The 57,658-nt window shown below is 41.2% G+C and overlaps 2 non-coding genes and 10 pseudogenes across 2 annotated transcripts; 11 read left to right on the top strand and 1 right to left on the bottom strand.

The window, feature by feature from the left end:
- The first annotated feature begins 19,210 nt into the window (after positions 1–19,210).
- On the top strand, positions 19,211–19,329 carry LOC127526876 (uncharacterized; annotated as a pseudogene).
- A 364-nt stretch (positions 19,330–19,693) lies between these two features.
- LOC127526874 (uncharacterized) lies at positions 19,694–19,802 on the top strand (annotated as a pseudogene).
- A 5,955-nt stretch (positions 19,803–25,757) lies between these two features.
- LOC127526877 (uncharacterized) lies at positions 25,758–25,866 on the top strand (annotated as a pseudogene).
- A 128-nt stretch (positions 25,867–25,994) lies between these two features.
- LOC127526879 (uncharacterized) lies at positions 25,995–26,113 on the top strand (annotated as a pseudogene).
- Positions 26,114–30,601: 4,488 nt separating this feature from the next.
- Positions 30,602–30,720, top strand: LOC127526891 (uncharacterized; annotated as a pseudogene).
- A 365-nt stretch (positions 30,721–31,085) lies between these two features.
- Positions 31,086–31,204, top strand: LOC127526868 (5S ribosomal RNA). The gene has a single exon (XR_007934297.1). It is a non-coding gene; the product is annotated as a 5S ribosomal RNA (ribosomal RNA).
- Positions 31,205–31,569: 365 nt separating this feature from the next.
- Positions 31,570–31,688, top strand: LOC127526870 (uncharacterized; annotated as a pseudogene).
- Positions 31,689–31,816: 128 nt separating this feature from the next.
- Positions 31,817–31,935, top strand: LOC127526869 (uncharacterized; annotated as a pseudogene).
- An 826-nt stretch (positions 31,936–32,761) lies between these two features.
- Positions 32,762–32,880, top strand: LOC127526878 (5S ribosomal RNA). The gene has a single exon (XR_007934298.1). It is a non-coding gene; the product is annotated as a 5S ribosomal RNA (ribosomal RNA).
- A 601-nt stretch (positions 32,881–33,481) lies between these two features.
- LOC127526875 (uncharacterized) lies at positions 33,482–33,590 on the top strand (annotated as a pseudogene).
- A 628-nt stretch (positions 33,591–34,218) lies between these two features.
- LOC127526873 (uncharacterized) lies at positions 34,219–34,327 on the top strand (annotated as a pseudogene).
- A 2,166-nt stretch (positions 34,328–36,493) lies between these two features.
- LOC127526872 (uncharacterized) lies at positions 36,494–36,613 on the bottom strand (annotated as a pseudogene).
- Between the last annotated feature and the right edge of the window lie 21,045 nt (positions 36,614–57,658).

The raw sequence follows: 57,658 nt of genomic DNA, 5'->3' as shown, positions 1-57,658 counted from the left end.
ATCAGTATTTTCACGTGGGACTGAGATATAGTTGAATGTAACTTGACTTCACAATGGCGCGTTTCAAGAGCTGAAAAACATTCCAAGTGATAACAAGTGTTACGGCTGGTTAATCTAGTAGAATCTGATCTACACAGTTAAATTCTGTTAGAATCCATCATTTCACATGTGATACAAGTGGTTTCCACACATAGAAGTTAAGGAACATTGAGTAACAATCAACATCAGTTTTGCCCAATGCGTTTCAATGGGGAAAACAAGTGAATTTGAGATGTTGATGTTTACCTTGAGTAACACTTAGGAAACCATCCAAAGAGTTATTACCCATTAGAGAACTATGTATTACATCATTTGGAACAGTTTTACATCAGTATTTTCAGGTGGGACTGAGATATAGTTGAATGTAACTTGACTCACAATGGTGCGTTTCAAGAGCTGAAAAACACTCCAAGTGATAACAAGTGTTACGGCTGGTTAATCTAGTAGAATCTGATCTACACAGTTAAATTCTGTTAGAATCCATCATTTCACATGTGATACAAGTGGTTTCCACACATAGAAGTTAAGGAACATTGAGTAACATCAACATCAGTTTTGCCCAATGCGTTTCAATGGGGAAAACAAGTGAATTTTGAGATGTTGATGTTTACCTTGAGTAACACTTAGGAAACCATCCAAAGAGTTATTACCCATTAGAGAACTATGTATTACATCATTTGGAACAGTTTTACATCAGTATTTTCACGTGGGACTGAGATATAGTTGAATGTAACTTGACTTCACAATGGCGCGTTTCAAGAGCTGAAAAACACTCCAAGTGATAACAAGTGTTACGGATGGTTAATCTAGTAGAATCTGATCTACACAGTTAAATTCTGTTAGAATCCATCATTTCACATGTGATACAAGTGGTTTCCACACATAGAAGTTAAGGAACATTGAGTAACATCAACATCAGTTTTGCCCAATGCGTTTCAATGGGGAAAACAAGTGAATTTGAGATGTTGATGTTTACCTTGAGTAACACTTAGGAAACCATCCAAAGAGTTATTACCCATTAGAGAACTATGTATTACATCATTTGGAACAGTTTTACATCAGTTTTCACGTGGGACTGAGATATAGTTGAATGTAACTTGACTTCACAATGGCGCGTTTCAAGAGCTGAAAAACACTCCAAGCGATAACAAGTGTTACGGCTGGTTAATCTAGTAGAATCTGATCTACACAGTTAAATTCTGTTAGAATCCATCATTTCACATGTGATACAAGTGGTTTCCACACATAGAAGTTAAGGAACATTGAGTAACAATCAACATCAGTTTTGCCCAATGCGTTTCAATGGGGAAAACAAGTGAATTTGAGATGTTGATGTTTACCTTGAGTAACACTTAGGAAACCATCCAAAGAGTTATTACCCATTAGAGAACTATGTATTACATCATTTGGAACAGTTTTACATCAGTATTTTCATGTGGGACTGAGATATAGTTGAATGTAACTTGACTTCACAATGGCGCGTTTCAAGAGCTGAAAAACACTCCAAGTGATAACAAGTGTTACGGATGGTTAATCTAGTAGAATCTGATCTACACAGTTAAATTCTGTTAGAATCCATCATTTCACATGTGATACAAGTGGTTTCCACACATAGAAGTTAAGGAACATTGAGTAACAATCAACATCAGTTTTGCCCAATGCGTTTCAATGGGGAAAACAAGTGAATTTGAGATGTTGATGTTTACCTTGAGTAACACTTAGGAAACCATCCAAAGAGTTATTACCCATTAGAGAACTATGTATTACATCATTTGGAACAGTTTTACATCAGTATTTTCACGTGGGACTGAGATATAGTTGAATGTAACTTGACTTCACAATGGCGCGTTTCAAGAGCTGAAAAACACTCCAAGTGATAACAAGTGTTACGGATGGTTAATCTAGTAGAATCTGATCTACACAGTTAAATTCTGTTAGAATCCATCATTTCACATGTGATACAAGTGGTTTCCACTCATAGAAGTTAAGGAACATTGAGTAACAATCAACATCAGTTTTGCCCAATGCGTTTCAATGGGGAAAACAAGTGAATTTGAGATGTTGATGTGTACCTTGAGTAACAGTTTGGAAACCATCCAAACAGTTATTACCCATTAGAGAACTATGTATTACATCATTTGGAACAGTTTTACATCAGTATTTTCAGGTGGGACTGAGATATAGTTGAATGTAACTTGACTTCACAATGGTGCGTTTCAAGAGCTGAAAAACACTCCAAGTGATAGCAAGTGTTACGGATGGTTAATCTAGTAGAATCTGATCTACACAGTTAAATTCTGTTAGAATCCATCATTTCACATGTGATACAAGTGGTTTCCACACATAGAAGTTAAGGAACATTGAGTAACAATCAACATCAGTTTTGCCCAATGCGTTTCAATGGGGAAAACAAGTGAATTTGAGATGTTGATGTTTACCTTGAGTAACACTTAGGAAACCATCCAAACTGTTATTACCCATTAGAGAACTATGTATTACATCATTTGGAACAGTTTTACATCAGTATTTTCAGGTGGGACTGAGATATAGTTGAATGTAACTTGACTTCACAATGGCGCGTTTCAAGAGCTGAAAAACACTCCAAGTGATAACAAGTGTTACGGATGGTTAATCTAGTAGAATCTGATCTACACAGTTAAATTCTGTTAGAATCCATCATTTCACATGTGATACAAGTGGTTTCCACACATAGAAGTTAAGGAACATTGAGTAACAATCAACATCAGTTTTGCCCAATGCGTTTCAATGGGGAAAACAAGTGAATTTGAGATGTTGATGTTTACCTTGAGTAACACTTAGGAAACCATCCAAAAAGTTATTACCCATTAGAGAACTATGTATTACATCATTTGGAACAGTTTTACATCAGTATTTTCACGTGGGACTGAGATATAGTTGAATGTAACTTGACTTCACAATGGCGCGTTTCAAGAGCTGAAAAACACTCCAAGTGATAAAAAGTGTTACGGCTGGTTAATCTAGTAGAATCTGATCTACACAGTTAAATTCTGTTAGAATCCATCATTTCACATGTGATACAAGTGGTTTCCACACATAGAAGTTAAGGAACATTGAGTAACATCAACATCAGTTTTGCCCAATGCGTTTCAATGGGGAAAACAAGTGAATTTGAGATGTTGATGTTTACCTTGAGTAACACTTAGGAAACCATCCAAAGAGTTATTACCCATTAGAGAACTATGTATTACATCATTTGGAACAGTTTTACATCAGTATTTTCACGTGGGACTGAGATATAGTTGAATGTAACTTGACTTCACAATGGTGCGTTTCAAGAGCTGAAAAACACTCCAAGTGATAACAAGTGTTACGGCTGGTAATCTAGTAGAATCTGATCTACACAGTTAAATTCTGTTAGAATCCATCATTTCACATGTGATACAAGTGGTTTCCACTCATAGAAGTTAAGGAACATTGAGTAACAATCAACATCAGTTTTGCCCAATGCGTTTCAATGGGGGAAAACAAGTGAATTTGAGATGTTGATGTTTACCTTGAGTAACATTAGGAAACCATCCAAAAAGTTATTACCCATTAGAGAACTATGTATTACATCATTTGGAACAGTTTTACATCAGTATTTTCACGTGGGACTGAGATATAGTTGAATGTAACTTGACTTCACAATGGTGCGTTTCAAGAGCTGAAAAACACTCCAAGTGATAACAAGTGTTACGGTTGGTTAATCTAGTAGAATCTGATCTACACAGTTAAATTCTGTTAGAATCCATCATTTCACATGTGATACAAGTGGTTTCCACTCATAGAAGTTAAGGAACATTGAGTAACAATCAACATCAGTTTTGCCCAATGCGTTTCAATGGGGAAAACAATTGAATTTGAGATGTTGATGTTTACCTTGAGTAACACTTAGGAAACCATCCAACAGTTATTACCCATTAGATAACTGTGTATTACATCATTTGGAACAGTTTTACATCATTATTTTCACGTGGGACTGAGATATAGTTGAATGTAACTTGACTTCACAATGGAGCGTTTCAAGAGCTGAAAAACACTCCAAGTGATAACAAGTGTTACGGATGGTTAATCTAGTAGAATCTGATCTACACAGTTAAATTCTGTTAGAATCCATCATTTCACATGTGATACAAGTGGTTTCCACACATAGAAGTTAAGGAACATTGAGTAACAATCAACATCAGTTTTGCCCAATGCGTTTCAATGGGGAAAACAAGTGAATTTGAGATGTTGATGTGTACCTTGAGTAACAGTTTGGAAACCATCCAAACAGTTATTACCCATTAGAGAACTATGTATTACATCATTTGGAACAGTTTTACATCAGTATTTTCACGTGGGACTGAGATATAGTTGAATGTAACTTGACTTCTCAATGGTGCGTTTCAAGAGCTGAAAAACACTCCAAGTGATAACAAGTGTTACGGATGGTTAATCTAGTAGAATCTGATCTACACAGTTAAATTCTGTTAGAATCCATCATTTCACATGTGATACAAGTGGTTTCCACACATAGAAGTTAAGGAACATTGAGTAACAATCAACATCAGTTTTCCCAATGCGTTTCAATGGGGAAAACAAGTGAATTTGTGATGTTGATGTTTACCTTGAGTAACACTTAGGAAACATCCAAAGAGTTATTACCCATTAGAGAACTATGTATTACATCATTTGGAACAGTTTTACATCAGTATTTTCAGGTGGGACTGAGATATAGTTGAATGTAACTTGACTTCACAATGGCGCGTTTCAAGAGCTGAAAAACACTCCAAGTGATAACAAGTGTTACGGCTGGTTAATCTAGTAGAATCTGATCTACACAGTTAAATTCTGTTAGAATCCATCATTTCACATGTGATACAAGTGGTTTCCACACATAGAAGTTAAGGAACATTGAGTAACATCAACATCAGTTTTGCCCAATGCGTTTCAATGGGGAAAACAAGTGAATTTGAGATGTTGATGTTTACCTTGAGTAACACTTAGGAAACCATCCAAAGAGTTATTACCCATTAGAGAACTATGTATTACATCATTTGGAACAGTTTTACATCAGTATTTTCACGTGGGACTGAGATATAGTTGAATGTAACTTGACTTCACAATGGCGCGTTTCAAGAGCTGAAAAACATTCCAAGTGATAACAAGTGTTACGGATGGTTAATCTAGTAGAATCTGATCTACACAGTTAAATTCTGTTAGAATCCATCATTTCACATGTGATACAAGTGGTTTCCACACATAGAAGTTAAGGAACATTGAGTAACAATCAACATCAGTTTTGCCCAATGCGTTTCAATGGGGAAAACAAGTGAATTTGAGATGTTGATGTTTACCTTGAGTAACACTTAGGAAACCATCCAAAGAGTTATTACCCATTAGAGAACTATGTATTACATCATTTGGAACAGTTTTACATCAGTATTTTCACGTGGGACTGAGATATAGTTGAATGTAACTTGACTTCACAATGGCGCGTTTCAAGAGCTGAAAAACACTCCAAGTGATAACAAGTGTTACGGATGGTTAATCTAGTAGAATCTGATCTACACAGTTAAATTCTGTTAGAATCCATCATTTCACATTTGATACAAGTGGTTTCCACACATAGAAGTTAAGGAACATTGAGTAACAATCAACATCAGTTTTGCCCAATGCGTTTCATGGGGAAAACAAGTGAATTTGAGATGTTGATGTTTACCTTGAGTAACACTTAGGAAACCATCCAAAGAGTTATTACCCATTAGAGAACTATGTATTACATCATTTGGAACAGTTTTACATCAGTATTTTCAGGTGGGACTGAGATATAGTTGAATGTAACTTGACTTCACAATGGTGCGTTTCAAGAGCTGAAAAACACTCCAAGTGATAACAAGTGTTACGGCTGGTTAATCTAGTAGAATCTGATCTACACAGTTAAATTCTGTTAGAATCCATCATTTCACATGTGATACAAGTGGTTTCCACACATAGAAGTTAAGGAACATTGAGTAACATTCAACATCAGTTTTGCCCAATGCGTTTCAATGGGGAAAACAAGTGAATTTGAGATGTTGATGTTTACCTTGAGTAAACACTTAGGAAACCATCCAAAGAGTTATTACCCATTAGAGAACTATGTATTACATCATTTGGAACAGTTTTACATCAGTATTTTCACGTGGGACTGAGATATAGTTGAATGTAACTTGACTTCACAATGGCGCGTTTCAAGAGCTGAAAAACACTCCAAGTGATAACAAGTGTTACGGATGGTTAATCTAGTAGAATCTGATCTACACAGTTAAATTCTGTTAGAATCCATCATTTCACATGTGATACAAGTGGTTTCCACACATAGAAGTTAAGGAACATTGAGTAACAATCAACATCAGTTTTGCCCAATGCGTTTCAAAGGGGAAAACAAGTGAATTTGAGATGTTGATGTTTACCTTGAGTAACACTTAGGAAACCATCCAAAGAGTTATTACCCATTAGAGAACTATGTATTACATCATTTGGAACAGTTTTACATCAGTATTTTCACGTGGAACTGAGATATAGTTGAATGTAACTTGACTTCACAATGGCGCGTTTCAAGAGCTGAAAAACACTCCAAGTGATAACAAGTGTTACGGATGGTTAATCTAGTAGAATCTGATCTACACAGTTAAATTCTGTTAGAATCCATCATTTCACATGTGATACAAGTGGTTTCCACACATAGAAGTTAAGGAACTTTGAGTAACAATCAACATCAGTTTTGCCCAATGCGTTTCAATGGGGAAAACAAGTGAATTTGAGATGTTGATGTTTACCTTGAGTAACACTTAGGAAACCATCCAAAGAGTTATTACCCATTAGAGAACTATGTATTACATCATTTGGAACAGTTTTACATCAGTATTTTCAGGTGGGACTGAGATATAGTTGAATGTAACTTGACTTCACAATGGTGCGTTTCAAGAGCTGAAAAACACTCCAAGTGATAACAAGTGTTACGGATGGTTAATCTAGTAGAATCTGATCTACACAGTTAAATTCTGTTAGAATCCATCATTTCACATGTGATACAAGTGGTTTCCTCACATAGAAGTTAAGGAACATTGAGTAACAATCAACATCAGTTTTGCCCAATGCGTTTCAATGGGGGAAAACAAGTGAATTTGAGATGTTGATGTTTACCTTGAGTAACACTTTGGAAACCATCCAAAGAGTTATTACCCATTAGAGAACTATGTATTACATCATTTGGATCAGTTTTACATCAGTATTTTCAGGTGGGACTGAGATATAGTTGAATGTAACTTGACTTCACAATGGCGCGTTTCAAGAGCTGAAAAACACTCCAAGTGATAACAAGTGTTACGGATGGTTAATCTAGTAGAATCTGATCTACACAGTTAAATTCTGTTAGAATCCATCATTTCACATGTGATACAAGTGGTTTCCTCACATAGAAGTTAAGGAACATTGAGTAACAATCAACATCAGTTTTGCCCATTGCGTTTCAATGGGGAAAACAAGTGAATTTGAGATGTTGATGTTTACCTTGAGTAACACTTTGGAAACCATCCAAAGAGTTATTACCCATTAGAGAACTATGTATTACATCATTTGGAACAGTTTTACATCAGTATTTTCACGTGGGACTGAGATATAGTTGAATGTAACTTGACTTCACAATGGTGCGTTTCAAGAGCTGAAAAACACTCCAAGTGATAACAACTGTTACGGATGGTTAATCTAGTAGAATCTGATCTACACAGTTAAATTCTGTTAGAATCCATCATTTCACATGTGATACAAGTGGTTTCCTCACATAGAAGTTAAGGAACATTGAGTAACAATCAACATCAGTGTTGCCCAATGCGTTTCAATGGGGAAAACAAGTGAATTTGAGATGTTGATGTTTACCTTGAGTAACACTTTGGAAACCATCCAAAGAGTTATTACCCATTAGAGAACTATGTATTACATCATTTGGAACAGTTTTACATCAGTATTTTCAGGTGGGACTGAGATATAGTTGAATGTAACTTGACTTCACAATGGCGCGTTTCAAGAGCTGAAAAACACTCCAAGTGATAACAAGTGTTACGGATGGTTAATCTAGTAGAATCTGATCTACACAGTTAAATTCTGTTAGAATCCATCATTTCACATGTGATACAAGTGGTTTCCACACATAGAAGTTAAGGAACATTGAGTAACAATCAACATCAGTTTTGCCCAATGCGTTTCAATGGGGGAAAACAAGTGAATTTGAGATGTTGATGTTTACCTTGAGTAACACTTTGGAAACCATCCAAAGAGTTATTACCCATTAGAGAACTATGTATTACATCATTTGGAACAGTTTTACATCAGTATTTTCAGGTGGGACTGAGATATAGTTGAATGTAACTTGACTTCACAATGGTGCGTTTCAAGAGCTGAAAAACACTCCAAGTGATAACAAGTGTTACGGCTGGTAATCTAGTAGAATCTGATCTACACAGTTAAATTCTGTTAGAATCCATCATTTCACATGTGATACAAGTGGTTTCCACACATAGAAGTTAAGGAACATTGAGTAACAATCAACATCAGTTTTGCCCAATGCGTTTCAATGGGGAAAACAAGTGAATTTTGAGATGTTGATGTTTACCTTGAGTAACACTTAGGAAACCATCCAAAGAGTTATTACCCATTAGAGAACTATGTATTACATCATTTGGAACAGTTTTACATCAGTATTTTCAGGTGGGACTGAGATATAGTTGAATGTAACTTGACTTCACAATGGCGCGTTTCAAGAGCTGAAAAACACTCCAAGTGATAACAAGTGTTACGGATGGTTAATCTAGTAGAATCTGATCTACACAGTTAAATTCTGTTAGAATCCATCATTTCACATGTGATACAAGTGGTTTCCACACATAGAAGTTAAGGAACATTGAGTAACAATCAACATCAGTTTTGCCCAATGCGTTTCAATGGGGAAAACAAGTGAATTTGAGATGTTTATGTTTACCTTGAGTAACACTTTGGAAACCATCCAAAGAGTTATTACCCATTAGAGAACTATGTATTACATCATTTGGAACAGTTTTACATCAGTATTTTCAGGTGGGACTGAGATATAGTTGAATGTAACTTGACTTCACAATGGCGCGTTTCAAGAGCTGAAAAACACTCCAAGTGATAACAAGTGTTACGGATGGTTAATCTAGTAGAATCTGATCTACACAGTTAAATTCTGTTAGAATCCATCATTTCACATGTGATACAAGTGGTTTCCACACATAGAAGTTAAGGAACATTGAGTAACAATCAACATCAGTTTTGCCCAATGCGTTTCAATGGGGAAAACAAGTGAATTTGAGATGTTGATGTTTACCTTGAGTAACACTTAGGAAACCATCCAAAGAGTTATTACCCATTAGAGAACTATGTATTACATCATTTGGAACAGTTTTACATCAGTATTTTCAGGTGGGACTGAGATATAGTTGAATGTAACTTGACTTCACAATGGTGCGTTTCAAGAGCTGAAAAACACTCCAAGTGATAACAAGTGTTACGGATGGTTAATCTAGTAGAATCTGATCTACACAGTTAAATTCTGTTAGAATCCATCATTTCACATGTGATACAAGTGGTTTCCACACATAGAAGTTAAGGAACATTGAGTAACAATCAACATCAGTTTTGCCCAATGCGTTTCAATGGGGAAAACAAGTGAATTTGAGATGTTGATGTTTACCTTGAGTAACACTTTGGAAACCATCCAAAGAGTTATTACCCATTAGAGAACTATGTATTACATCATTTGGAACATTTTTACATCAGTATTTTCACGTGGGACTGAGATATAGTTGAATGTAACTTGACTTCACAATGGCGCGTTTCAAGAGCTGAAAAACACTCCAAGTGATAACAAGTGTTACGGATGGTTAATCTAGTAGAATCTGATCTACACAGTTAAATTCTGTTAGAATCCATCATTTCACATGTGATACAAGTGGTTTCCACACATAGAAGTTAAGGAACATTGAGTAACAATCAACATCAGTTTTGCCCAATGCGTTTCAATGGGGAAAACAAGTGAATTTGAGATGTTGATGTTTACCTTGAGTAACACTTTGGAAACCATCCAAAGAGTTATTACCCATTAGAGAACTATGTATTACATCATTTGGAACAGTTTTACATCAGTATTTTCACGTGGGACTGAGATATAGTTGAATGTAACTTGACTTCACAATGGCGCGTTTCAAGAGCTGAAAAACACTCCAAGGGATAACAAGTGTTACGGCTGGTTAATCTAGTAGAATCTGATCTACACAGTTAAATTCTGTTAGAATCCATCATTTCACATGTGATACAAGTGGTTTCCACACATAGAAGTTAAGGAACATTGAGTACCAATCAACATCAGTTTTGCCCAATGCGTTTCAATGGGGAAAACAAGTGAATTTGAGATGTTGATGTTTACCTTGAGTAACACTTTGGAAACCATCCAAAGAGTTATTACCCATTAGAGAACTATGTATTACATCATTTGGAACAGTTTTACATCAGTATTTTCACGTGGGACTGAGATATAGTTGAATGTAACTTGACTTCACAATGGTGCGTTTCAAGAGCTGAAAAACACTCCAAGTGATAACAAGTGTTACGGCTGGTTAACTAGTAGAATCTGATCTACACAGTTAAATTCTGTTAGAATCCATCATTTCACATGTGATACAAGTGGTTTCCACACATAGAAGTTAAGGAACATTGAGTAACAATCAACATCAGTTTTGCCCAATGCGTTTCAATGGGGAAAACAAGTGAATTTGAGATGTTGATGTTTACCTTGAGTAACACTTAGGAAACCATCCAAAGAGTTATTACCCATTAGAGAACTATGTATTACATCATTTGGAACAGTTTTACATCAGTATTTTCACGTGGGACTGAGATATAGTTGAATGTAACTTGACTTCACAATGGCGCGTTTCAAGAGCTGAAAAACACTCCAAGTGATAACAAGTGTTACGGATGGTTAATCTAGTAGAATCTGATCTACACAGTTAAATTCTGTTAGAATCCATCATTTCACATGTGATACAAGTGGTTTCCTCACATAGAAGTTAAGGAACATTGAGTAACAATCAACATCAGTTTTGCCCAATGCGTTTCAATGGGGAAAACAAGTGAATTTGAGATGTTGATGTTTACCTTGAGTAACACTTAGGAAACCATCCAAAGAGGTTATTACCCATTAGAGAACTATGTATTACATCATTTGGAACAGTTTTACATCAGTATTTTCACGTGGGACTGAGATATAGTTGAATGTAACTTGACTTCACAATGGCGCGTTTCAAGAGCTGAAAAACACTCCAAGTGATAACAAGTGTTACGGATGGTTAATCTAGTAGAATCTGATCTACACAGTTAAATTCTGTTAGAATCCATCATTTCACATGTGATACAAGTGGTTTCCTCACATAGAAGTTAAGGAACATTGAGTAACAATCAACATCAGTTTTGCCCAATGCGTTTCAATGGGGAAAACAAGTGAATTTGAGATGTTGATGTTTACCTTGAGTAACACTTTGGAAACCATCCAAAGAGTTATTACCCATTAGAGAACTATGTATTACATCATTTGGAACAGTTTTACATCAGTATTTTCAGGTGGGACTGAGATATAGTTGAATGTAACTTGACTTCACAATGGCGCGTTTCAAGAGCTGAAAAACACTCCAAGTGATAACAAGTGTTACGGATGGTTAATCTAGTAGAATCTGATCTACACAGTTAAATTCTGTTAGAATCCATCATTTCACATGTGATACAAGTGGTTTCCTCACATAGAAGTTAAGGAACATTGAGTAACAATCAACATCAGTTTTGCCCAATGCGTTTCAATTGGGAAAACAAGTGAATTTGAGATGTTGATGTTTACCTTGAGTAACACTTTGGAAACCATCCAAAGAGTTATTACCCATTAGAGAACTATGTATTACATCATTTGGAACAGTTTTACATCAGTATTTTCAGGTGGGACTGAGATATAGTTGAATGTAACTTGACTTCACAATGGCGCGTTTCAAGAGCTGAAAAACACTCCAAGTGATAACAAGTGTTACGGATGGTTAATCTAGTAGAATCTGATCTACACAGTTAAATTCTGTTAGAATCCATCATTTCACATGTGATACAAGTGGTTTCCTCACATAGAAGTTAAGGAACATTGAGTAACAATCAACATCAGTTTTGCCCAATGCGTTTCAATGGGGAAAACAAGTGAATTTGAGATGTTGATGTTTACCTTGAGTAACACTTAGGAAACCATCCAAAGAGTTATTACCCATTAGAGAACTATGTATTACATCATTTGGAACAGTTTTACATCAGTATTTTCAGGTGGGACTGAGATATAGTTGAATGTAACTTGACTTCACAATGGCGCGTTTCAAGAGCTGAAAAAACACTCCAAGTGATAACAAGTGTTACGGATGGTTAATCTAGTAGAATCTGATCTACACAGTTAAATTCTGTTAGAATCCATCATTTCACATGTGATACAAGTGGTTTCCACACATAGAAGTTAAGGAACATTGAGTAACATCAACATCAGTTTTGCCCAATGCGTTTCAATGGGGAAAACAAGTGAATTTGAGATGTTGATGTTTACCATGAGTAACACTTAGGAAACCATCCAAAGAGTTATTACCCATTAGAGAACTATGTATTACATCATTTGGAACAGTTTTACATCAGTATTTTCAGGTGGGACTGAGATATAGTTGAATGTAACTTGACTTCACAATGGTGCGTTTCAAGAGCTGAAAAACACTCCAAGTGATAACAAGTGTTACGGATGGTTAATCTAGTAGAATCTGATCTACACAGTTAAATTCTGTTAGAATCCATCATTTCACATGTGATACAAGTGGTTTCCACACATAGAAGTTAAGGAACATTGAGTAACAATCAACATCAGTTTTGCCCAATGCGTTTCAATGGGGAAAACAAGTGAATTTGAGATGTTGATGGGTACCTTGAGTAACACTTAGGAAACCATCCAAAGAGTTATTACCCATTAGAGAACTATGTATTACATCATTTGGAACAGTTTTACATCAGTTTTTTCACGTGGGACTGAGATATAGTTGAATGTAACTTGACTTCACAATGGCGCGTTTCAAGAGCTGAAAAACACTCCAAGTGATAACAAGTGTTACGGATGGTTAATCTAGTAGAATCTGATCTACACAGTTAAATTCTGTTAGAATCCATCATTTCACATGTGATACAAGTGGTTTCCACACATAGAAGTTAAGGAACATTGAGTAACAATCAACATCAGTTTTGCCCAATGCGTTTCAATGGGGAAAACAAGTGAATTGAGATGTTGATGTTTACCTTGAGTAACACTTAGGAAACCATCCAAAGAGTTATTACCCATTAGAGAACTATGTATTACATCATTTGGAACAGTTTTACATCAGTATTTTCAGGTGGGACTGAGATATAGTTGAATGTAACTTGACTTCACAATGGTGCGTTTCAAGAGCTGAAAAAACACTCCAAGTGATAACAAGTGTTACGGATGGTTAATCTAGTAGAATCTGATCTACACAGTTAAATTCTGTTAGAATCCATCATTTCACATGTGATACAAGTGGTTTCCACTCATAGAAGTTAAGGAACATTGAGTAACAATCAACATCAGTTTTGCCCAATGCGTTTCAATGGGGAAAACAAGTGAATTTGAGATGTTGATGTTTACCTTGAGTAACACTTAGGAAACCATCCAAAGAGTTATTACCCATTAGAGAACTATGTATTACATCATTTGGAACAGTTTTACATCAGTATTTTCAGGTGGGACTGAGATATAGTTGAATGTAACTTGACTTCACAATGGTGCGTTTCAAGAGCTGAAAAACACTCCAAGTGTTAACAAGTGTTACGGCTGGTTAATCTAGTAGAATCTGATCTACACAGTTAAATTCTGTTAGAATCCATCATTTCACATGTGATACAAGTGGTTTCCACACATAGAAGTTAAGGAACATTGAGTAACAATCAACATCAGTTTTGCCCAATGCGTTTCAATGGGGAAAACAAGTGAATTTGAGATGTTGATGTTTACCTTGAGTAACACTTTGGAAACCATCCAAAGAGTTATTACCCATTAGATAACTATGTATTACATCATTTGGAACAGTTTTACATCAGTATTTTCACGTGGGACTGAGATATAGTTGAATGTAACTTGACTTCACAATGGCGCGTTTCAAGAGCTGAAAAACACTCCAAGTGATAACAAGTGTTACGGATGGTTAATCTAGTAGAATCTGATCTACACAGTTAAATTCTGTTAGAATCCATCATTTCACATGTGATACAAGTGGTTTCCTCACATAGAAGTTAAGGAACATTGAGTAACAATCAACATCAGTTTTGCCCAATGCGTTTCAATGGGGAAAACAAGTGAATTTGAGATGTTGATGTTTACCTTGAGTAACACTTTGGAAACCATCCAAAGAGTTATTACCCATTAGAGAACTATGTATTACATCATTTGGAACAGTTTTACATCAGTATTTTCACGCGGGACTGAGATATAGTTGAATGTAACTTGACTTCACAATGGCGCGTTTCAAGAGCTGAAATACACTCCAAGTGATAACAAGTGTTACGGATGGTTAATCTAGTAGAATCTGATCTACACAGTTAAATTCTGTTAGAATCCATCATTTCACATGTGATACAAGTGGTTTCCACACATAGAAGTTAAGGAACATTGAGTAACAATCAACATCAGTTTTGCCCAATGCGTTTCAATGGGGAAAACAAGTGAATTTGAGATGTTGATGTTTACCTTGAGTAACACTTAGGAAACCATCCAAAGAGTTATTACCCATTAGAGAACTATGTATTACATCATTTGGAACAGTTTTACATCAGTATTTTCACGTGGGACTGAGATATAGTTGAATGTAACTTGACTTCACAATGGCGCGTTTCAAGAGCTGAAAAACACTCCAAGTGATAACAAGTGTTACGGCTGGTTAATCTAGTAGAATCTGATCTACACAGTTAAATTCTGTTAGAATCCATCATTTCACATGTGATACAAGTGGTTTCCACACATAGAAGTTAAGGAACATTGAGTAACAATCAACATCAGTTTTGCCCAATGCGTTTCAATGGGGAAAACAAGTGAATTTGAGATGTTGATGTTTACCTTGAGTAACACTTAGGAAACCATCCAAAGAGTTATTACCCATTAGAGAACTATGTATTACATCATTTGGAACAGTTTTACATCAGTATTTTCACGTGGGACTGAGATATAGTTGAATGTAACTTGACTTCACAATGGCGCGTTTCAAGAGCTGAAAAAAACTCCAAGTGATAACAAGTGTTACGGATGGTTAATCTAGTAGAATCTGATCTACACAGTTAAATTCTGTTAGAATCCATCATTTCACATGTGATACAAGTGGTTTCCACACATAGAAGTTAAGGAACATTGAGTAACAATCAACATCAGTTTTGCCCAATGCGTTTCAATGGGGAAAACAAGTGAATTTGAGATGTTGATGTTTACATTGAGTAACACTTAGGAAACCATCCAAAGAGTTATTACCCATTAGAGAACTATGTATTACATCATTTGGAACAGTTTTACATCAGTATTTTCAGGTGGGACTGAGATATAGTTGAATGTAACTTGACTTCACATTGGTGCGTTTCAAGAGCTGAAAAACACTCCAAGTGATACAAGTGTTACGGATGGTTAATCTAGTAGAATCTGATCTACACAGTTAAATTCTGTTAGAATCCATCATTTCACATGTGATACAAGTGGTTTCCACACATAGAAGTTAAGGAACATTGAGTAACAATCAACATCAGTTTTGCCCAATGCGTTTCAATGGGGAAAACAAGTGAATTTGAGATGTTGATGTTTACATTGAGTAACACTTAGGAAACCATCCAAAGAGTTATTACCCATTAGAGAACTATGTATTACATCATTTGGAACAGTTTTACATCAGTATTTTCAGGTGGGACTGAGATATAGTTGAATGTAACTTGAATTCACAATGGTGCGTTTCAAGAGCTGAAAAACACTCCAAGTGATAACAAGTGTTACGGATGGTTAATCTAGTAGAATCTTGATCTACACAGTTAAATTCTGTTAGCATCCATCATTTCACATGTGATACAAGTGGTTTCCTCACATAGAAGTTAAGGAACATTGAGTAACAATCAACATCAGTTTTGCCCAATGCGTTTCAATGGGGAAAACAAGTGAATTTGAGATGTAGATGTTTACCTTGAGTAACACTTAGGAAACCATCCAAAGAGTTATTACCCATTAGAGAACTATGTATTACATCACTTGGAACAGTTTTACATCAGTATTTTCAGGGGGCACTGAGTTATGTAGATTGTTACTCAATGTTCCTTAACTTCTATGTGTGGAAACCACTTGTATCACATGTGAAATGATGGATTCTAACAGAATTTAGCTGTGTAGATCAGATTCTACTATATTAACCATCCGTAACACTTGTTATCACTTGGAGTGTTTATCAGCTCTTGAAACGCGCCATTGTGAATTCAAGTTACATTCAACTATAACTCAGTGCCCCCCCTGAAAATACTGATGTAAAACTGTTCCAAATCATGTAATACATAGTTCTCTAATGGGTATTAACTGTTTGGATGGTTTCCTAATTGTTACTCAAGGTACACATCAACATCTCAAATTCACTTGTTTCCCCGATTGAAACGCATTGGGCGAAACTGATGGTGATTGTTACTCAATGTTCCTTAACTTCTATGTGTGGAAACCACTTGTATCACATGTGAAATGATGGATTCTAACAGAATTTAACTGTGTAGATCAGATTCTACTAGATTAACCATCCGTAACACTTGTTATCACTTGGAGTGTTTTTCAGCTCTTGAAACGCGCCATTGTGAATTCAAGTTACATTCAACTATAACTCATTGCCCCCTGAAAATACTGATGTAAAACTGTTCCAAATGACGCATCAGTTTATGTCTTGTTAACGCATCTTCATTCTTTCTATTGAATGAAGGCTTCCCCTTTCTTCACTATATACTGAACGTAATCTAGGAAGGCTTTCGCTTACGACCATAACAATGTGAATGCGTCTGATCTCGGAAAACTAAACACATTTGGGTTTTATCAGTACTTGGATGGGAGACTGCCTGGGAACCCCGAGTGCTGTAAGCTCTTTGTCATTAATGTTGTTCTTAACGTCAGCATCAATGTATGGCTTTAAAACACATCTTTATCCTTTCTATTGGAAGCATGCGCCCCCTTTCTTCACTATATACTGAACGTAAAGTAGTAGGGCTATCGCTTACGGCCACACCAGAGTGAATGCGTCTGATTTCAGAAAGTAAAACGCGCTTGGTCTTGGCCAGTACTTGGATGGGAGACTACCTAGGAACTCCGGGTGCTGTAAGCTTTTAGCCATTACCATTGTTCTTATCCTGGGCATTAGTGTATGTCTTATTAACGCACCTTCATTCTTTCTATTGGGAGCAGGCACTCCCTTTCTTCACTATATACTGAACGTAAGTAGTAGAGCGTTTGTTTACGGGCACACCAGTGTGAAAGCATCTGATCTCAGAAGCTAAACACACTTGGGCTTGATCAGTACTTGGATGGGAGACCGCCTGCTGTAAGCTTTTCGCCATTAATGTTGTACTTAACCTTAGCATCAGTGTATGGCTTTAAAATGCATCTTTATCCTTTCTATTGGAAGCATGCTCCCCCTTTCTTCACTATATACTGAACGTTAAAGAGCATTGCTTTCGCTTACAGCCACACCAGTGTGAATGCGTCTGTTCTCGGAAACTAAACACCCACTGCACGCCCAACCTACCTGGAAAGGGGTCTCTCTTTGAACTACCTTTCCCAAGGTTTCTTCCATTTTTTCCCTACAAGGTTTTTTTGGGAGTCTTTCCTTGTCTTCTTAGAGAGTCAAGGCTGGTTGGGCTGTCAAGAGGCAGGGCCTGTTATAGCCTATTGCGGCACTTCCTGTGTGATTTTGGGCTATTCAAAAATTAACTGTATTGTATTGTATTGTAAACACGCTTGGTCTGGGCCAGTACTTGGATGGGTAACCGCCTGGGAACACCGAGTGCTGTAAGCTTTTAGCCATTACCATTGTTCTTAACCCGGGCATCAGTGTATGTCTTGTTAACGCATCTTCATTCTTTCTAATGGAAGCAGGCTCCCCCTTTCTTCACTATATACTGAACATAAAGTAGGAAGGCTTTCACTTACAGCCACACCAGTGTGAATGCGCCTGATCTCGGCAGTTAAACGCACTTGGGCTCCATCAGTTCTTGGATGGGAGATCGCCTGGGAACCCCGAGTGCTGTAAGCTTTTAGCCATTAATGTTGTACTTAACCTTAGCATCAGTGTATGGCTTTAAAACGCCTCTTAGAAGCTAAACATGTTTGGGCTTGGCCAGTACTGGGATGGAAGACCGCCTGGGAAACCCGAGTTCTGTAGGCTTTTAGCCATTACCATTGTTCTTAACCCTGGAATCAGTGTATCTCTTGGAAACACATCTTCATTCTTTCAATTTGAAGCAGGCTCCCCCTTTCTTCACTACATACTGAACGTAAAGTAAGAAGGCTTTCGCTTACGGCCACACCAGTGTGAATGCGTCTGATCTTGGAAGTTAAACGAGCTTGTGCTCGGCTAGTACTTGGATGGGAGATCGCCTGAGAACCCCCAGTACTATAAGCTTTTGGCCATTAACGTTGTACTTAACCTCGGCATCAGTGTATGTCTTGGAAACGCAACTTCCTCATTTCTATTGGAAGCAGGCTCCCCCTTTCTTCACTATATACTGAAAGTAAAGTAGCAAAGCTTTCGCTTACAGCCACACCAGTGTGAATGTGTCGATTCTCGGAAAGTAAACACACTTGGGCTCGATCAGTACTTGGATGGGAGATCGCCTGGGAACCCCGAGTGTGGTTACTTTTTAGCCATTAATGTTGTACTTAACCTTAGCATCAGTGTATGGCTTTAAAACGCATCTTTATCCGTTCTATTGGAAGCATGCTCCCCCTTTCTTCATTATATACTGAACATTAAAAAGCATTGATTTCGCTTATGGCCACACCAGTGTGAATGCGCTCGATCTCGTCTGATCTTGGAAACTAAACATGTTTGGGCTCGGCCAGTACTTGGATGGGAGCATTCCTGGGAACCCCGAGTGCTGTAAGTTTTTAGCCATTATCATTGTTCTTAATCCTGGAATCAGTGTATGTCTTGCAACGCATCTTCATTCTATCTATTTGAAGCAGGCACCCCCTTTCTTCAATATATACTGAACGTAAGTAGTAGGGCTTTTACTTACGGCCAACACCAGTGTGAATGCGCCTGATCTCGGAAACTAAACACACTTGGGTCGATCAGTACTTGGATGGGAGACTGCCTGGAAACCCCGACTGCTGTAAGCTTTATGTTATTAATGTTGTACTTAACCTTAGCATCAGTGTATTGCTTTAAAACGCATCTTTATCCTTTCAATTGGAAGCATGCTCCCCCTTTCTTCACTATATATTTGAACGTTAAAGAGCATTTCTTTTGCTTACGGCCACACTAGTGTGAATACGCCTGATCTCGGAAGCTAAACACGCTTGGGCTCGGCCAGTACTTGAATGGGGGACCATCTAGGAACCCCGAGTGCTGTAAGCTTTTAGCCATTGCCATTGTTCGTAACCCGGGCATCAGTGTATGTTTTGTTAACGCATCTTCATTCTTTCTATTGGAAGCAGGCACCCCCTTTCTTCACTATATACTGTGACGTCCCGTCGAATAACACACTCAGGAGCCGCTTGTCCGGGGAAGTCTTCCAAAATGCCGACTGGCTTTTTTTCAATCACCTGCTTGAAAAGGCTGCCCCCGAACCCTAATGTCATAGTGGCGCTTCTGTTTAAACGATGCCCTACAGCCGCCCGTTGTCTGGGTCACGGGGACACCTCCAAAATAATAAAGACTAATCACCTTCGTCCTATCTACCTCTCTTACTCTCAAAACAGTTACTTCCCTTCTTTACACCTTATACTGTTCTCCTCACTTTTTCCAGCCTCCAACTCCAATTTCCGGCCACACACACCTTTTTATCACACCCCATTAATTAACCCAGATCCCTGTCACTCATCTCTCTGTAGGGAGGTGCCCCAAGCCCTTACAAACAGGGTTCCCTCAAGACTCCACCCCAAAACTGCTTCCCTTCCCTATAGCCCATGCAATGGCAAGACACGTCACACTGCCCCCTCCTCAGCTCCTCGTCCCGAGGAAGCACATAATCATGCAGATATCTTGGCAGCTGTCTTCGCCGGCGTGGGCGTCTGCTAGTGGAGTCAGGCCGGGCAAGTTGTAGAACGTCTGAGCCAGGATTTGTGGAAGGTGTTGTGGCAGTCATGGGTGCAGGTTGTGAAGGAGCACAACCTCTGTAACTGGCCAGACGGTCCTGATGCAAAAACACTCTCCTGCCCGGAGGTGGTAAATGGACCCAGTAAACAACCTCCCCCACCCGTTCCAATACTTGACAGGGTCCCACCCAAGGACTGTCCAGCTTTGGAGAGAGTCCCTTCTGTCTTTTTGGCCCATACACCCAAACTTGATCACCTGCTTGAAAAGGCTGCCCCCGAACCCTAATGTCATAGTGGCGCTTCTGTTTCTCTGCTGCTACTCTTATCCGGCCCCTTGCAAAGTTATGTGCCACCTCCAATCGATCCTACAACTTGCGAGCATAGTCAGGGCCTGGAGGTTCAGCTGGGGTGTCAGGGGGAACACCATATACAAGTGCAGACGGTGTTCGCAGCTCTCGTCCTAGCATTAATAAAGCAGGGGTGCATCCAGAGGATTCCTGCACAGCAGAACGGCAGGCCATCAAAACCACAGCCAGCTGTTGGTCCCAGTCCTTTTGATCCTTAGAGGTGGTAACAGCCAGCTGTGTGGTCAGAGTCTGGATAAACCGTTCGGCTAGCCCATCACTCTGGGGGTGTAGAGGGGTGGTTCGGGTTTTCTGGATGCCAAGTCTCTCACATACTTTTTGAAAGACCTGGCTTTCAAAGTTTCTCCCTTGGTCTGAATGCAGTTCGACAGGCATCCCAAACCGACTAAAGAATCCTGTAATTAGAGCTTCAGCAACAGTCTCAGCTTCTTGATTAGGTAGTGCATAGGCCTCGGGCCACTTGGTAAAATAGTCCATTGCGACTAAAACAAACCAATTCCCCATAGCTGAGCAGGGAAATGGCACAAGAATGTCAATTGCCACCCATTCCATTGGAGCCCCTACCTGATACTGTTGTAGTGGGGCAGTAGACCTTCCTTGGGGTCCTTTCCTGGCTGTGCATAAATCACACCTGCGGCAGTAGTCCTCTACATCGCGCCTGCACTGTCCCCAATAAAACGCCTGCCTCACCCGCCTTAAGGTCTTGGTGACTCCAAAATGACCAACTCCAAGCGTTCCATGCATGTTCCTCAGGATCTCTTCACGCAGCTGTTGTGGTACAACGATCTGCCACCTCCCTTCTCCAGTTGCAGGGTCCCTCCATTGTTGCTTCAATACCCCCTCTTCCACAACCAAGCTGTCCCACTGGGACCAAAGACCCTTAACTGCAGGTGATTCAAGTGCCACTTCCTCCCAGCAGGGACGATGCTGTTCCTCTTTCCACTGGAGAACCTTCTTGACCTCAGGATCACATTCCTGACTAACTCGCCATTCTTGGGTACAACCTGGCACTGAAAGAGCTTGGCACTGAACCTTATCAAGATCCTCACAGCTTTGATCATGACGCTCCCTTTTTTCACAATAGGCACATCATTGATCTGCACAGGGTCGTCGAGACAGAGCATCTGCATTTTTGTGTTGCTCACCAGGTCGATGCTCTACTTGAAAGTGGTAAGTCTAAAGCTCCTCCAACCAATGAGCAATCTGACCCTCAGGTTCTCGAAAAGACAGTAACCACTGAAGAGCAGCATGGACCACAAAAGAGAGGCCACACAGGTAGTGCTTGAAGTGACGAACAGATTCCACCAGGGCGAGGAGCTCCCTCCGAGTCACACAATAATTCTCCTCAGCTTTTCTGAGAGCACGGCTATAGTAAGCCACCACACGCTCTCCCTCTGGGTGCCGCTGTGACAGCACAGCCCCTAAGCCCACATCACTGGCATCGGTGTCAAGGAGGAATAGCAGATCAATATTGGGTGGAGCTAAGATCGGTGCACCGCAAAGGGCTTCTTTCAATTTACAAAAGGCGGTTTGTTGGTCCCCCCCCACTGGAATGCTTCATCTGGGCTCAATAAACGATGCAAGTGTGCAGCAATAGTGGCAAATTCAGGTACAAATCGCCTATAGTAAGAGGCCAGTCTAACAAATTTACGAATCTGCCTTCGATCCTGTGGCTCTGGCCACTCTTGCACAACAGACACCTTATCTTTCTCTGTGGTGACACCTCTTTGACTCACACAGTGACCCAGAAATGACACTTCTCTCCGGAGAAGGTGGCACTGATCAGGATGAAGTTTAAGGTTGGCCACATGAAGCTTCTGCAGAACTTCCATCAAGAACTCCAGAGCTTCCTGGAATGTCTTGCCATGAACCAGTAAATCATCCAAGTAGACAAGGCATTGAGTACCAGACATACCTGCCAATACTTTATCCATTAACCGTACAAAGGTAGCTGGAGCATTGCAAAGACCAAAAGGCATAACTCGGAACTGCCAGAGCCCCTTTCCTGTGGAGAATACAGTCTTAGGTCGAGCTTCAGGTGTTAGCGGCACCTGCCAGTAGCCACTGCGCAGGTCTAGTGATGAAAACCAGGCTGATCCTGCCACCAAGTCCAGGGATTCATCAATGCGAGGCAACGGATAGGAGTCCTTGATGGTTACAGCATTTACCCGCCGATAATCAACACAAAATCGCCACTTGCCATCCTTCTTAGGGACAAGGACCACAGGAGAGACCCAGGGAGACTCAGAGGGGTCGATAATTCCGGCCTGTCTCATTTCCTGTAGAATGTTCTCAGCTGCTGTCTGTTTAGCTAGTGGCATACGGCGGGGGCGCTGTTTGATAGGGAAAGCACTCCCAGTATTGATGTCATGCTGCACAAGAGAAGTCTGGCCAACATCATCTGCAGAGGTAGCAAAACGGTCCCTAAAGTCATGTAACAACTGCCAGAGCTGGCGCTGTTGCTTGTGTGTTAACCCTTCCCTGTTGGCATTCCAAACAGTGCGGACAACCTTCATTACTGGTACGGTTTGAGTGATGTTAGTGAAAATAGGCACATGTTCTTCTTGGGCAGCCACCACTGGTGGTTCCCTTCTGCCTTGCTGGTGCCCTAACAAGGGGAGTGCCCCAATGCCTTGAAGATACAGAGTCCCCATCTGAAGATCTATTCGCGCTCCAACTGCTTGTAAGAAATCAAGTCCCAAGATACAGGAGTTGTTGATATTAGCCACCCAGACATCCTGCACCCACTGCTTCTCAGCAATACAAATGTCTACTTGTGCTCTGCCTAACATGGGGGTCATCTCACCTGTCGCTGTCATCAACTTAGTAGAATTGGCTGCACATGGGGGTCATCTCACCTGTCGCTGTCATCAACTTAGTAGAATTGGCTGCACATAGGACCGCCACATCCAACATGTCAGGATGGATAATCGATGCAGTTGACCCTGTATCCACCAGTGCCTTGCATACATGGCTGCTAATAAAGTATCTATCTATCTATCTATCTATCTATCTAATCAAAACTGAAAGGTGACAGTAATCACCCTCACCCAACTGACCAACAGGGACTGTTCTTGGGGCCAGCGTTGTCCCTCTTACACTGGTCCCATGTCATTTCCCGGTACAATGCTTACTTGGAAGTCCTCTTGTTTAGCCCTACTGGGGCAGACACGTTGTAAGTGTCCATGTTGTCCACAGTACCAGCAGCGGGGTGGGCGCATTAGGCGTGAAGGATTCCTGAATTTCTGTACGGTAGTCACTGGAGCCACTGCCTCATACTCTTGTTCTACATCTATGGCCTTAGTTTGGTGGATAGCTTCCGGTCTCCTCACCTTGGTCGACTCTGCTGATGCAAGAGGTGCTTGGCTGTAACCCTCTTTAAGTATTTGTTCTGCTTCCTGGGCTGCAGACAAAGCTTGTTCCAAGGTCTCAGGCTTAGCGAAACGGACCTGCTGTCGGAGATATGATGGGCTCAAACCCAGCAGAAATGCCTCCTTAGCCAACTCTGCCTGCACGGATCTGTCAAAATGGGGATAACCCCGTCGCACCAGAGACTGTACATCTGCTGCAAATGCCCCCAGGGCCTCAGTTGTCTTGCGAACCCTCTGCTCCAGCTGTTGTCTTATTGTAGTCACAGCTTCTATATGGCCAAACCATCGCTCCAATGCAATTTCCAAAGCATGGGCATTTAACAGCTCATCTTCTGGCACATCCGTCAGAACCACCAATGCATCACCATCCAATGCTGCAGCCAGCTGTACAGCTTGGTCCTCCAAACTCCAGCCATTTGCCCTGGCAATCATGCGAAAACGAGTGTTGTATGCTTCCCAAGACCCAGTTCCATCAAATCTGCCAATCTTCAATACAGTCCCACCCATCCGATGTGTCTTTATTTCATCACTCACATGCACCGCCTCCCTAGCCGCCCTCAGCCACGTGTTGTCCATGCAGCATAACAGTTCTGTGTAGCGACGGCACCCTTCGCGCAATCCTTCAGCCAACACGTTTATTGCCTCTCCATCTACGTGTGCCAATAACTGCCCTGCTCCATAATCCTCCGTCCATCCGTACTTATTTGCTAAATAAAGGAAGCGCTGTTTAAATTCAGTCCATGCCAACACACTCGGGAAGCACTGCAATTCTTTCGTTTCTATCGCTCCGTCCAGCCTCGCATTAAATTGAGCATCTTCCATAAAATCGGGTCGCGCTGCAGGCTCAACAGCATTCAGCCTCATAAATGCAAACTGCTCCGACGGAGGCTCTAAGTCGCCCGCTTGCTTCACGCAGGCTGAAAACCTGCCCTCCTCCATGAGTGTTAACTGCCTAGGCGAACTTATATGTGGCGTGAACGCTTCTTTAAATACACTCTCACCCGGACTTTGACTGCTGCTTCGTTTCACTTCCACACTGTCGCGACTCCGTTTGTCTAATAACCAAATCCCACTTCTGATCACCAATGTGACGTCCCGTCGAATAACACACTCAGGAGCCGCTTGTCCGGGGAAGTCTTCCAAAATGCCGACTGGCTTTTTATTCAATCAGCCGCGATATAAACGGTGCCCTACAGCCGCCCGTTGTCTGGGTCACGGGGACACCTCCAAAATAACAAAGACATCACCTTCGTCCTATCTACCTCTCTTACTCTCAAAACAGTTACTTCCCTTCTTTACACCTTATACTGTTCTCCTCACTTTCTCCAGCCTCCAACTCCAACTTCCGGCCACACACACCTTTTTATCATGCCCCATTAATTAACCCAGATCCCTGTCACTCATCTCTCTGTAGGGAGGTGCCCCAAGCCCTTACAAACAGGGTTCCCTCAAGACTTCACCCCAACACTGCTTCCCTTCATTATAGCCCATGCAATGGCAAGACACGTCACAATACTGGACGTAAGTAGCAGTGCTCTTGCTAGCGGCCATACCATTGTGAGTGCGCCTGATCTCAGAAGCTAAACACACTTGGGCTCAATCAGTACTTGGATGGGAGACCGCCTGGGAACCCGGAGTGCTGTAAGCTTTCAGCCATTAATGTTGTACTTAACCTTAGCATCAGTGTATGGCTTTAAAACGCATCTTTATCCTTTCTAGTGGAAGCATGCTCCCCCTTTCTTTACTATATACTGAACGTTAAAGAGCATTGCTTTCGCTTGCGGCCACACCAGTGTGAATGCGCCCGATCTTGTCTGATCTCGGAAGTTAACCACGCTTGTGCTCTGCCAGTACTTGGATGGGAAATCACCTGAGAACCACCAGTGCTATAAACTTTTAGCCATTAACGTTGTACTTAACCTGGGCATCAGTGTATGGCTTTAAAACGCATCTTTATCCTTTCTATTGGAAGCATGCTCCCCCTTTCTTCACTATATACTGAACGTTAAAGAGCATTGCTTTCGCTTACGGCCACACCAGTGTGAATGCGCCCAATCTTGTCTGATCTCGGAAGATAAACTCAATTGGGCTCGGCCAGTACTTGGATGGGAAACCGCCTGAGATCTTCATCTATATATATAATTCACTAAGCCAGAAGACAAGTAGCCACTCATGGCGCACGCAGGAAGGAGCCACGCCCACCAACTCTAAGACCATTGGATACGACTACAACTCGCAGAGCCACGCCCACCAACTCGGACGCGACGCCTCGGAAAACATGCTGTCATTTCTGTTTCTCTGTGCCACAGTCCACATGCAGCTCTGAGCCACTTTAACTTTTCATTAGTCAACCTCAGTGGAACCTTGGTTCACACAGAGGCAGTGCCAGAGAGAGACAGAGACACACACAGGCAGCGCGAGAGAGAGAGAGCCACGCACACATAGGCAGCGCCACAGGGAGACAGAGGCACACACACAGGCAGCGCGACAGAGAGAGCCGCGCAATCCTTTAAAACTGAGGTTAAAACACAATGAAGGAAGCCGTCTATAAAAACCAATAATCCCTGTGCCTCTTTTTCATTAGCGTCTCACCTGCTTCACTGCCCTGCAACAGTCGAGACGCTTTCTCAGCAGCTGACCTTCTCTGTGCCTGACTCCACTACTGTCAGTCGCCTGATTAAAAATGGTGAACTCCTGCAATGTTACTATCTTGGTTGGCTCTTAAATGAAGTTCGGATTTGTTCAAATGTTCCTTTTTTCCCCCTGTGCTTAAAACTCATTTTAAAAAAAAGTGTTTATACAACTGCTGCAATGTTACAGAGAGAGAGAGGGCTCGCGTGCTAGTGATGTGTCATTCGCGAACGAGCCGGCTCTAAGAGCCGATGCTTTGAAGCGAACGAGAGGCCGATGCCCGTCGAGCAGAGCCGAAGCTTCAGCCGCTCCTGCTCAGCTCTGAGGAAAATCCATTCGGCAGGGGCGGGACTTTATTTATATGGGCACACAGAACATTGGCTCATAATGCCGGCTCATTCATGAAACAACACATCAGAGTAGGATCGTACCATTATGTGAAAGAAGGAAGGGGGGCAGACGCTCCGAAGTACAGGCCAGGTACACAAAGTGACACTGTCGCTCTGTGTACCTGTCGCTGCGACAGATGAGGAGCCAGATTTAAATGCAAGCGTATTGTGAAGAAAAAAAGAAGAGTGAAAAAATGAGTGAAAGCCGAAAAAGAAGAAGCATCTGGCTGCATTTCAGTTATACTGAAGACTGCAAAGCTAAGTGCAGAATTTGTAATATGAAAATATCCGTTAGAGCAGGGTCAACAACAAACCTGCACAGACATATAAGAACCACCCACCCATCCGTGCAACTGGAGGAGAGCGTGCCCTCTCTCCTGCCATCCACTGACCCTGGAAAAGAGCAAAGTACTTCTGCTGCAGCATCCACTGTCTTACCGAAAACTGCAGGTATAACACGGTCTTCAGTTCAAACCAAAATAAGCACATTTATTCCAAAACAAATGACACCAGACAAACAAATAAGCGTCGATGAGGAGCTGGCTAAAATGATAGCTAGCGACTTTCAACCATTTTCCATTGTGGAGGACAGAGGATTTACAACTTTTGTACAGGTCTTAAACCCCATGTATGTTCTCCCTAGCAGAAAAACTTTGTCCCAAACAATTATTCCATAACTATATATCTGAGGATGTAGTACAACACTGTGCTTTCAGAAACCACTGCTCTGAACCCCCGGTTTAAAAAGGGGCGTGTTCACAGGAACCACAAGCTTCTGCTATGTGGAGGCTCTTTGACGAAAGAGCAACAGGAGACACTGCAAGGAGAAATCCCACAGCTGATGCTATGCTGGAGTTGAGGTCCTATCTTGAGGAGCCCCTCATCCAAAGAGCTGAAGACCCACTGAGCTGGTGGGAGGCCAAGGCTGCAGTCTACCCATGCCTGGTTAAGGTAATGGTAGGAAGACTTTGCATTGTCGCTACATCTGTCCCCTCAGAAAGAGTTTTCTCAAAAACAGGACAAATAATCACGGAGAGGAGAAATCGCATCAGCCCATCTAAGATGAGGCATCTGGCATTTCTGAATGCCAACCTGGCCTAAAAACTTTTATTCAAAGAGTCATAGTGTTGTGTTGTTGTTGAGTTTGGCCTTTATTTAATTTGTTTGCTGTGTTTGCTGTGGTTTTGTGTTAAGTTGTTCATTTAAAGCTTTTATTAAAATGTTAAACAATAGTAACTGTATTTTTTGTAATGTAAAAATGCTTAAAAATACGTAATGTCTGAAAACAATGAATAAGAAATTGCTTATACACAAACCATTCATAATTGCTTAATTAGGCTAAAATATAAGCATCCAAGTGATACTAAACGAAGAGCCATTCAGGAGCCGTAAGAGCCAGCTCTTTAAAGGGAGCCGATCCAAAAGAGCCAAAGCTTTGAAAAGAGCCGGAGTTCCCATCACTATCGAGTGCTTCTGAGAGACAGAGGGGGAGGGGGCTCGCGTGCTGCTGAGAGAGAGAGGGGGGGGGCTGGGGAGGCTCCCGTGCTGCTGAGAGAGAGAGGGGGAGGGGGCTCGCGTGCTGCTGAGAGAGTGGGGCTGGGGAGGCTCGGGTAATGCTGAGAGAGGGGGGGGGCTGGGGAGGCTCTCGTGCTGCTGAGAGAGAGAGAGGGGGGCTGGGGAGGCTCGCGTGCTGCTGAGAGAGAGGGGGGGGGGGGGAGGCTCACGTGCTGCTGAGAGAGAGAGAGACCATGCACCTGAGCAGGGAGCCTGGGTGTTTGTGTCAGTGTTATTCAATGTTTTTACTATTACACTGTGCATTCTATGGTGTAATGATTAACTATATTTGTGCTTAAAAATCTTTACAAAAATATATTTACATACAGTTCATATGGTCTGGAATGGATTAATTGTATTTACATACAATCCTATGGGGGAAATTGCTTCGGTTCACGACCAAATCGGTTTACGTCCAGAGGTTTGGAACGAATTATGGTCGTGAACCGAGGTTCCACTGTATATTGACTCTAGAAAACATGATCAGCAAGTCTTTGATAGGCTGCAACAAAATGATGAAAGAACAGGCACATTTTTTTCTCACAAGCTGGGTGGGTGGGTGTTAGTTAGTTAATTAGTTACTCGAAGGATTTCAAGATTTAATATGCACAAGCGGTAACCCTGCAAAAGCAGCCCAAACCAGAAAAGACGGCTGGCAAGAAGTGGCTGACAAATTAAACGCGTGTGCATTGTACTTACTGAAAGCGGCGTTACGGATTTTGCAAATGTTCATTTTTTCCCTCTGCTTAAAAAACATGATTATGCGGCGTATACTACGCCGCGGGTTGGTATGCAGCATGTAAAACAGTTTGTTTGTCGCGGATAATTTGCCTTTTACTTTAACACGTAGACAATTTCCTGTTACATTTGCCTTTCCGATGACAATTGATAAGGCACAGGGCCAAACGTTCAAAAAGATGTGCATGTATCTGCCAAAACCAGTTTTCAGTCACGGACAGTTGTATGTTGCTCTCTCCAGAGTTCCATCTTTTCATTCACTTACTGGTATGCCTGCAGGAACACGTGCAACGAGCGAGTGAGCGAGAGAGAGAGAGCGAGCGACAAACACACACGCATACAGGCGCGCGAGAGAGAGAGAGCGCTGGACGCATAAGAATAATAATACTTCATTACATTGATATACCAGTGTTTTCAGTATTCAAAGCGCTATCCACACAGGGAGAAACCGGGAAGCGAACCCAAAATCTTCCACAGTCTCCTTACTTTAAAACAGTAACACTACCATTGCGCTACAAGGCAGATAAAAAATGCACCGGCCTCGATTTTGTTTTCACTTCTGTTTACAGCGATCAGATCGTAGCGTGCATTGTTGCAATGTTACTTTCCTTGGTGGCTTATTACATTACGGATGTTTCACGTATTAATTTTTTTCCCTGTGCTTAAAAGACATTAAAAAAGTGTTTCTCAATTGTGACTCCGGAACAACTCACTACGCAAGCTATATTAAGCGTCAACAACGAAGACTCGCTACACCTTAATGAACAAGTGCTGAAACTTATCCCTACCGACGAAGTAACTTTCACCAGCGTGGCCTCCATCATCACAGATGATCCCGCTTTCAGTCACAGACAATTGTATGTTGCTCTCTCCAGAGGTCCATCTTTTCATTCATTCACAGTGGTATCCACAAACCCACCCCATTTGGACAACTGTGTCGTTCAGCAAGTGTTCACCCATCAATACATAATTATGCGGTGTATGTTACGCCGCGGGTTGGCTAGTTCTTTCTATTTGAAGCAGGCTCCCCCTTTCTTCACTATACACTTAACGTAAATTAGCAGGCCCTTTGCTTAAAGCATCACCTGTGTGAATGCACCCGATCTCGTCTGATCTCGGAAACTAAACACACTTGGGCTCGGCCAGTACTTGGATGGGAGACCATCTAGGAACCCCGAGTGCTGTAAGCTTTTAGCCATTACCATTGTTCTTAAACCGGTGCATCAGTGTATGTCTTGTTAACTCATCTTTATTCTTTCTATTGGAAGCAGGCTCCCTCTTTCTTCACTATAAACTGAACGTAAAGTAGGAAATCTTTTACTTATGGCCACACCAGTGTGAATGTGCCCAATCTCGGAAGCTAAATATGCTTGGGCTCGACCAGTACTTGGATGGGAGACCACCTAGGAACCCCAAGTGCTGTAAGCTTTTAATAATTAATGTTGCACTTAACCTTAGCATCAGTGTATGGCTTTAAAAGCATCTTTATCCTTTCTATTGGAAGCATGCTCCCTCTTTCTTCACTATATAGTGAACGTTAAAGAGCATTGCTTTCCCTTACGGCCACACCAGTGTGAATGCGCCCGATCTCGTCTGATCTCGGAAGCTAAACACACTTGGGCTCGATCAGTACTTGGATGGGAGACCGCCTGGGACCACCGAGTGCTGTAAGCTTTTAGCCATTAATGTTGTACTTAACCTTAGCATCAGTGTATGGCTTTAAAACGCATCTTAATCCTTTCTATTGGAAGCATGCTACCCCTTTCTTCACTATATACTGAACGTTAAAGAGCATTGCTTTTGCTTATGGCTACACCAGTGTGAATGCGTCTGATCTCGGAAGTTAAATACGATTGGGCTTGGCCAGTACTTGGAAGGGAGACCGCCTGGGAACCCCGAGTGCTGTATGCTTTTAGCCATTACCATTGTTCTTAACCCGGGAATCAGTGTATGTCTTGGAAACGCATCTTCATTCTTTCTATTTGAAGCAGGCTCCCCCTTTCTTCACTATACACTTAACATAAATTAGCAGGGATTTTGCTTATGGCCCCACCAGTGTGAATGCGCCCGATCTCGTCTGATCTCAGAAACTAAACACGCTTGGGCTCGGTCAGTACTTGGATAGGAGACCACCTAGGAACCCCGAGTGATGTAAGCTTTTAGCCATTACCATTGTTCTTAACCCAGGCATCAGAGTATGTCTTGTTAACGTATCTTCATTCTTTCTATTGGAAGCAGGCTCGCCCTTTCTTCACTATATATTGAACGTAAAGTAGGAAAGCTTTCACTTATGGCCACACCAGTGTGAATGCGCCCAATCTCGTCTGATTTCGGAAGCTAAACATGGTTGGGCTTGGCCAGTACTTGGATGGGAGACCGCCTGGGAACCCCGGGTGCTGTAAGCTTTTAGCCATTAACATTCTTCTTAACCCGGGAATCAGTGTATGTCTTGGAAACGCATCTTCATTCTTTCTATTGGAAGCAGGCACCCCCTTTCTTCACTATATAGTGAACGTTAAAGAGCATTGCTTTTCCTTACGGCCACACCAGTGTGAATGCGCCCGATTTCGTCTGATCTCGGAAGCTAAACACACTTGGGCTCGATCAGTACTTGGATGGGAGACCGCCTGCTGTAAGCTTTTAGCCATTAATGTTTTACTTAACCTTAGCATCAGTGTATGGCTTTAAAACGCATCTTTATCCTTCCTATTGGAAGCATGCTCCCCTTTCTTCACTATATACTGAACGTTAAAGAGCATTGCTTTCGCTTACGGCCACACCAGTGTGAATGCGTCTGTTCTCGGAAACTAAACACCCACTGCACGCCCAACCTACCTGGAAAGGGATCTCTCTTTGAACTACCTTTCCCAAGGTTTCTTCCATTTTTTCCCTAGAAGGTTTTTTGGGAGTTTTTCCTTGTCTTCTTAGAGAGTCAAGGCTGGGGGGCTGTCAAGAGGCAGGGCCTGTTAAAGCCCATTGCGGCACTTCCTGTGTGATTTTTGGCTATACAAAAATAAACTGTATTGTATTATATTGTAAACACGCTTGGGCTCGGCCAGTACTTGGATGGGTGACCGCCTGGGAACAACGAGTGCTGTAAGCTTTTAGCCATTACCATTGTTCTTAACCCGGGCATCAGTGTATGTCTTGTTAACGCATCTTCATTCTTTCTATTGGAAGCAGGCTCCCCCTTTCTTCACTATATACTGAACGTAAAGTAGGAAGGCTTTCGCTTACGGCCACACCAGTGTGAATGCGCCCGATCTTGTCTGATCTCGGAAGCTAAACACACATGGGCTCGATCAGTACTTGGATAGGAGACCGCCTGGGAACCCCGAGTGCTGTAAGCTTTTAGTCATTAATGCTGTACTTTACCTTAGCATCAGTGTAAGGCTTTAAAACGCATCTTTATCCTTTCTATTGGAAGCATGCTCCCCCTTTCTTCACTATATACTGAACCTTGAAGGGCATTGCTTTCTCTTACGGCCACACCAGTGTGAATGTGCCTGATCCCGGAAGGTAAACACGCTTGCGCTCGGCCAGTACTTGGATGGGAGACTACGTAGGAACCCTGAGTGCTGTAAGCTTTTAGCCATTACCATTGTTCTTAACCCGGGCATCAGTGTATGTCTTGTTAAGGCATTTTCATTCTTTCTATTGGAAGCAGGCACCCCCTTTCTTCACTATATACTGATCGTAATGTAGCAGGGCTTTCACTTACGGCCACACCAGTGTGAATGCGCCAATCTCGGAAGTTAAATACACTTGGGCTCGATCAGTACTTGGACGGGAGACCGCCTGTGCACCCCGAGTGCTGTAAGCTTTTAGTCATTAATGTTGTACTTAACCTTAGCATCAGTGTATGGCTTTAAAACGCATCTTTATGCTTTCTATTGGAAGCATGCTCCCCCTTTCTTCATTATATACTGAACTTAAAACAGTATTGCTTTCGCTTACGGCCACACCCGTGTGAATACATCTGATCTCAGAAGCTAAACGCGCTTGGGCTCGGCCAGTACTTAGATGGTAGACCGCCCGGGAACCCCGAGTGCTGTAAGCTTTTAGTCATTAATGTTGTACTTAACCTTAGCATCAGTGTATGGCTTTAAAACGCATCTTTATCCTTTCTAGTGGAAGCATGCTCCCCCTTTCTTCACTATACAGTATACTGAACTTTAAAGAGCATTGCTTTCCCTTACGGTCACACCAGTGTGAATGCGCCCGATCTCATCTGATCTCGGAAGTTAAACCCGCTTGTGCTCGGCCAGTACTTGGATGCTAGATATCGTGAGAACCCGCAGTGCTATAAGCTTTTAGTCATTAACGTTGTACTTAACCTGAGCATCAGTGTATGTCTTGGAAACGCATCTTCATCCTTTCTATTGGAAGCAGGCTCCCCCTTTCTTCACTATATACTGAAGATAAAGTAGCAGGGATTTTGCTTACGTCCACACCAGTGTGAATGCGCCCGTTCTAGTCTGATCTCGGAAACTAATCCCACTTGGGCTCGATCAGTACTCTGGATGGAGACTGCCTGGAAACCCCTAGTGCTGTAAGCTTTAGTCATTAATGTTGTACTTAACCTTAGCATCATGTATGGCCTTTAAAACGCATCTTTATCCTTTCTATTGGCAAGCATGCGACTTCCTTTCTTCACTATATACTGAATGTCAAATAGCATGTTCTTTGCTTATGGCCACACCAGTGTGAATGTGCCTGATTTCAGAAACTAAACATGCTTGGGCTTGGCCAGTACTTGGATGGGAGACTGCCTGGGAATCCCGAGTGCTGTAAGCTTTTAGTCTTTAATGTTCTACTTAACCTCAGCATCAGTGTATGGCTTTTAAAACGCATCTGAAGAAGCCTTAACAAGACATACACTGATGCCTGGGTTAAGAACAATGGTAATGGCTAAAAGCTTACAGCACTTGATGTTCCCAGGCGGTCACCCATCCTAGTACTGGCCGAGCCCTAAACGTGTTTACAATACAATACAATACAGTTTATTTTTTTATAGCCCAAAATCACACAGGAAGTGCCGCAATGGCCTTTAACAGGCCCTGCCTCTTGACACGCCCCCCAGCCTTGGACTCTCTAAGAAGACAAGGGAAAAACCCCCAAATAAACCTTGTAGGGAAAAAATGGAAGAAACCTTGGGAAAGGTAGTTCAAAGAGAGATCCCTCTTTCCAGGTAGGTTGGGCGTGCAGTGGGTGTTTAGTTTCCGAGAAAACAAACGCATTCACACTGGTGTGGCCGTAAGGAATGCTCTTTAACGTTCAGTATATAGTGAAGAAAGGGGGCGCATGCTTCCAATAGAAAGGATAAAGATGCGTTTTAAAGCCATACACTGATGCTAAGGTTAAGTACAACATTAATGGCTAAAAGCTTACAGCAGGCGGTCTCCCATCCAAGTACTGATCGAGCCCAAATGTGTTTTAGTTTCCGAGATCAGAACGAAATCTCGGGCGCATTCATCACTGGTGCCGGCCATAAGGAAAAAGCAATGCTCTTTACCGTTCACTATATAGTGAAGAAAGGGGGTGCCTCTGCTTCCAATAGAACAGAATGAAGTTGCGTTAACAACGACATACACTGATGCCAGAGTCTTAAACAAATGGTAATGGCTAAAAGCTTACAGCACTCGGGGATCCTAGGTAGTCTCCCATCCAAGTACTGGCCAAGGCCAACCGTGTTTAGTTTCCGAGATCAGACACATTCACACTGGTGTGGGCCGTAAGCCAAAAGCTTTGCTACTTTACGCTTCAGTATATAGTGAAGAAAGGGGGAGCTGCTTCCAATAGAAAGGATGAAGTTGCGTTTTCTCCTAGACATACACTGATGCCCAGGTTAAGTACAACGTTAATGGCCATAAGCTTATAGCACTGGGGGTTCTCAGGCAATCTCCCATCCAAGTACTGGCCGAGCCCAAGCTTGTTTTAGCTTCGAAAATCAGGCGCATTCACACTGGTGTGGCCGTAGGCGAAAGCCTTCCTACTTTATGTTCAGTATATTGTGAACAGAAAGGGGGAGCCTGCTTCCAATAGAAAGATGAAGATGCGTTAACAAGACCATACACTGATTGCACGGGTTTAAGAACAATGGTTATGGCTAAAAGCTTACAACAGTCGGTGTTCCCCAGGCGGTCCTCCCATTCCAAGTACTGATCGACGCCACAGTGTGTTTAGTTTCTGAGATCAGATGAGATCGGGCGCATCACACTGGTGTGGCCGTAAGGGAAAGCAATGCTCTTTAACGTTCACCTATATAGTGAGAGAAAGGGGGACGCATTGCTTCTATTAGAAAGGATAAAGATGCGTTTTAAAGCCATACACTGATTGCTAAGGTTAATTACAACATTAATGGCTAAAAGCTTACAGCACTCGGTGTTCCCCAGGCGGTCTCCTATCCACGTACTGATCGAGTCCAAGTGTGTTTAGTTCTCCGATATCAGACGCATTCACACTGGTGTGGCCGTTAGAGAAAGCAATGCTACTTTATGTTCAGTATATAGTGAAGAAAGGGGGAGCTTGCTTCCAATAGAAAGGATGAAGTTGCGTTTCCAAGACATACACTGATGCCCAGGTTAAGTACAGGCGCATTCAGCAAAAGCCTTGCTACTTTACGTTCAGTTTATAGTGAAGAAAGGGGAGCCTGCTTTCAGAATGAAGATGCGTTTCCAAGATATACACTGATTCCCTAGTTAAGAACAATGGTAATGGCTAAAAGTTTACAGCACTTGGGGTTCCCGTGCGGTCTCCCCATTCAAGTAGTGGCTGAGTCCAAGTGTGTTTTAGCTTCTGAGATCGGGTGCATTCACACTGGTGTGGCCGTAAGCAAAGCCTTGCTACTTTACATTCAGTATATAGTGAAGAAAGGGGGAGCCTGCTTCAAATAGAAAGAATGAAGATGCGTTTCCAAGACATACACTGATTCCAGGGTTAAGAACAATGATAATGGCTAAAAGCTTACAGCACCTGGGGTTCCCAGGCGGTCTACCATCCAAGGACTGGCCGAGCCCAAGCGTGTTTAGTTTGCCAAAATCAGACGAGATCGGGCGCATTCACACTGGTGTGGCCGTAAGCGAAAGCAATACTCTTTAACCGTTCAGTATATAGTGAAGAAAGAGGGAGCATGCTTCCAATACAAAGGATAAAGATGCGTTTTAAAGCCATACACTGATGCTAAGGTTAAGTATAACATTAATGGCTAAAAGCTTACAGGCAGGCGGTCTCCCATCGAAGTACTGGCCGAGCCCAAGCGTGTTCTAGTTTCCGAGATCAGATGAGATCGGGTGCATTCACACTGGTGAGGCTGTAAGCAAAAGCCCTGCTAATTTATGTTAAGTGTATAGTGAAGAAAGGGGGAGCCTGCTTCAAATAGAAAGAAACTTGCCCCAACCCGCGGCGTAACATACGCCGCATAATTATGTATTGATGGGTGAACACTTGCTGAACGACACAGTTGGTCCAAATTGGGTGGGTTTTGTGGATACCACTGTGACGTGAATGAAAAGATGGACCTCTGGAGAGAGCAACATACAATTGTCTGTGACTGAAAGCGGGATCGTCTGTGACGATGGAGGCCACGCTGGTGAAAGTTACTTCGTCGGTAGGTATAAGTTTCAGCACTTGTTCATTAAGGTTGTAGCGAGTCTTTCTTGTTGACGCTTATATAGCTTGCGTACTGAGTTGTTCCGGAGTCACAACTGAGAAACACTTTTTTAATGTCTTTTAAGCACAGGGAAAAAAATTAACATGTGAAACGTCCGTAATGTAATAAGCCACCAAGAAAAGTAACTTTGCAACAATGCACGCTAGGATCTGATCACTGTAAACAGAAGTGAAAACAAAATCGAGGCCAGTGCATTCTTTATCTGCCTTGTAGCGCAATGGTAGTACTACTGTTTTGCAGTAAGGAGACTGTGGAAGATTTTGGGTTCGCTTCCGGTTTCTCCCTGTGTGGATAGCGCTTTGAATACTGAAAACACTGGTATATCAATGTAATGAAGTATTATTATTCTTATGCGTCCAGCGCTCTCTCTCTGTCGCGCGCCTGTTGCGTGTGTGGTGTGTGTGTCGCTCGCTCTCTCCTCTCGCTCGGTCTACTGCACGTGTTCCTGCAGGCATACCAGTAAGTGAATGAAAAGATGGAACTCTGGAGAGAAGCAACATACAACTGTCCGTGACTGAAAACTGGTTTTGGCAGATACATGCACATCTTTTTGAAAGTATGGCCCTGTGCCTTATCAATTGTCATCGCAAAGGCAAATATAACAGGAAATTGTCTATGTGTTAAAGTAAAAGGCAAAATTATCCGTGACAAACAAACTGTTTTACATGCTGCATACCAAGCCGCATAATCATGTTTTTTAAGCAGAGGGAAAAAATGAACATTTGCAAAATCCGTAACTGCGCTTTCAGTAAGTACAATGCACACGCGTTTAATTTGTCAGCCACTTCTTGCCAGCCGTCTTTTCTGGTTATGGGCTGCTTTTGCAGGGTTACTGCTTGTGCATATTAAATCTTGAAATCCTCAAGTAACTAATTAACTAACTAACACCCACCCACCCAGCTTGTGAGAAAAAAAATGTGCCCGTTCTTTCATCATTTTGTTGCAGCCTATCAAAGACTTGCTGATCATGTTTTCTAGAGTCAATATACAGTGGAACCTCGGTTCACGACCATAATTCGTTCCAAACCTCTGGTCGTAAACCGATTTGGTCGTGAAACGAAGCAATTTCCCCCATAGGATTGTATGTAAATACAATTAATCCATTCCAGACCTACGAACTGTATGTTAAATATATTTTTGTAAAGATTTTTAAGCACAAACATAGTTAATCATTACACCATAGAATGCACAGTGTAATAGTAAAAACATTGAATAACACTGACACAAACACCCAGGCTCCCTGCTCAGCTGCATGAGCGAGGCTCTCTCTCTCTCTCAGCAGCACACGAGCCTCCCCAGCCCCCCCCCCCCTCTCTCTCTCTCAGCAGCACCGAGCCTCCCCCCCTCCTCTCTCTCTCAGCAGAGCATGATCCTCCCCAGCCCCCCTCTTTCTCTCTCTCTCAGCAGCACGAGATCCTCCCCAGCACCCCCCCTCTCTCTCTCTCTCTCAGCAGCACGCGAGCCCCCTCCCCCTCTGTCTCTCAGAAGCACGTGAGCCCTCTCTCTCTCTGTAACATTGCAGCAGTTGTATAAACACTTTTTTTTTAAATGGGTTTTAAGCACAGGGGGAAAAAAACCCAGCCTCCCTGCTCAGCTGCATGAGCGAGGCTCTCTCTCTCTCTCAGCAGCACGGGAGCCTCCCCAGCCCCCCTCTCTCTGCAGCACGCGAGCCCCCTCCCCCTCTCTCTCTCAGCAGCACGGGAGCCTCCCCAGCCCCCCTCTCTCTCTCTCTCTCAGCAGCACAAGAGCCCCCTCCCCCTCTGTCTCTCAGAAGCACTCGATAGTTGATGGGAACTCCGGCTCTTTTCAAAGCTTCGGCTCTTTTGGATCGGCTCCCTTTAAAGAGCCGGCTCTTACGGCTCCTGAATGGCTCTTCGTTTAGTATCACTTGATGACATGTCAACGACAAAGCGAAGAGGAAAGGGCATGGACAAACATTCAAGAAAAATCGTTTTATTTATTAGAGAGAAAGAAACGATATTCACTCACAGACAGTTTTATGTTGCGTTGTCACGATGTAAGTCCAATCACGGAATCAAAATTCAATGTAATCTGGAAGAAAAATTAATTCCAAATGTTGTTTTTACAAAAGTTTTAAAGTAAAAGTGAAATTAATGCATATGTAACAATTCCTATGAAAATAACAATCTCTTTAAATTGTATATCCGGTAAACCCAAACCTGGGGGTGGGTGAGCGAAGTGAGCAGGGGGTGGAGCCCCCTAGTTTATTTAAAGAATGCAGTGTTAAATCAACTATTGTATTAACTATTTGAAAATCAACACTGCAAATCTAAACTTCACAACATTTATTGTTAATTCCATTATGTGTTATTTACTACTTTAAATCTTCAAGTTTTATTCAATTTTAGTGAAAGTTTAGATACTGTAGTTCTTCAGAAACCTTAAGACTTTTGTGTAACCATTGACTAATAACAAGCCCAGTTAATAGGGTGTTATTAATAAAAAAACAATTTACCACCAGAATTTGATTGTTTCCTTACTGGGCTTTGTGAAGAACAAAGCACTGGGCATAGTAAAGATTTTTTACTCAGCCTACTGTTAATGGAAAGCCTAAACATTTAGGTTAAACATAAAATTAAGCTAAAGTGGCCAGTGTGTTTGTAACACTAACAGTAAATACTTGTATCTTTATATCAACAGACTTCTCCTTAGCAACAATATGGAATGTCAAATTTTTCTCACATCTTGAATTAAAATTAATTTATTTTTATTTGTCAATTAAACAATATTCCACCATACAACACAGCACAATTTATGAGGTAGAATTTTTGGTTTCTTTGTTACCATTTGCTTTAAAGAATGTATATCATTTATTACTGCGGTGGGTTGGCACCCTGCCCGGGATTGGTTCCTGCCTTGTGCCCTGTGTTGGCTGGGATTGGCTCCAGCAGACCCCCGTGACCCTGTGTTCGGATTCAGCGGGTTGGAAAATGGATGGATGGATGGATATCATTTATTAGTATTTCTATTTATATTTTTTTGTTCACATGAATCATATTTTAAGGTGTGCGTTAAAGCAATGAAGAGGCTTAAAAGGAAGAAGCGTCTAAAAATTGGGGGCCATAAAAGATTTGTTGTGATTAATGTGAGCCCAACAGGTGCTTGTTGCTGCTGTTCTTCTACACAGAGGCTCTGGGAGCCAATAAGTTAGCGATATCAGAAAGTCAAGTGCACTGCAGCAGTCCGTTTATTTTATTTTTTGTTCCAATTGACTGCCAAAATGGAAGATTAAGTCTTTTAAAAGTAAAGGAAAATTAGTTAATTTTAAAAACTTAGAAGAAAGTGACGGAGATTTTCGTGGAGAATGATAGGCACATGAACTTCATTTACAAATAAAGGTAAGACCATAAACGGTTTTCAAGTTTATAAAAAATGGGATCATACTAAGAAAAAAAACAATCCAATATTCAAAAACTACATTTTGACCTTAAATAAAACATTCTTTTGTTTTTCTTGTTATCCTTTTGCTTGAATTTTCTGTAGTAAAACAACTAAATTTTTCAACTAAGGTCAAAATTTTAGTTTGTTTTTTTTTTTTTAGTACACTATTCAATACTTTAATTTGTATTGAATGAGTATGAATTGTGAAATTGCAGCAGCGAATTTAGAACACATAGAGGGTGCAGAGCAAATGTGCTCTCTATGCTCTTTCTCGCTGCTATAAATGTAACATTCTTTCTTAGCCAAATATGTACCTTTACCTATGTGTGTGTAAAGAATACTGATGAGATATGAAACATAAACAGTATAGTCAATGTGCATGCTGTCATTTGAATAGTGAATAAACTACACTTTTGGCTTCAAATATTTGTAACTGTTACTCTGAAGGAGTCACCAGCCATGAATCTCATCACACGTCACTGCTTCAGTACTGGCAACAGAAATCGTCAACATACAGTCTGCTGGCATCAGTGGATGAGGACCTTGTCTGTGCACTTGCATTACAGGCGCTTGTCAAGCAAATTTTTTCACCATGTGGCTATCTGTGCAATGGACGTCATTGCAAATTGAACAAATCTCTTGAAATGTGTGCTTGTTTAAAGCTTAACAGCAACATACTTGCACTGACTGGTTTGTTAGGTTGAAACATTTGATATTGCTGAATATACTCATTAGATCACTTAATCTGTTTGATCATTGATAGTTAATCTGTGTTTAACGGCATTATGAACTGTGAGTGTATTTTGTTGACTGAAACATAATTTGCATTGAAATATGCGTAGGCCAACATTTGTGGTCTTACAACAGAAAAAAACTAAAATTGTACTAATATTATGTAAAAAAGCCAGAACTAAATAAAATAAAAACTAAAATTTTAAACAGAGAACTAAATAAAAATAAAAATGGTTGATTCCACTGAAAAGTAAAATGAAATAAGAAATAAAAATTTATTTTACAAAATAAAATAAAAACTAAAACTACAATTAATATCAGAACTGAAAAATCACTGCGCTCCTTGACATGTTTTGCTTAAACAAGCATTTGTCACATTCATGTTGTTGTGTTACAATATTTATTGTTGAATTTTTTTTGGGAGCTATTATTATACATATCCCTAACATAATACTGCCAAACTTGCATCATTTAATTAAGGTATACAGGGTCGTAAAGCCATTCCAATCATCACCGGGCACAAGACAGGAAATAGCACAGGATGGGGAGCCATCCCTTTGCAAGACCCACTGACAAACATACCAGCACTCATGCTCTCACACACATGGCCACGTAACCCAACGTATATGTCCTTTGGATGTGGCAGAAAAACCCATGAAGAAGACATAGAGAAATATGGGTAGAATGTACAAATTTTACACACATATCTCCAGACAGAATTCCACCTCAGGATAATGGATCTGTTAACCATTTTGCAAAGGCATTTTCACCATTTACAAAAGATCTTGAAATATCATTGAAAACCTATGCAGTTATCACTGCAATTCTCCATTAAAATTGCCCAGACCATGGAATATCTGTTACATACTGTTTTTATGGCATTTGTAAAGTACAGATACAATGTAACTATGTAAGTGTACTTATTTTTGGATCAGTGATAAATTGTTACATTGTAATTATATAAACTGTGGAATAACAATGACAACTGAGTAATTAATTATAGCGTTACTTTGTATTACACAGTAAATATGGTGTAATAACTCATAGTTACAATCTACTTATATAGGTAATTACATAGTAATTACAGTGTAATTATGGGCACTTAATGTAAAGTGTTACCACCATTTTTGTCTTAAAGCTTCAATACTGACAATGTTACTTTTTATCATTCTTGCTAAGCTCAGTGCACTGTCATTGATTTTGGCTGTCGGCACTGAAATAATAATATTTTAATAATTATTTAATAATTTATTAATTTATTAAGTCATTTATTTAATAATAATGTTGATTAATTTTTTTTTTCTATTTTTGGAGCTGGGCTTTTTGCTGAAGTGTAGGCAGCTGATCCAGAATCTTCCAGTGAACTGTTAACTCACAAATATAAATGAATTGATACAACCTTTTCACTCTATTTGACAATTAATTTTTCACCATGTACATTCACGAGTGAGGGAAGAATGGAGCGTGAGATCGACAGGTGGATCGGTGCAGCATCCACAGTAATGCGGGCGCTGCATCGGTCTGTCGTGGTGAAAAAGGAGCTGAGCCGCAAGGCAAAGCTCTCAATTTACCAGTCGATCTATGTTCCTACCCTCACCTATGGTCATGAGCTATGGGTAGTGACCGAAAGAACGAGATCGCGAATACAAGCGGCTGAAATGAGTTTCCTCCGCAGGGTGTCTGGGCTTTCCCTTAAAGATAGGGTGAGAAGCTCAGTCATCCGGGAGGGGCTCAGATTAGAGCCGCTGCTCCTCCGCATCGAGAGGAGTCAGATGAGGTGGCTCGGGCATCTGATCAGGATGCCTCCTGGACGCCTCCCTGGTGAGGTGTTCCGGGCACGTCTAACCGGGAGGAGGTCCCGGGGAAGACCCAGGACACGCTGGAGGGACTATGTCTCTCGACTGGCCTGGGAATGCCTTGGGATTCTCCCGGAAGAGCTAGAAGAAGTGGCCGGGGAGAGGGAAGTCTGGGCATCTCTGCTCAAGCTGCTGCCCCCGCGACCCGACCTCGGATAAGCAGGAGACAATGGATGGATGGATGGATGGATGGATGGATGGATGGATGGATGGATGGATGGATGGATGGATGGACCATGTACATTCATCATATTTTCATGACACTTAGTTTCATTCTTGTTTACACTATTCTTGAAAGCTTGATGAACTATACCTTCAGTTTTTGTATAGTTTGCTTGTCCTTCCTTTTCCTAAATTTCATTCTGTGGCAAACGCCTTTTCTTAAAAAAAATTGTCTTTTACTTTCTTACTCTTATTATAATATAAAGCATAGTACAGTGGGACCTCGGTTCATGACCATAATTCGTTCCAAAACTCTGGTCGTAAACCGAGTTGGTCGTAAACCGAAGCAATTTCTCCCATAGGATTGTATGTAAATACAATTAATCCGTTCCAGACCGTACGAACTGTATGTATATTGTGATGGACGGCTGGCTACAGACTCCGGTCGCCACCCCCAGGCCGCCAGGAGGAGCCCTCCAGACAGCATGATCGTGCCCCGAGTTCCAGCAGGGCCTCGTGGACTTTGTAGTTTGTATACACAGCCCTGCGGGATACCTTGGGGGCCACCGGGAGTCGCTGTAGGGGGGCTAGTGGGCTCTTATGTGCCCTATAACCCGGGAGTGCGTCATCATCATGTGACAGGAAGGAACGACATGCTCCTGGGCTGAAGAAAAGGACCGTTTACCCTGACCCGAAAGAAATAAGGACTTGTAGGTTTGGACAGGAACCACTTCCGGGTCAGGGGATATAAAAGGACTCTGGGAAGCCCAGTACACTGAGTTGAGCTGGGAGGTAGGAGGGCGAAGTGTCTGGGCGAGGAGGATTGGTTTGTGAGAATTGTAGTTTATGAGTGTGGAGTGGAGGGTGCTTTGTGCACAGTTTAATTATAAAATAAATAATAATTATACTTTCACCTGGTGTTCAGAGTGGTACCTGAGGGTTCAAGAGGTTACAATATATATATATATATTTTAGTTTTTAAGCACAAATATAGTTAATTATACCACAGAATGCACAGCATAATGGTAAAATAAATGTAAAAACATTGAATAACACTGAGAAAACCTTTAACAACAGAGAAAACTAACACTGCAATAGTTCGTGCTATAGTGCTAGGAACCGCTCGCTAAAAACACTTTTTTTAATGAGTTTTAAGCACAGGGGAAAAAATGAACATTTGAAAAATCCATAATTTAATAAACCACCAAGCAAAGTAACATTGTAACAATGCAGGCTACGAACCGATCACTGTAAATAGAACTGAAAACAAAAACAAGCCTTCTCTACCTTATGCATCCCTCGCTCGCTCTCTCTTGCTCTCGCGCCTGTGTGTGTGTGTGTGCGTCTCTCTTTTGCGAGCCTGGAGCCCCTGTGTGTGTGTCTCTCTAGTGCGCTCCTGTGTGTGTGCGCATCTCTCTCCCGCGCCTGTGTGTGTGTGTGCGTGCATCTCTCTTTTGCGAGCCTGGAGTGCCTGTGTGTGTGTCTCTCTAGCGCACTCCTGTGTGTGTGCGCTCCTCTCTCTCCCACGCCTGTGTGTGTGTGCGTGCGTGCGTCTCTCTTTTGCGAGCCTAAAGCGCCTGTGTGTGTGTCTCTCTAGAGCGCTCCTGTGTGTGTGCACACACCTCTCTCGCGCGTGCTCCTATGTGTGTGTGCGGCTCTCTCTGTCTCGCGCTGCCTGTGTGTGTGCCTCTGTCTCTCGTGCTGCCTCTCTCTCGCGCTGCCTCTGTGTGTGTGTGTGTGTGTGTGTGTGTGTCGCTCTCTCGCTCTCTCTCTTGCTCGCTGCACAGGAAATGCACAGGGAGAGACTGAACATTTACAAACCGAAAGGGAACCTGGCTTGTTTGTATACCGAGTGTGTGGTTGTGAACCGAGGCAAAAGTTTGGCGAACTTTTTGGTCGTAAACCGAGTTGTACATGTACCGAGACGTTCGTGAACCGAGGTTCCACTGTAATTTGTTTAGGGTTAATATACAGATTGGTGCAATAACTACAATGATTGTGCCTCAAACCCAATTTTCTTTGCAGTACTCACATTCACAGTGCATCCGGAAAGTATTCACAGCGCATCAGTTGTTCCACATTTTGTTATGTTACAGCCTTATTCCAAAATGGATTAAATTCATTTTTTCCTCAGAATTCTACACACAACAACCCATAATGACAACGTGAAAAATGTTTACTTGAGATTTTTGCAAATTTATTAAAAATAAAAAAATTGAGAAAGCACATGTACATAAGTATTCACAGCCTTTGCCATGAAGCTCAGAATTGAGCTCAGGTGCATCCTTTTTCCCTTGATCATCCTTGAGATGTTTCTGCAGCTTAATTGGAGTCCACCTGAGTAGTATAATGAATGCACCTTCTGTCAAAATGATTGATGAGTTAAGCCCCGCCCCTTTTGGATTGACGTCATAAACTCCCGCCCCCTTCCGGTTTTCCCGGCCGGAAGTCCGTCACTTCCGTGACCCTCGCCCATCCTGTTTTTACCCCAGGAAACAGCCAAGATCCGTTTGGCGGATGTCCGGTCCTTCCTGGAACCCTCCCATCCTGTTTTTAAACCAGGAAACATCTGTCCCTTCCCTGAACCCTCCCATCCTGTTTTTACCCCAGGAAATGGCCAAGATTTTATTTGATGGATGGGTGCCCCCTCCTTGAACCCGCCCCCACCTCTCCCGAGGACAAGTTCAGGCAAGTCTGTAGCAGACCCTGCCGTCCGCACCTCTTGGTGGTCGCAGGCCTTCTGACTTAGAGTTTCCTGCCCACGGTCGGTTAACCCTGAGGACGCCCCCTTCCGCTTCCCCGCCCCTAGAGGAAGAGACCGCCCACACACACACACACACACACACACACACACACACCGGATGGCCATCATAGTCATTTTGACTCTGAGTCCAGCCCCAGGCCAGTCCTTGATCATTTCTCCCCGAGGAGAGACAACCACACAAATGTTTCAGCCTGTCCATTCTGCCTTATAGCCATTCCTGACTCTAGTGCTTTGGGTAAGAAAATCTCTGTATCTATTATTTAAAATGTCTATCTAACCTTTTATCTAAGTCAAAAATGATTTCTTCACCTCACAGACCGTCTCTAAGCTGAAAAAGCCTTTACTTCACCCCAGCCGGGTGCTGTCCGGCAATCTGTCTCGGAGCAGGAGGCCTCTGCCTGTAGCCCGAGGAGAGATCGCCTCCACACACACACACGCACACGCACACACACCCCAACATGTTAAGGAAGGGCCCCTACCATCCATGCCTCTTGGGGATCATTCCTGTCTCTAGTGCTTTGGGCAAGAAACTCTATGATTTAAAATATCTATTCCTTTATCTAAGTAAATGATTTCTTCACCTCACAGACCGTCTCTAAGCTGAAAAAGCCTTTACTTCACCCCACAGGGTGCTGTCCGGCTCTCTGTCTCGGAGCAGGCTGCCTGTAGTTTCCAAATACAAGCTGCCCAGTTCTCTTCGTCTACACACAGAGCCTCTTGGAGCAGACCGCTGCGCGTGCACGCAGAGAGCAGGCAAACTTTCTGACCGCGCAGGCCCTGGAAACTGACAGACCACAAGGCTGTGAGGCACTGGGACATTGTCCTGCGCACAAGCGTATCAGGAGCTAAACCCCCACGAGATGAAAAAGTTTTTAATGATATAAGATCTGTAAAATCATGCACACCGTTAAATAATAGGCAACAGAAACCTTTTAAATAACGTTTGAGACGTATAAATTTTAACCCCAGAGTTATATATTTAAAAAATCCCTGCCAAGTGAAATTGTCTTAAGCCTTTGGGAGCTCACGAGTTCCTGTTGGATAGGCTGATCTTTAAGCTCGTATCAGATCGTTCGGGGCAGTGTGAAAAAAAGGTCTCACCTTGTGATATTTAAAGATTTCGAATGCTTACAAAGTTGACTTTTCAACCCGAACAATACACGGATGTTCACGGTCAACAGCTCTGACATCATGAAGCTAAGGGGGGTGGGGGTGTAGCTATTAGGACGGATCAATCCTTATACCGACACAAAAGATGTTCACACATAATTACTTTAACATAAGGTTCAGTTTGAAACACACTTAAAGTGAGGCCAGACATTGGCTAAAATAAATCTACGCATAACAAAGGACCTTTTTTAAAAAATACAGGACTTTTCGGTGTACGGCCATCTGCACAGAGCACCGACAGTCAATATAATGGTAAGAACCGTTCAGGATTATTATAAGTGTTAAACGAGCATGTTTTAAAACAGAGGGATGAATCCTTATATTTTACACTTAATATTTTCCAAGTTGATTCTCCGGTAATTCCATTTTAAAAATATTTGTTTACAGTGTGCAGGAATTATCAGCATGTTAATTACACAGCGCGTGTGTAGGAGCGTGAGCGCGCTCGTGTGTATATAAATTGTAGCATTTTATATTTCTATCTCTCTATCTACGTGTACGACGATTAATGTTCATAGGACTGAAGCAAACAGTATTAGTTTTTTTTTCTCTTACCGAAACGGGCTTTACAATCAATTAAGTTTTGTCTCGGCGTCTGAAATTCAAACAGGTTCTCTCCTCTGAGAATATTCAGGCCTGGTTTAAAAGAGCAGGCAGGGTGTGCAATAGCTCGGACATAAGACGTCAGTATTCTGAACTATGTACTCGGTTATTTTTTGTACGGAGCCGCCTGTTTTAAAAGTCTGATAACGAAACATTTATGCTTTATAAAAATTCTCATTTGGACAGCCGGCTGGAGACAGATTGACTGAACCCTGAACACGGACCCAAGAATTTATATCTTAATACACAGGGGCTCTGAAATCAGGCTGTCTGTTTTTATTTAAGTCTTTAGATTTTAAAAAGTTTGCTTGCGAGTGTATTCATATTTATACCCGCGATCCTATTAAACTAGTAATGGACACGTTTAATAGGGGTCCGAGAAAACCCTCCCTTCTGATTTAAAAGGGTTTTTAACGGTAATTTTCAATCGCAGAGTTTTTAAACGGTGCAACGAGCCATCTTCAGCAGAGGGTTGAGTGCGTGTGTTACTGGGGTATGTTTTAAGATACTTTACCAGGCACAGAGTATCCAATATATTAACACGGTACTAGTCAGGATTTCACTATGTTTTTTAATCTGGTACCTCCTTTTTCCATCTTGTGCATTGTTCAGTAAACCTTATTTTGGTGGATCAGAACATTTTGCTTACACCCCAATCATTATTCTCTTTAGGTTTTTAACTGTTATACCTACATTTTATAAGTTTCAGCAGTCCTTGTTTCTGTGACAGTAACTTAATCATATGGTGTAAAAATCCAGACTACTCACTTTTTAAAAGCTCTGAATTTACCAATTCAATCAATATGTCAGCTTTGGATCCATTTCACCAAGGCAATTGGGGGCTTCCTCTTTGTAGATTTTAGTTTGAAGGGACAGCATTTCTCAACCTTTAAAACTGTGTTATGAAAACTTGGGTCGCAAATACGTAATCGTGTCCCCCTAACGTTTTTCTTTTTTTTGAAAGGAGCCCCTAATACCAATTTGTTCTTTTTAAGTAATGATATTACATAGAGGCACGTTTTATTATACCTACTTAACTTTTAGCGACATTTATCTAACTTTATATTTATTTTTCTAGCATCAGAATGTAGTTTGAGTTAATTTGTTATGGTTTCAATAGATGTATTTTTCATATTTTCGATTCTTGTTTTCTTTTTGTTACGTCGCGCCCCCTCCCCCTAGGGGGACAGCCCCACAGTTTGGGAATCACTGTGTAGGGGATGATTTGTAAAACACTCTGCTTCACTTCAAGTTAAAGTAGATTTGCTCGGTTATTCAGCTGTCCAGCGGTGTTCCATTTTTGTTATAAATTGTATTTAGTCTCTCTTTATTTACTAAATGTTTTATATGTTGAATAGAAAACAGTTATCTTGTTCAGGTTTTAACTTAAAACAGCATTTTCATCATCAGGCTATGAGCACTTTGATACTCAGGGTGCTTTGTATAATACAAAGTTTTAGAAATTCTCTTACTGCTTTGTAATAGCCTTCCATTTTATCGCAGTTATAAGCCCCTGAAAAATAAGAATGGCTGTAGTACGTTATATAAGCCTATACACTACAGGGCTGATTAGGCTTATTTTGGACATGTTAGGCAAATCAGGAAGGAAAATGTTTTAGTGAATAGTTACATAATATCTATTACCAGTAACGGCGTACTGCACGATAACGTGCAGTGAATACACTTGACTTGAGCATTCATAGTATTCCTCCTCTTTCTCTGGACGTGTAGCATTCGTTTGCTCAGAGGATGAGGGGTTTGCTGCTTCCTGAGCAGCTCTTTTTTTTTTTTCTCCACCCTAGAGGCCCCCTGCTTCTCACGCATGCGCAGCACGGCCGCCCTGCTGCGCGGTGCCGAGAGTTGATTCAACAATAAAATAAAAAGAGTACTGTAATAAAATCATCACCCGAAAGCGGATAGTAGCCGTCACGTAGTATATGTGTAACAAATTTCAAATCAATAGGTTTGCGAGCTACAGGTGATTTAAAATCCTGGACAGCTACGTTAGCTTGGTATAGAAGAAGATATGTGTTAGCACAAGGATTACAAGTTTACTAAAACTGTGAGATTTATTCTTTCTTTTAGGTAGTCCAAGTTACATAGGACATCTAGCCTTGAAAACGGCTTTTTCCCCCATCTGTTTGTGAAAAAAAAAACCATCCTTTGTTTGAGTCGCATTCAGGGTGAAGGGGATGTAAGTTTGAACTGTGATTCCAAGAGTCAAGAAGTGGTTGCATTCTTCTTGATTACGAGTCAAAGGCCCCGGGGTTTGTGCGGTGATCATGGTCAAGGGCAGATTTAAGCTAGACATTATTATTATTATTATTATTATTATTATTATTATTATTCCAAAATGAAACATTGACTCGCCCATATCCACATCAAGCAAGTATCACAAATACAAGACAGTAAAAAACTAAATTTACAAACAATAAGTCGCAGAGGAAATTAAAAAACGTATTAAGAACGGATCAACAGGGGATCAACCCAAACTCACAGCACACTGCAACTGAACCTACGTGTTTTGCAGTATATTATTATTAGCTAAACGGTCATCTATTTAGCCCGTTCCTCGGATTTGCAATGAGTTGGGCAAAACATTATTTAACATCTGAGACTATGAGGCTAATTAACATTAGACTGGTATTGTTAGGACCTTATCCGGCACTAAAAGTTGGGTTCCTCCAGAGTCAGGAAGAACATGAAAAAGTGGAGTTATAAAGGAGTTATTACAATTTGAAAAATTGTCATAAGGTATAAAAAACATTGATATGGGGACAAAACCAGCATGAAAAGAAACCTTTTTGAAATAAACAATAAGCTTTTTTTTGACGTGAACAGTCTGGAATAGTCTGAAGATGTCTTAAAGAGTTAATTTTTAAATAAAGCTTGCAAAAGTAATATTAAAAATATTAAAACTAAATAAAAACATAGAAGTACCATTTAATGATATCAATTAGTGTTAAGTATATTATCAAGCACTGGGCGCTGTTTATAAGGTTTATTTAATTTAGTTATAAGCAAAATGGTTGGATGCATTTTGCTTTGAAATTAACCATAGTTTGATACAGCTTTAAGAATGAGAATGCAAGACAAACCTATACATTAGAACACTCTAGACGAGAACAGGCCATTCAGCCCATCAAAGATGGCCAGTACTATCCACTTATCTGCACTTAATAACAAATGTTGCCATTTCAATTAGGGATATCTTGGATCTGTGTTTTATTTTAACCTTTTGACAAGAAACCCCCTGGTCAGCGAAATATACCCCATATATTGAAAATGAACCGCGCCGACATGCTAACTAAATAGATAAGATATTTTAGAATATGGACCTGGGCTCTACTCAGATGATTCTGACAAACTAAGGGGTCTCCACTTAATTGCCAAACTTTCTGCGGGTGCTATGGATCTTGTAATGGAGAATGCAAAAGATTCTATAATCTTTAATGGGCATGTGTCCACAGTGTTAACCAACCATAGTACGTGATGTTCAAAATTCAACTAGTGTTTTTCAGAAGAGATAGGACAAGTGCGGCGTGTGTTCTGTATTCTCTTTTCTGTATTAACAATTCACAATGACCAGACTCCCAAGACCTTAGGTTTTTTTTTATGTAGAAGTACATTTCACAAACATGAATAAGAGACAATCCATCAAACCGCTCTTGACCCAAAACAGGACCAAGCAGGGGGTGGGACCGACATCCCTCAAAATGCTTTTGACACAAAGAAGGGCCAATCAGGCGGGTGGGACACTCTTTTCAAAGAGTCTTTGGCCGCCCCCTAGCGGACAGGATTTGCCGGGCTATAAAACAACTTTTTCAACGACGTGTTTTGAACGGTTAACAATCAGCATCACTAAGGCTATGCTCCTGATCAGGCATGATGGTCTACAGGCAAGACGGGTCCCTACGATGGCCTGTTTTGACGTGAGGCTATCGTGCCCGACTCCGAGGACTCTGCACCTAACAGCTAGCCTCCAGACCAGTCTTCTTGGCCGTTCCTTCTTATGTCTTCAACTGACCAGATCTAGGAGCCTGAGCCTCCGTTACCTGCCCCTGGTGATATGTCTGGGTCGGATAGTTTCCTGGAGAATCGTGCAGTACCTGACATTTTTGTACCTGCTAATGATGTTCCGGGGAGCCTAGCAGGGACTGAGGGGAGAGCCATTCAGGCCAGGCCGTGTACAACCTGGTTGAGGCTCCGGCCTCTTGAAAAATATCAACCAAGGATGCGGATTATGCGGGCATGACCCTTGAAAAAACTGACGGCCCCTGGTTGAAACATTTCCAAAGGCTCTGAAGCTGGGCCAGAGTTGGATGGCGGCTCTGCCGGATATAATAATGGATCAGTACCTAAAAGTATCTGTCAAGGTTGTTGAATAGACCTATCTGGCCAGACACGGACTACGTGTCTGTTTGAGACTGACCGGTTCAGCAGCTGCTGTCTGTTTTCCGCAAACCATGGCTCAGGAGCCTGGTCATGAAGACTCTGGACTGTTTCAATATCTTTTGGCCATCTCACCAGATTCATGCCTTTGTACAAAATGCTGCTGACAAACTGAAAAATGAACATTCTATTAAGGAGTCGATTGTACAACGTACAAGACTTTTATAACACGGACGAAGCCTCTTACTCAAAAATACGGTAAATAGCCGATGCTTTCTCTAAACAACATTTTTTATGTACCGGATAGGTCTGATGGACCTTTAGGGTTTTATGGGGTAAATGACATGGAAAATCAGATGAAGTGTCTGAACAGAATGTACCGGTGAAATCACAGGCTGCTCAGTTGTAATATTGTTTTGAAGTGGTTGGTAAAACCTCTCTGAATTTTAGTATTGTTTTTGAAAATGACCAATAAAGTAACATTTGATTTTTAAACCTTAACCCTAATTTCTTTCACCGTCAAGGATGGAGTGTCGTTGAAAAAGTTGTTTTATAGCCCGGCAAATCCTGTCCGCTAGGGGGCGGCCAAAGACTCTTTGAAAAGAGTGTCCCACCCGCCTGATTGGCCCTTCTTTGTGTCAAAAGCATTTTGAGGGATGTCGGTCCCACCCCCTGCTTGGTCCTGTTTTGGGTCAAGAGCGGTTTGATGGATTGTCTCTTATTCATGTTTGTGAAATGTACTTCTACATAAAAAAAAACCTAAGGTCTTGGGAGTCTGGTCATTGTGAATTGTTAATACAGAAAAGAGAATACAGAACACACGCCGCACTTGTCCTATCTCTTCTGAAAAACACTAGTTGAATTTTGAACATCACGTACTATGGTTGGTTAACACTGTGGACACATGCCCATTAAAGATTATAGAATCTTTTGCATTCTCCATTACAAGATCCATAGCACCCGCAGAAAGTTTGGCAATTAAGTGGAGACCCCTTAGTTTGTCAGAATCATCTGAGTAGAGCCCAGGTCCATATTCTAAAATATCTTATCTATTTAGTTAGCATGTCGGCGCGGTTCATTTTCAATATATGGGGTATATTTCGCTGACCAGGGGTTTCTTGTCAAAAGGTTAAAATAAAACACAGATCCAAGATATCCCTAATTGAAATGGCAACATTTGTTATTAAGTGCAGATAAGTGGATAGTACTGGCCATCTTTGATGGGCTGAATGGCCTGTTCTCGTCTAGAGTGTTCTAATGTATAGGTTTGTCTTGCATTCTCATTCTTAAAGCTGTATCAAACTATGGTTAATTTCAAAGCAAAATGCATCCAACCATTTTGCTTATAACTAAATTAAATAAACCTTATAAACAGCGCCCAGTGCTTGATAATATACTTAACACTAATTGATATCATTAAATGGTACTTCTATGTTTTTATATAGTTTTAATATTTTTAATATTACTTTTGCAAGCTTTATTTAAAAATTAACTCTTTAAGACATCTTCAGACTATTCCAGACTGTTCACGTCAAAAAAAAGCTTATTGTTTATTTCAAAAAGGTTTCTTTTCATGCTGGTTTTGTCCCCATATCAATGTTTTTTATACCTTATGACAATTTTTCAAATTGTAATAACTCCTTTATAACTCCACTTTTTCATGTTCTTCCTGACTCTGGAGGAACCCAACTTTTAGTGCCGGATAAGGTCCTAACAATACCAGTCTAATGTTAATTAGCCTCATAGTCTCAGATGTTAAATAATGTTTTGCCCAACTCATTGCAAATCCGAGGAACGGGCTAAATAGATGACCGTTTAGCTAATAATAATATACTGCAAAACACGTAGGTTCAGTTGCAGTGTGCTGTGAGTTTGGGTTGATCCCCTGTTGATCCGTTCTTAATACGTTTTTTAATTTCCTCTGCGACTTATTGTTTGTAAATTTAGTTTTTTACTGTCTTGTATTTGTGATACTTGCTTGATGTGGATATGGGCGAGTCAATGTTTCATTTTGGAATAATAATAATAATAATAATAATAATAATAATAATGTCTAGCTTAAATCTGCCCTTGACCATGATCACCGCACAAACCCCGGGGCCTTTGACTCGTAATCAAGAAGAATGCAACCACTTCTTGACTCTTGGAATCACAGTTCAAACTTACATCCCCTTCACCCTGAATGCGACTCAAACAAAGGATGGTTTTTTTTTTCACAAACAGATGGGGGAAAAAGCCGTTTTCAAGGCTAGATGTCCTATGTAACTTGGACTACCTAAAAGAAAGAATAAATCTCACAGTTTTAGTAAACTTGTAATCCTTGTGCTAACACATATCTTCTTCTATACCAAGCTAACGTAGCTGTCCAGGATTTTAAATCACCTGTAGCTCGCAAACCTATTGATTTGAAATTTGTTACACATATACTACGTGACGGCTACTATCCGCTTTCGGGTGATGATTTTATTACAGTACTCTTTTTATTTTATTGTTGAATCAACTCTCGGCACCGCGCAGCAGGGCGGCCGTGCTGCGCATGCGTGAGAAGCAGGGGGCCTCTAGGGTGGAGAAAAAAAAAAAAGAGCTGCTCAGGAAGCAGCAAACCCCTCATCCTCTGAGCAAACGAATGCTACACGTCCAGAGAAAGAGGAGGAATACTATGAATGCTCAAGTCAAGTGTATTCACTGCACGTTATCGTGCAGTACGCCGTTACTGGTAATAGATATTATGTAACTATTCACTAAAACATTTTCCTTCCTGATTTGCCTAACATGTCCAAAATAAGCCTAATCAGCCCTGTAGTGTATAGGCTTATATAACGTACTACAGCCATTCTTATTTTTCAGGGGCTTATAACTGCGGTAAAATGGAAGGCTATTACCAAGCAGTAAGAGAATTTCTAAAACTTTGTATTATACAAAGCACCCTGAGTATCAAAGTGCTCATAGCCTGATGATGAAAATGCTGTTTTAAGTTAAAACCTGAACAAGATAACTGTTTTCTATTCAACATATAAAACGTTTAGTAAATAAAGAGAGACTAAATACAATTTATAACAAAAATGGAACACCGATGGACAGCTGAATAACCGAGCAAATCTACTTTAACTTGAAGTGAAGCAGAGTGTTTTACAAATCATCCCCTACACAGTGATTCCCAAACTGTGGGGCTGTCCCCCTAGGGGGAGGGGGCGCGACGTAACAAAAAGAAAACAAGAATCGAAAATATGAAAAATACATCTATTGAAACCATAACAAATTAACTCAAACTACATTCTGATGCTAGAAAAATAAATATAAAGTTAGATAAATGTCGCTAAAAGTTAAGTAGGTATAATAAAACGTGCCTCTATGTAATATCATTACTTAAAAAGAACAAATTGGTATTAGGGGCTCCTTTCAAAAAAAAGAAAAACGTTAGGGGGACACGATTACGTATTTGCGACCCAAGTTTTCATAACACAGTTTTAAAGGTTGAGAAATGCTGTCCCTTCAAACTAAAATCTACAAAGAGGAAGCCCCCAATTGCCTTGGTGAAATGGATCCAAAGCTGACATATTGATTGAATTGGTAAATTCAGAGCTTTTAAAAAGTGAGTAGTCTGGATTTTTACACCATATGATTAAGTTACTGTCACAGAAACAAGGACTGCTGAAACTTATAAAATGTAGGTATAACAGTTAAAAACCTAAAGAGAATAATGATTGGGGTGTAAGCAAAATGTTCTGATCCACCAAAATAAGGTTTACTGAACAATGCACAAGATGGAAAAAGGAGGTACCAGATTAAAAAACATAGTGAAATCCTGACTAGTACCGTGTTAATATATTGGATACTCTGTGCCTGGTAAAGTATCTTAAAACATACCCCAGTAACACACGCACTCAACCCTCTGCTGAAGATGGCTCGTTGCACCGTTTAAAAACTCTGCGATTGAAAATTACCGTTAAAAACCCTTTTAAATCAGAAGGGAGGGTTTTCTCGGACCCCTATTAAACGTGTCCATTACTAGTTTAATAGGATCGCGGGTATAAATATGAATACACTCGCAAGCAAACTTTTTAAAATCTAAAGACTTAAATAAAAACAGACAGCCTGATTTCAGAGCCCCTGTGTATTAAGATATAAATTCTTGGGTCCGTGTTCAGGGTTCAGTCAATCTGTCTCCAGCCGGCTGTCCAAATGAGAATTTTTATAAAGCATAAATGTTTCGTTATCAGACTTTTAAAACAGGCGGCTCCGTACAAAAAATAACCGAGTACATAGTTCAGAATACTGACGTCTTATGTCCGAGCTATTGCACACCCTGCCTGCTCTTTTAAACCAGGCCTGAATATTCTCAGAGGAGAGAACCTGTTTGAATTTCAGACGCCGAGACAAAACTTAATTGATTGTAAAGCCCGTTTCGGTAAGAGAAAAAAAAACTAATACTGTTTGCTTCAGTCCTATGAACATTAATCGTCGTACACGTAGATAGAGAGATAGAAATATAAAATGCTACAATTTATATACACACGAGCGCGCTCACGCTCCTACACACGCGCTGTGTAATTAACATGCTGATAATTCCTGCACACTGTAAACAAATATTTTTAAAATGGAATTACCGGAGAATCAACTTGGAAAATATTAAGTGTAAAATATAAGGATTCATCCCTCTGTTTTAAAACATGCTCGTTTAACACTTATAATAATCCTGAACGGTTCTTACCATTATATTGACTGTCGGTGCTCTGTGCAGATGGCCGTACACCGAAAAGTCCTGTATTTTTTAAAAAAGGTCCTTTGTTATGCGTAGATTTATTTTAGCCAATGTCTGGCCTCACTTTAAGTGTGTTTCAAACTGAACCTTATGTTAAAGTAATTATCTGTGAACATCTTTTGTGTCGGTATAAGGATTGATCCGTCCTAATAGCTACACCCCCACCCCCCTTAGCTTCATGATGTCAGAGCTGTTGACCGTGAACATCCGTGTATTGTTCGGGTTGAAAAGTCAACTTTGTAAGCATTCGAAATCTTTAAATATCACAAGGTGAGACCTTTTTTTCACACTGCCCCGAACGATCTGATACGAGCTTAAAGATCAGCCTATCCAACAGGAACTCGTGAGCTCCCAAAGGCTTAAGACAATTTCACTTGGCAGGGATTTTTTAAATATATAACTCTGGGGTTAAAATTTATACGTCTCAAACGTTATTTAAAAGGTTTCTGTTGCCTATTATTTAACGGTGTGCATGATTTTACAGATCTTATATCATTAAAAACTTTTTCATCTCGTGGGGGTTTAGCTCCTGATACGCTTGTGCGCAGGACAATGTCCCAGTGCCTCACAGCCTTGTGGTCTGTCAGTTTCCAGGGCCTGCGCGGTCAGAAAG

The sequence above is a fragment of the Erpetoichthys calabaricus genome, chromosome 2 (assembly GCF_900747795.2).
Source record: "Erpetoichthys calabaricus chromosome 2, fErpCal1.3, whole genome shotgun sequence".
In the NCBI taxonomy this organism is placed as follows: Eukaryota; Metazoa; Chordata; class Cladistia; order Polypteriformes; family Polypteridae; genus Erpetoichthys; species Erpetoichthys calabaricus.
The sequence above is the reverse complement of the archived record's forward strand: the minus strand, read 5'-3'. Positions and strand labels throughout refer to the sequence as shown.